The following is a 72,089-nucleotide window of genomic DNA, read 5'->3' as shown; positions in this document are numbered from 1 at the left end:
GTGTTACAGTGAGGGGTGTGGGTATATTACACTGTTACATGAGGGGTGTGGGTATATTAGAGTGTTACAGTGAGGGGTATATCAGTGTTGTACAGTTTGGTGTGTGAGGCCTATCTGTGTCTTACAATATGGGGTGTGGGTATATCAGATTGTTACAGTGTGGGATGTGGGTATATCAGTGTGTTAAGGTGAGGGGTGTGGGTTATATCAGTGTGCTACAGTGAGGGGTGTGGGTAAATGGGTGTATTACAGTGAGGGGTGTGTGTATGTCAGAGTGTTGTACAGTTAGGTGTGTAGGGTATATTGGAGTGTTACAGTGAGGGTTGTGAGTTATATCAGAGTGTTACAGTGAGCAGTGTTGGGTATATCAGAGTGTTACAGCGAGGGTGTGGGGTTTATCAGATTGTTACAGCGAGGGTGTGGTGTTTATCAGAGTGTTACAGTGTGGGGTATATCATTGTGTTACAATGAGGGGTAAAGGGTATATCAGAGTGTTACAGTGAGGGGTGTGGTTATATCAGTGTGTTTCAGTGAGTGGTGTGGAGTATATCAGAGTGTTACAGTGTGGGTTGTGTGTATATCAGAGTGTTGTACAGTTAGGTGTGTAGGGTATATTGGAGTGTTACAGTGAGGGTTGTGAGTTATATCAGAGTGTTACTGTGAGCAGTGTGGGGCATATCAGAGTGTTACAGCGAGGGTGTGGGGTTTATCAGAGTGTTACAGCGTGGGTGTGGGGTATATCAGATTGTCCCAGTGAAAGGTGTGAGTTACATCAGAGGATTACAGTTAGTGGTGTGGGATATAACAGAGTGTTACAGCGAGGGGTGTGCGGTGTATCAGAGTGTTACAGTGAGGGGTGTGAGGTATATCAGAGTGTTGCAGTGAGGGCTATGGGGTATATCGGAGTGTTACAGTGAGGGATGTGAGTTATTCAGAGTGTTACAGTGAGGAGTGTTGGATATATCAGTGTGTTACAGTGAGAGTTGTTGGGTATATCTGATTGTTACAGTGAGGGCTGTGGGGTATATCGGAATGTTACAGTGAGGCGTGTGGGGTATATCATAGTGTTACAGCGAGGTTTTGGGGTACATCAGAGTGTTACAGTGAGGGGTATATCAGTGTTGCACAGTTTGGTGTGTGAGGCCTATCTGTGTCTTACAATATGGGGTGTGGGTATATCAGAGTTTTACAGTGATGGATGTGGGTATATCAGTGTGTTAAGGTGAGGGCTGTGGGTTATATCAGTGTGCTACAGTGAGGGGTGTGGGTATATGGGTGTGTTACAGTTAGGGGTGTGTGTATGTCAGAGTGCTGTACAGTTTGGTGTGTAGGGTATATTGGAGTGTTACAGTGAGGGTTGTGAGTTATATCAGAGTGGTACAGTGAGCAGTGTTGGGTATATCAGAGTGTTACAGCGAGGGTGTGGGGTTTATCAGATTGTTACAGCGAGGGTGTGGTGTTTATCAGAGTGTTACAGTGTGGGTTATATCATTGTGTTACAATGAGGGGTAAAGGGTATATCAGAGTGTTACAGTGAGGGGTGTGGTTATATCAGTGTGTTTCAGTGAGTGGTGTGGAGTATATCAGAGTGTTACAGTGAGAGTTGTGGGTTTTATCAGTGTGTTACAGTGAGGGGTGTGTGTATATCAGTGTGCTACAGGGAGGGGTGTGTGTATATCAGAGTCTTGTACAGTTAGGTGTGTAGGTTATATTGGAGTGTTACAGTGAGGGTTGTGAGTTATATCAGAGTGTTACAGTGAGCAGTGTTGGGTATATCAGAGTGTTACAGCGAGGGTGTGGGGTTTATCAGATTGTTACAGCGAGGGTGTGGTGTTTATCAGAGTGTTACAGTGTGGGGTATATCATTGTGTTACAATGAGGGGTAAAGGGTATATCAGAGTGTTACAGTGAGGGGTGTGGGTATATCAGAGTATTACAGTGAGGGGTGTGGGTATATTAGAGTGTTACAGTGAGGGGTGTGGGTATATTAGAGTGTTACAGTGAGGGGTGAGGGTATATTAGAGTGTTACAGTGAGGGGTGTGGGTATATTAGAGTTTTACAGTGAGGGGTGTGCGTACATTAGAGTGTTACAGTGAGGGGTGTGGGTATATTAGAGTGTTACAGTGAGGGGTGTGGGTATATTAGAGTGTTACAGTGAGGGGTGTGGTAATATTAGAGTGTCACAGTGAGGGGTAACGGGTATATTAGAGTGTTACAGTGAGGAGTGTGGGGTATATTAGAGTGTTACAGTGAGGGGTGTGGGTATATTAGAGTGTTACAGTGAGGGGTGTGGATATATTAGATTGTTACAGTGAGGGGTGTGGGTATATTAGAGTGTTACAGTGAGGGGTGTGGGTATATTAGTGTGTTACAGTGAGGAGTGTGGGGTATATTAGAGTGTTACAGTGAGGGGTGTGGGTATATTAGAGTGTTACAGTGAGGGGTGTGGGTATATTAGAGTGTTACAGTGAGGGGTGTGGGTATATTACAGTGTTGCAATGAGGGTTGTGGGTATATTAGAGTGTTTCAGTGAGGGATGTGTGTATATAAGAGTGTGACAGTGAGGGTGTCGGGTTTATCAGAGTGTTACAGCGAGGGTGTGGGGTATATCAGATTGTTCCAGTGAAAGGTGTGAGTTACATCAGAGGGTTACAGTTAGTGGTGTGGGATATAACAGAGTGTTACAGCGAGGGGTGTGCGGTGTATCAGAGTGTTACAGTAAGGGGTGTGGTGTGTATCAGAGTGTTACAATGAGTTTTGTGAGGTATATCAGAGTGTTGCAGTGGGGGTTTTGGGGTATATCGGAGTGTTACAGTGAGTTGTGTGAGTTATTCAGAGTGTTACAGTGAGGAGTGTTGGATATATCAGTGTGTTACAGTGAGAGTTGTTGGGTATATCTGATTGTTACAGTGAGGGCTGTGGGGTATATCGGAATGTTACAGTGAGGCGTGTGGGGTATATCATTGAGTTACAGCGTGGTTTTGGGGTACATCAGAGTGTTACAGTGAGGGTTATATCAGTGTTGTACAGTTTGGAGTGTGAGGCCTATCTGTGTCTTACAATATGGGGTGTGGGTATATCAGAGTGTTACAGTGAGGGATGTGGGTATATCAGTGTGTTAAGGTGAGGGGTGTGGGTTATATGAGTGTGCTACAGTGAGGGGTGTGGGTCTATCGGTGTGTTACAGTGAGGGGTGTGTGTATGTCAGAGTGCTGTACAGTTTGGTGTGTAGGGTATATTGGAGTGTTACAGTGAGGGTTGTGAGTTATATCAGAGTGTTACAGTGAGCAGTGTTGGGTATATCAGAGTGTTACAGCGAGGGTGTGGGGTTTATCAGATTGTTACAGCGAGGGTGTGGTGTTTATCAGAGTGTTACGGTGTGGGGTATATCATTGTGTTACAATGAGGGGTAAAGGGTATATCAGAGTGTTACAGTGAGGGGTGTGGTTATATCAGTGTGTTTCAGTGAGTGGTGTGAAGTATATCAGAGTGTTACAGTGAGAGTTGTGGGTTTTATCAGTGTGTTACAGTGAGGGGTGTGTGTATATCAGTGTGCAACAAGGAGGGGTGTGTGTATATCAGAGTCTTGTACAGTTAGGTGTGTAGGTTATATTGGAGTGTTACAGTGAGGGGTGTGAATTATATCAGAGTGTTACAGTGAGCAGTGTGGGGTATATCAGAGTGTTACAGCGAGGGTGTGGGATTTATCAGAGTGTTACAGCGAGGGTGTGGTGTTTATCAGAGTGTTAGAGTGTGGGGTATATCAGTGTGTTACAATGATGGGTAAACGTTATATCATAGTGTTACAGTGAGGGGTGTGAGTATATTGGTGTGTTTCACTGAGGGGTGTTGCTTATATCAGAGAGTTACAATGAGGGGTAAAGGGTATATCTGAGTGTTACAGTGAGGGGAGTGCATAAATCAGTGTGCTACAGGGAGTAGTGTGGGTATATCAGTGTGTTACAACGAGGGGTGTGGTATATCAGTGTGTTACAGTGAGGGGTGTGTTTATATCAGTGTGTTGTACAGTTAGGTGTGTGGGTTATGTTGGAGTGTTACAGTGAGGAGTGTGGGGTATATCAGAGTGTTACAGCAAGGGTTTGGGGTTTATCAGAGTGTTACAGTGTGGTGGATATCAGAGTGTTACAGTGAGGGGTGTGGGTATATCAGAGTGTTACAGTGAGGGGTAACGGGTAGATCAGAGTGTTACAGTGAGGGGTGTGGGTATATTAGAGTGTTACAGTGAGGGGTGTGGGTATATTAGAGTGTTACAGTGAGGGGTGTTGGTATATCAGAGTGTTACAGTGAGGGGTGTGGGTATATTAGAGTGTTACAGTGAGGGGTGTGGGTATATCAGAGTGTTACAGTGAGGGGTAACGGGTATATCAGAGTGTTACAGTGAGGGGTAATGGGTATATCAGTGTGTTACAGTGAGGGGTTTGGGTATACCAGAATGTTACAGTGTGGTGTATATCAGAGTGTTACAGTGTGGTGTAAATCAGAGTGTTACAGTGAGGGGTGTGGGTATATTAGAGTGTTACAGTGAGGGCTGTGGGTATATTAGAGTGTTACAGTGAGGGGTGTGGGTATATTAGAGTGTTACAGTGAGGGGGGTGGGTATATTAGAGTGTTACATTGAAGGGTGTGGGTTTATTAGAGTGTTACAGTGACGGGTGTTGGTATATTAGAGTGTTACAGTGAGGGGTGTGGGTATATTAGAGTGTTACAGTGAGGGGTGTGAGTATATCAGAGTGTTACAGTGACGGGTGTGGTTATATGAGAGTGTTACAGTGAGGGGTGTGGTTATATTAGAGTGTTACAGTGAGGGGTGTGGGTATATTAGAGTGTTACAGTGAGGGGTGTGGGTATATTAGAGTTTTACAGTGAGGGGTGTGGGTATATTAGAGTGTTACAGTGAGGGTTGTGGGTATATCAGAGTGTTACAGTGAGGGGTGTGGATATATTAGAGTTTTACAGTGAGGGGTGTGGGTATATTAGAGTGTTACAGTGAGGGGTGTGGGTATATCAGATTGTTACAGTGAGGGGTGTGGGTATATTAGAGAGCTACAGTGAGGGGTGTGGGTATATTACAGTGTTACAGTGAGGGGTGTGGGTATATTAGAGTGTTACAGTGAGGGTTGTGGGTATATTAGTGTTACAGTGAGGGGTGTGGTTATATTAGATGTTACAGTTAGGGGTGTGGGTATATTAGAGTGTTACAGTGAGGGATGTGGGTATATTAGAGTGTTACAGTGAGGGTTGTGTGTATATTAGAGTGTTACAGTGAGGAGTGTGGGTATATTAGAGTGTTACAGTGAGGGGTGTGGGTATATTAGAGTGTTACAATGAGGGGTGTGGGTATATTAGAGTTTTACAGTGAGGGGTGTGGGTATATTAGAGTGTTACAGTGAGGGATGTGGGTATATCAGAGTGTTACAGTGAGGGGTGTGGGTATATTAGAGTGTTACAGTGAGGGGTGTGGGTATATCAGAGTGTTACAGTGAGGGGTGTGGGTATATCAGAGTGTTACAGTGAGGGGTGTGGGTATATTAGAGTGTTACAGTGAGGGGTGTGGGTATATCAGAGTGTTACATTGAGTGGTGTGGTTATATGAGAGTGTTACAGTGAGGGGTGTGGGTATATTAGAGTGTTACAGTGAGGTGTGTGGGTATATCAGAGTGTTACAGTGAGGTGTGTGGGTATATCAGAGTGTTACAGTGAGGGGTGTGGGTATATTAGAGTTTTACAGTGAGGGGTGTGGGTATATTAGAGTGTTACAGTGAGGGGTGTGGGTATATCAGATTGTTACAGTGAGGGGTGTGGGTATATTAGAGAGCTACAGTGAGGGGTGTGGGTATATTAGAGTGTTACAGTGAGGGGTGTGGGTATATTAGAGTGTTACAGTGAGGGTTGTGGGTATATTAGAGTGTTACAGTGAGGGGTGTGGGTATATTAGATGTTACAGTTAGGGGTGTGGGTATATTAGAGTGTTACAGTGAGGGGTGTGGGTATATAAGACTGTTACAGTGAGGGATGTGGGTATATTAGAGTGTTACAGTGAGGGTTGTGTGTATATTAGAGTGTTACAGTGAGGAGTGTGGGTATATTAGAGTGTTACAGTGAGGGGTGTGGGTATATTAGAGTGTTACAATGAGGGGTGTGGGTATATTAGAGTTTTACAGTGAGGGGTGTGGGTATATTAGAGTGTTACAGTGACGGGTGTGGGTATATCAAAGTGTTAAAGAGAGGAGTGTGGGTTTATCAGAGTGTTACAGTGAGGGGTGTGGGTATATTAGAGTGTTACAGTGAGGGGTGTGAGTATATCAGAGTGTTACAGTGAGGGGTGTGGTTATATGAGAGTGTTACAGTGAGGGGTGTGGTTATATTAGAGTGTTACAGTGAGGGGTGTGGGTATATTAGAGTGTTACAGTGAGGGGTGTGGGTATATTAGAGTGTTACAGTGAGGGGTGTGGGTATATTAGAGTGTTACAGTGAGGGTTGTGGGTATATCAGAGTGTTACAGTGAGGGGTGTGGATATATTAGAGTTTTACAGTGAGGGGTGTGGGTATATTAGAGTGTTATAGTGAGGTGTGTGGGTATATCAGAGTGTTACAGTGAGGGGTGTGGTTATATGAGAGTGTTACAGTGAGGGGTGTGGGTATATTAGAGTGTTACAGTGAGGGGTGTGGGTATATTAGAGTGTTACAGTGAGGGGTGTGGGTATATTAGAGTGTTACAGTTAGTGGTGTGGGATATAACAGAGTGTTACAGCGAGGGGTGTGCGGTGTATCAGAGTGTTACAGTAAGGGGTGTGGTGTGTATCAGAGTGTTACAATGAGTTTTGTGAGGTATATCAGAGTGTTGCAGTGGGGGTTTTGGGGTATATCGGAGTGTTACAGTGAGGTGTGTGAGTTATTCAGAGTGTTACAGTGAGGAGTGTTGGATATATCAGTGTGTTACAGTGAGAGTTGTTGGGTATGTCTGATTGTTACAGTGAGGGCTGTGGGGTATATCGGAATGTTACAGTGAGGCGTGTGGGGTATATCATTGAGTTACAGCGAGGTTTTGGGGTACATCAGAGTGTTACAGTGAGGGGTATATCAGTGTTGTACAGTTTGGTGTGTGAGGCCTATCTGTGTCTTACAATATGGGGTGTGGGTATATCAGAGTGTTACAGTGAGGGATGTGGGTATATCAGTGTGTTAAGGTGAGGGGTGTGGGTTATATGAGTGTGCTACAGTGAGGGGTGTGGGTATATCGGTGTGTTGCAGTGAGGGGTGTGTGCATGTCAGAGTGCTGTACAGTTTGGTGTGTAGGGTATATTGGAGTGTTACAGTGAGGGTTGTGAGTTATATCAGAGTGTTACAGTGAGCAGTGTTGGGTATATCAGAGTGTTACAGCGAGGGTGTGGGGTTTATCAGATTGTTACAGCGAGGGTGTGGTGTTTATCAGAGTGTTACAGTGTGGGGTATATCATTGTGTTACAATGAGGGGTAAAGGGTATATCAGAGTGTTACAGTGAGGGGTGTGGTTATATCAGTGTGTTTCAGTGAGTGGTGTGGAGTATATCAGAGTGTTACAGTGAGAGTTGTGGGTTTTATCAGTGTGTTACAGTGAGGGGTGTGTGTATATCAGTGTGCAACAAGGAGGGGTGTGTGTATATCAGAGTCTTGTACAGTTAGGTGTGTAGGTTATATTGGAGTGTTACAGTGAGGGGTGTGAATTATATCAGAGTGTTACAGTGAGCAGTGTGGGGTATATCAGAGTGTTACAGCGAGGGTGTGGGATTTGTCAGAGTGTTACAGCGAGGGTGTGGTGTTTATCAGAGTGTTAGAGTGTGGGGTATATCAGTGTGTTACAATGAGGGGTAAATGTTATATCATAGTGTTACAGTGAGGGGTGTGAGTATATTGGTGTGATTCACTGTGGGGTGTTGCTTATATCAGAGTGTTACAATGAGGGGTAAAGGGTATATCTGAGTGTTACAGTGAGGGGAGTGCGTAAATCAGTGTGCTACAGGGAGTAGTGTGGGTATATCAGTGTGTTACAACGAGGGGTGTGGTATATCAGTGTGTTACAGTGAGGGGTGTGTTTATATCAGTGTGTTGTATAGTTAGGTGTGTGGGTTATGTTGGAGTGTTACAGTGAGGAGTGTGGGGTATATCAGAGTGTTACAGCAAGGGTTTGGGGTTTATCAGAGTGTTACAGTGTGGTGGATATCAGAGTGTTACAGTGAGGGGTGTGGGTATATCAGAGTGTTACAGTGAGGGGTAACGGGTAGATCAGAGTGTTACAGTGAGGGGTGTGGGTATATTAAAGTGTTACAGTGAGGGGTGTGGGTATATTAGAGTGTTACAGTGAGGGGTGTTGGTATATCAGAGTGTTACAGTGAGGGGTGTGGGTATATCAGAGTGTTACAGTGAATGGTGTGGGTATATTAGAGTGTTACAGTGAGGGGTGTGGGTATATCAGAGTGTTACAGTGAGGGGTAACGGGTATATCAGAGTGTTACAGTGAGGGGTGTGTGTATATCAGAGTGTTACAGTGAGGGGTGTGGGTATATTAGAGTGTTACAGTGAGGGGTGTGGGTATATCAGAGTGTTACAGTGAGGGGTAACGGGTATATCAGAGTGTTACAGTGAGGGGTAATGGGTATATCAGTGTGTTACAGTGAGGGGTTTGGTTATATCAAAATGTTACAGTGTGGTGTATATCAGAGTGTTACAGTGTGGTGTAAATCAGAGTGTTACAGTGAGGGGTGTGGGTATATTAGAGTGTTACAGTGAGGGCTGTGGGTATATTAGAGTGTTACAGTGAGGGGTGTGGGTATATCAGAGTGTTACAGTGAGGGGTGTGGGTATATCAGAGTGTTACAGTGAGGGGTGTGGGTATATTAGAGTGTTACAGTGACGGGTGTGGGTATATCAGAGTGTTACAGTGAGGGATGTGGGTATATTAGAGTGTTACAGTGAGGGGTGTGGGTATATTAGAGTGTTACATTGAGGGGTGGGGGTTTATTAGAGTGTTACAGTGAGGGGTGTGGGTATATTAGAGTGTTACAGTGAGGGGTGTGGGTATATCAGAGTGTTACAGTGAGGGGTGTGGGTTTATCAGAGTGTTACAGTGAGGGGTGTGGGTATATTAGAGTGTTACAGTGAGGGCTGTGGGTATATTAGAGTGTTACAGTGAGGGGTGTGGGTATATCAGAGTGTTACAGTGAGGGGTGTGGGTATATCAGAGTGTTACAGTGAGGGGTGTGGGTATATTAGAGTGTTACAGTGACGGGTGTGGGTATATCAGAGTGTTACAGTGAGGGATGTGGGTATATTAGAGTGTTACAGTGAGGGGTGTGGGTATATTAGAGTGTTACATTGAGGGGTGGGGGTTTATTAGAGTGTTACAGTGAGGGGTGTGGGTATATTAGAGTGTTACAGTGAGGGGTGTGGGTATATCAGAGTGTTACAGTGAGGGGTGTGGGTTTATCAGAGTGTTACAGTGAGGGGTGTGGGTATATTAGAGTGTTACAGTGAGGGGTGTGGGTATATTAGAGTGTTACAGCGAGGGGTGTGGGTATATTAGAGTGTTACAGTGAGGGGTGTGGGTATATTAGAGTGTTACAGTGAGGGGTGTGGGTATTTTAGAGTGTTACAGTGAGGGGTGTGGGTATATTAGAGTGTTACAGTGAGGGTTGTGGGTATATCAGAGTGTTACAGTGAGGGGTGTGGGTATATTAGAGTGTTACAGTGAGGGGTGTGGGTATATTAGAGTGTTACAGTGAGGGGTGTGGGTATATCAGATTGTTACAGTGAGGGGTGTGGGTATATTAGAGAGCTACAGTGAGGGGTGTGGGTATATTAGAGTGTTACAGTGAGGGGTGTGGGTATATTAGAGTGTTACAGTGAGGGGTGTGGGTATATTAGAGTGTTACAGTGAGGGGTGTGGGTATATTAGATGTTACAGTTAGGGGTGTGGGTATATTAGAGTGTTACAGTGAGGGGTGTGGGTATATAAGAGTGTTACAGTGAGGGATGTGGGTATATTAGAGTGTTACAGTGAGGGTTGTGTGTATATTAGAGTGTTACAGTGAGGGGTGTGGGTATATTAGAGTGTTACAGTGAGGGGTGTGGGTATATTAGAGTGTTACAATGAGGGGTGTGGGTATATTAGAGTTTTACAGTGAGGGGTGTGGGTATATTAGAGTGTTACAGTGAGGGGTGTGGGTATATCAGAGTGTTACAGTGAAGGGTGTGGGTATATTAGAGTGTTACAGTGAGGGGTGAGGGTATATCAGAGTGTTACAGTGAGGGGTGTGGGTATATCAGAGTGTTACAGTGAGGGGTGTGGGTATATTAGAGTGTTACAGTGAGGGGTGTGGGTATATTAGAGTGTTACAGTGAGGGGTGTGGGTATATTAGAGTGTTACAATGAGGGGTGTGGGTATATTAGAGTTTTACAGTGAGGGGTGTGGGTATATTAGAGTGTTACAGTGAGGGGTGTGGGTATATCAGAGTGTTACAGTGAGGGGTGTGGGTATATTAGAGTGTTACAGTGAGGGGTGAGGGTATATCAGAGTGTTACAGTGAGGGGTGTGGGTATATCAGAGTGTTACAGTGAGGGTTGTGGGTATATCAGAGTGTTACAGTGAGGGGTGTGGGTATATTAGAGTGTTACAGTGAGGGGTGTGGGTATATTAGAGTGTTACAGTGAGGGGTGTGGGTATATCAGATTGTTACAGTGAGGGGTGTGGGTATATTAGAGAGCTACAGTGAGGGGTGTGGGTATATTAGAGTGTTACAGTGAGGGGTGTGGGTATATTAGAGTGTTACAGTGAGGGGTGTGGGTATATTAGAGTGTTACAGTGAGGGGTGTGGGTATATTAGAGTGTTACAGTTAGGGGTGTGGGTATATTAGAGTGTTACAGTGAGGGGTGTGGGTATATAAGAGTGTTACAGTGAGGGATGTGGGTATATTAGAGTGTTACAGTGAGGGGTGTGGGTATATTAGAGTGTTACAATGAGGGGTGTGGGTATATTAGAGTTTTACAGTGAGGGGTGTGGGTATATTAGAGTGTTACAGTGAGGGGTGTGGGTATATCAGAGTGTTACAGTGAGGGGTGTGGGTATATTAGAGTGTTACAGTGAGGGGTGTGGGTATATTAGAGTGTTACAGCGAGGGTGTGGTGTTTATCAGAGTGTTACGGTGTGGGGTATATCATTGTGTTACAATGAGGGGTAAAGGGTATATCAGAGTGTTACAGTGAGGGGTGTGGTTATATCAGTGTGTTTCAGTGAGTGGTGTGAAGTATATCAGAGTGTTACAGTGAGAGTTGTGGGTTTTATCAGTGTGTTACAGTGAGGGGTGTGTGTATATCAGTGTGCAACAAGGAGGGGTGTGTGTATATCAGAGTCTTGTACAGTTAGGTGTGTAGGTTATATTGGAGTGTTACAGTGAGGGGTGTGAATTATATCAGAGTGTTACAGTGAGCAGTGTGGGGTATATCAGAGTGTTACAGCGAGGGTGTGGGATTTATCAGAATGTTACAGCGAGGGTGTGGTGTTTATCAGAGTGTTAGAGTGTGGGGTATATCAGTGTGTTACAATGATGGGTAAACGTTATATCATAGTGTTACAGTGAGGGGTGTGAGTATATTGGTGTGTTTCACTGAGGGGTGTTGCTTATATCAGAGAGTTACAATGAGGGGTAAAGGGTATATCTGAGTGTTACAGTGAGGGGAGTGCATAAATCAGTGTGCTACAGGGAGTAGTGTGGGTATATCAGTGTGTTACAACGAGGGGTGTGGTATATCAGTGTGTTACAGTGAGGGGTGTGTTTATATCAGTGTGTTGTACAGTTAGGTGTGTGGGTTATGTTGGAGTGTTACAGTGAGGAGTGTGGGGTATATCAGAGTGTTACAGCAAGGGTTTGGGGTTTATCAGAGTGTTACAGTGTGGTGGATATCAGAGTGTTACAGTGAGGGGTGTGGGTATATCAGAGTGTTACAGTGAGGGGTAACGGGTAGATCAGAGTGTTACAGTGAGGGGTGTGGGTATATTAGAGTGTTACAGTGAGGGGTGTGGGTATATTAGAGTGTTACAGTGAGGGGTGTTGGTATATCAGAGTGTTACAGTGAGGGGTGTGGGTATATTAGAGTGTTACAGTGAGGGGTGTGGGTATATCAGAGTGTTACAGTGAGGGGTAACGGGTATATCAGAGTGTTACAGTGAGGGGTAATGGGTATATCAGTGTGTTACAGTGAGGGGTTTGGGTATACCAGAATGTTACAGTGTGGTGTATATCAGAGTGTTACAGTGTGGTGTAAATCAGAGTGTTACAGTGAGGGGTGTGGGTATATTAGAGTGTTACAGTGAGGGCTGTGGGTATATTAGAGTGTTACAGTGAGGGGTGTGGGTATATTAGAGTGTTACAGTGAGGGGGGTGGGTATATTAGAGTGTTACATTGAAGGGTGTGGGTTTATTAGAGTGTTACAGTGACGGGTGTTGGTATATTAGAGTGTTACAGTGAGGGGTGTGGGTATATTAGAGTGTTACAGTGAGGGGTGTGAGTATATCAGAGTGTTACAGTGACGGGTGTGGTTATATGAGAGTGTTACAGTGAGGGGTGTGGTTATATTAGAGTGTTACAGTGAGGGGTGTGGGTATATTAGAGTGTTACAGTGAGGGGTGTGGGTATATTAGAGTTTTACAGTGAGGGGTGTGGGTATATTAGAGTGTTACAGTGAGGGTTGTGGGTATATCAGAGTGTTACAGTGAGGGGTGTGGATATATTAGAGTTTTACAGTGAGGGGTGTGGGTATATTAGAGTGTTACAGTGAGGGGTGTGGGTATATCAGATTGTTACAGTGAGGGGTGTGGGTATATTAGACAGCTACAGTGAGGGGTGTGGGTATATTACAGTGTTACAGTGAGGGGTGTGGGTATATTAGAGTGTTACAGTGAGGGTTGTGGGTATATTAGTGTTACAGTGAGGGGTGTGGTTATATTAGATGTTACAGTTAGGGGTGTGGGTATATTAGAGTGTTACAGTGAGGGATGTGGGTATATTAGAGTGTTACAGTGAGGGTTGTGTGTATATTAGAGTGTTACAGTGAGGAGTGTGGGTATATTAGAGTGTTACAGTGAGGGGTGTGGGTATATTAGAGTGTTACAATGAGGGGTGTGGGTATATTAGAGTTTTACAGTGAGGGGTGTGGGTATATTAGAGTGTTACAGTGAGGGATGTGGGTATATCAGAGTGTTACAGTGAGGGGTGTGGGTATATTAGAGTGTTACAGTGAGGGGTGTGGGTATATCAGAGTGTTACAGTGAGGGGTGTGGGTATATCAGAGTGTTACAGTGAGGGGTGTGGGTATATTAGAGTGTTACAGTGAGGGGTGTGGGTATATCAGAGTGTTACATTGAGTGGTGTGGTTATATGAGAGTGTTACAGTGAGGGGTGTGGGTATATTAGAGTGTTACAGTGAGGTGTGTGGGTATATCAGAGTGTTACAGTGAGGTGTGTGGGTATATCAGAGTGTTACAGTGAGGGGTGTGGGTATATTAGAGTTTTACAGTGAGGGGTGTGGGTATATCAGAGTATTACAGTGAGGGGTGTGGGTATATCAGATTGTTACAGTGAGGGGTGTGGGTATATTAGAGAGCTACAGTGAGGGGTGTGGGTATATTACAGTGTTACAGTGAGGGGTGTGGGTATATTAGAGTGTTACAGTGAGGGTTGTGGGTATATTAGAGTGTTACAGTGAGGGGTGTGGGTATATTAGATGTTACAGTTAGGGGTGTGGGTATATTAGAGTGTTACAGTGAGGGGTGTGGGTATATAAGACTGTTACAGTGAGGGATGTGGGTATATTAGAGTGTTACAGTGAGGGTTGTGTGTATATTAGAGTGTTACAGTGAGGAGTGTGGGTATATTAGAGTGTTACAGTGAGGGGTGTGGGTATATTAGAGTGTTACAATGAGGGGTGTGGGTATATTAGAGTTTTACAGTGAGGGGTGTGGGTATATTAGAGTGTTACAGTGACGGGTGTGGGTATATCAAAGTGTTAAAGAGAGGAGTGTGGGTTTATCAGAGTGTTACAGTGAGGGGTGTGGGTATATTAGAGTGTTACAGTGAGGGGTGTGAGTATATCAGAGTGTTACAGTGAGGGGTGTGGTTATATGAGAGTGTTACAGTGAGGGGTGTGGTTATATTAGAGTGTTACAGTGAGGGGTGTGGGTATATTAGAGTGTTACAGTGAGGGGTGTGGGTATATTAGAGTGTTACAGTGAGGGGTGTGGGTATATTAGAGTGTTACAGTGAGGGTTGTGGGTATATCAGAGTGTTACAGTGAGGGGTGTGGATATATTAGAGTTTTACAGTGAGGGGTGTGGGTATATTAGAGTGTTATAGTGAGGTGTGTGGGTATATCAGAGTGTTACAGTGAGGGGTGTGGTTATATGAGAGTGTTACAGTGAGGGGTGTGGGTATATTAGAGTGTTACAGTGAGGGGTGTGGGTATATTAGAGTGTTACAGTGAGGGGTGTGGGTATATTAGAGTGTTACAGTTAGTGGTGTGGGATATAACAGAGTGTTACAGCGAGGGGTGTGCGGTGTATCAGAGTGTTACAGTAAGGGGTGTGGTGTGTATCAGAGTGTTACAATGAGTTTTGTGAGGTATATCAGAGTGTTGCAGTGGGGGTTTTGGGGTATATCGGAGTGTTACAGTGAGGTGTGTGAGTTATTCAGAGTGTTACAGTGAGGAGTGTTGGATATATCAGTGTGTTACAGTGAGAGTTGTTGGGTATGTCTGATTGTTACAGTGAGGGCTGTGGGGTATATCGGAATGTTACAGTGAGGCGTGTGGGGTATATCATTGAGTTACAGCGAGGTTTTGGGGTACATCAGAGTGTTACAGTGAGGGGTATATCAGTGTTGTACAGTTTGGTGTGTGAGGCCTATCTGTGTCTTACAATATGGGGTGTGGGTATATCAGAGTGTTACAGTGAGGGATGTGGGTATATCAGTGTGTTAAGGTGAGGGGTGTGGGTTATATGAGTGTGCTACAGTGAGGGGTGTGGGTATATCGGTGTGTTGCAGTGAGGGGTGTGTGCATGTCAGAGTGCTGTACAGTTTGGTGTGTAGGGTATATTGGAGTGTTACAGTGAGGGTTGTGAGTTATATCAGAGTGTTACAGTGAGCAGTGTTGGGTATATCAGAGTGTTACAGCGAGGGTGTGGGGTTTATCAGATTGTTACAGCGAGGGTGTGGTGTTTATCAGAGTGTTACAGTGTGGGGTATATCATTGTGTTACAATGAGGGGTAAAGGGTATATCAGAGTGTTACAGTGAGGGGTGTGGTTATATCAGTGTGTTTCAGTGAGTGGTGTGGAGTATATCAGAGTGTTACAGTGAGAGTTGTGGGTTTTATCAGTGTGTTACAGTGAGGGGTGTGTGTATATCAGTGTGCAACAAGGAGGGGTGTGTGTATATCAGAGTCTTGTACAGTTAGGTGTGTAGGTTATATTGGAGTGTTACAGTGAGGGGTGTGAATTATATCAGAGTGTTACAGTGAGCAGTGTGGGGTATATCAGAGTGTTACAGCGAGGGTGTGGGATTTGTCAGAGTGTTACAGCGAGGGTGTGGTGTTTATCAGAGTGTTAGAGTGTGGGGTATATCAGTGTGTTACAATGAGGGGTAAATGTTATATCATAGTGTTACAGTGAGGGGTGTGAGTATATTGGTGTGATTCACTGTGGGGTGTTGCTTATATCAGAGTGTTACAATGAGGGGTAAAGGGTATATCTGAGTGTTACAGTGAGGGGAGTGCGTAAATCAGTGTGCTACAGGGAGTAGTGTGGGTATATCAGTGTGTTACAACGAGGGGTGTGGTATATCAGTGTGTTACAGTGAGGGGTGTGTTTATATCAGTGTGTTGTATAGTTAGGTGTGTGGGTTATGTTGGAGTGTTACAGTGAGGAGTGTGGGGTATATCAGAGTGTTACAGCAAGGGTTTGGGGTTTATCAGAGTGTTACAGTGTGGTGGATATCAGAGTGTTACAGTGAGGGGTGTGGGTATATCAGAGTGTTACAGTGAGGGGTAACGGGTAGATCAGAGTGTTACAGTGAGGGGTGTGGGTATATTAAAGTGTTACAGTGAGGGGTGTGGGTATATTAGAGTGTTACAGTGAGGGGTGTTGGTATATCAGAGTGTTACAGTGAGGGGTGTGGGTATATCAGAGTGTTACAGTGAATGGTGTGGGTATATTAGAGTGTTACAGTGAGGGGTGTGGGTATATCAGAGTGTTACAGTGAGGGGTAACGGGTATATCAGAGTGTTACAGTGAGGGGTGTGGGTATATCAGAGTGTTACAGTGAGGGGTGTGGGTATATCAGAGTGTTACAGTGAGGGGTGTGGGTATATTAGAGTGTTACAGTGACGGGTGTGGGTATATCAGAGTGTTACAGTGAGGGATGTGGGTATATTAGAGTGTTACAGTGAGGGGTGTGGGTATATTAGAGTGTTACATTGAGGGGTGGGGGTTTATTAGAGTGTTACAGTGAGGGGTGTGGGTATATTAGAGTGTTACAGTGAGGGGTGTGGGTATATCAGAGTGTTACAGTGAGGGGTGTGGGTTTATCAGAGTGTTACAGTGAGGGGTGTGGGTATATTAGAGTGTTACAGTGAGGGCTGTGGGTATATTAGAGTGTTACAGTGAGGGGTGTGGGTATATCAGAGTGTTACAGTGAGGGGTGTGGGTATATCAGAGTGTTACAGTGAGGGGTGTGGGTATATTAGAGTGTTACAGTGACGGGTGTGGGTATATCAGAGTGTTACAGTGAGGGATGTGGGTATATTAGAGTGTTACAGTGAGGGGTGTGGGTATATTAGAGTGTTACATTGAGGGGTGGGGGTTTATTAGAGTGTTACAGTGAGGGGTGTGGGTATATTAGAGTGTTACAGTGAGGGGTGTGGGTATATCAGAGTGTTACAGTGAGGGGTGTGGGTTTATCAGAGTGTTACAGTGAGGGGTGTGGGTATATTAGAGTGTTACAGTGAGGGGTGTGGGTATATTAGAGTGTTACAGCGAGGGGTGTGGGTATATTAGAGTGTTACAGTGAGGGGTGTGGGTATATTAGAGTGTTACAGTGAGGGGTGTGGGTATATTAGAGTGTTACAGTGAGGGGTGTGGGTATATTAGAGTGTTACAGTGAGGGTTGTGGGTATATCAGAGTGTTACAGTGAGGGGTGTGGGTATATTAGAGTGTTACAGTGAGGGGTGTGGGTATATTAGAGTGTTACAGTGAGGGGTGTGGGTATATCAGATTGTTACAGTGAGGGGTGTGGGTATATTAGAGAGCTACAGTGAGGGGTGTGGGTATATTAGAGTGTTACAGTGAGGGGTGTGGGTATATTAGAGTGTTACAGTGAGGGGTGTGGGTATATTAGAGTGTTACAGTGAGGGGTGTGGGTATATTAGATGTTACAGTTAGGGGTGTGGGTATATTAGAGTGTTACAGTGAGGGGTGTGGGTATATAAGAGTGTTACAGTGAGGGATGTGGGTATATTAGAGTGTTACAGTGAGGGTTGTGTGTATATTAGAGTGTTACAGTGAGGGGTGTGGGTATATTAGAGTGTTACAGTGAGGGGTGTGGGTATATTAGAGTGTTACAATGAGGGGTGTGGGTATATTAGAGTTTTACAGTGAGGGGTGTGGGTATATTAGAGTGTTACAGTGAGGGGTGTGGGTATATCAGAGTGTTACAGTGAAGGGTGTGGGTATATTAGAGTGTTACAGTGAGGGGTGAGGGTATATCAGAGTGTTACAGTGAGGGGTGTGGGTATATCAGAGTGTTACAGTGAGGGGTGTGGGTATATTAGAGTGTTACAGTGAGGGGTGTGGGTATATTAGAGTGTTACAGTGAGGGGTGTGGGTATATTAGAGTGTTACAATGAGGGGTGTGGGTATATTAGAGTTTTACAGTGAGGGGTGTGGGTATATTAGAGTGTTACAGTGAGGGGTGTGGGTATATCAGAGTGTTACAGTGAGGGGTGTGGGTATATTAGAGTGTTACAGTGAGGGGTGAGGGTATATCAGAGTGTTACAGTGAGGGGTGTGGGTATATCAGAGTGTTACAGTGAGGGTTGTGGGTATATCAGAGTGTTACAGTGAGGGGTGTGGGTATATTAGAGTGTTACAGTGAGGGGTGTGGGTATATTAGAGTGTTACAGTGAGGGGTGTGGGTATATCAGATTGTTACAGTGAGGGGTGTGGGTATATTAGAGAGCTACAGTGAGGGGTGTGGGTATATTAGAGTGTTACAGTGAGGGGTGTGGGTATATTAGAGTGTTACAGTGAGGGGTGTGGGTATATTAGAGTGTTACAGTGAGGGGTGTGGGTATATTAGAGTGTTACAGTTAGGGGTGTGGGTATATTAGAGTGTTACAGTGAGGGGTGTGGGTATATAAGAGTGTTACAGTGAGGGATGTGGGTATATTAGAGTGTTACAGTGAGGGGTGTGGGTATATTAGAGTGTTACAATGAGGGGTGTGGGTATATTAGAGTTTTACAGTGAGGGGTGTGGGTATATTAGAGTGTTACAGTGAGGGGTGTGGGTATATCAGAGTGTTACAGTGAGGGGTGTGGGTATATTAGAGTGTTACAGTGAGGGGTGTGGGTATATTAGAGTGTTACAGTGAGGGGTGTGGATATATTAGAGTGTTACAGTGAGGGGTGTTGTTATATTAGAGTGTTACAGTGAGGGGTGTGGGTATATTAGAGTGTTACAGTGAGGGGTGTGGGTATATTTGAGTGTTACAGTGAGGGGTGTGGGTATATTAGAGTGTTACAGTGAGGGGTGTGGGTATATTAGAGTGTTACAGTGAGGGGTGTGGGTATATTACATTGTTACAGTGAGGGGTGTGGGTATATTAGAGTGTTACAGTGAGGGGTGTGGGTATATTAGAGTGTTACATTGAGGGGTGTGGTGTATATAAGAGTGTTACAGTGAGGGGTGTGGGTATATTAGAGTGTTACAGTGAGGGGTGTGGGTATATTAGAGTGTTACAGTGAGGGGATTGGGTATATTAGTGTGTTACAGTGAGGGGTAACGGGTATATTAGAGTGTTACAGTGAGGGGTGTGGGTATATTAGAGTGTTACATTGAGGGGTGTGGGTATATTAGAGTGTTACAGTGAGAGTTGTGGGTATATCAGTGTGCTATAGGGAGGGGTGTGGCTATATCAGTGTGTTACAGTGAGGGTTGTGTGTATATCAGAGTATTGTACAGTTAGGTGTGTAGGGTATATTGGAGTGTTACAGTGAGGGTTGTGTTACTGTGAGCAGTGTTGGGTATATGAGAGTGTTACAGCGAGGGTGTGGGGTTTATCAGAGTGTTACAGCGAGGGTGTGGGGTATATCAGATTGTTCCAGTGAAAGGTGTGAGTTACATCAGAGGGTTACAGTTAGTGGTGTGGGATATAACAGAGTGTTACAGCGAGGGGTGTGCGGTGTATCAGAGTGTTACAGTGAGGGGTGTGGTGTGTATCAGAGTGTTACAGTGAGATTTGTGAGGTATATCAGAGTGTTGCAGTGAGGGCTATGGGGTATATCGGAGTGATACAGTGAGGTGTGTGAGTTATTCAGAGTGTTACAGTGAGGAGTGTTGGATATATCAGTGTGTTACAGTGAGAGTTGTTGGGTATATCTGATTGTTACAGTGAGGGCTGTGGGGTATATCGGAATGTTACAGTGAGGCGTGTGGGGTATATCATAGTGTTACAGCGAGGTTTTGGGGTACATCAGAGTGTTACAGTGAGGGGTATATCAGTGTTGTACAGTTTGGTGTGTGAGGCCTATCTGTGTCTTAGATTATGGGCTGTGGGTATATCAGAGTGTTACAGTGAGTGATGTGGGTATATCAGTGTGTTAAGGTGAGGGGTGTGGGTTATATAAGTGTGCTACAGTGAGGGGTGTGGGTATATGGGTGTGTTACAGTGAGGGGTGTGTGTATGTCAGAGTGTTGTACAGTTTGGTGTGTAGGGTATATTGGAGTGTTACAGTGAGGGTTGTGAGTTATATCAGAGTGTTACAGTGAGCATTGTTGGGTATATCAGAGTGTTACAGCGAGGGTGTGGGGTTTATCAGATTGTTGCAGCGAGGGTGTGGTGTTTATCAGAGTGTTACAGTGTGGGGTATATCATTGTGTTACAATGAGGGGTAAAGGGTACATCAGAATGTTACAGTGAGGGGTGTGGTTATATCAGTGTGTTTCAGTGAGTGGTGTGGAGTATATCAGTGTGTTACAGTGAGAGTTGTGGGTTTTATCAGTGTGTTACAGTGAGGGGTGTGTGTATATCAGTGTGCTACAGGGAGGGGTGTGTGTATATCAGAGTCTTGTACAGTTAGGTGTGTAGGTTATATTGGAGTGTTACATTGAGGGGTGTGAATTATATCAGATTTTTACAGTGAGCAGTGTGGGGTATATCAGAGTGTTACAGCGAGGGTGTGGGATTTATCACAGTGTTACAGCGAGGGTGTGGGGTTTATCAGAGTGTTACAGCGAGGGTGTGGGGTTTATCAGAGTGTTACAGTGTGGGGTATATCAGTGTGTTACAATGAGGGGTAAACGGTATATCAGAGTGTTACAGTGAGGGGTGTGAGTATAACAGTGTGTTTCACTGAGGGGTGTTGCTTATATCAGAATGTTACAATGAGGGGTAAAGGGTATATCTGAGTGTTACAGTGATGGGTGTGCGTAAATCACTGTGCTACAGGGAGTAGTGTGGGTATATCAGTGTGTTACAGTGAGGGGTGTGTTTATATCAGTGTGTTGTACAGTTAGGTGTGTGGGTTATGTTGGAGTGTTACAGTGAGGAGTGTGGGGTATATCAGAGTGTTACAGCAAGGGTTTGGGGTTTATCAGAGTGTTACAGTGTGGTGTATATCAGAGTGTTACAGTGAGGGGTGTGGGTATATCAGAGTGTAACAGTGAGGGGTAACGGGTAGATCAGAGTGTTACAGTGAGGGGTGTGGGTATATTAGAGTGTTACAGTGAGGGGTGTGGGTATATTAGAGTGTTACAGTGAGGGGTGTGGGTATATCAGAGTGTTACAGTGAGGGGTGTGGGTATATCAGACTGTTACAGTGAGGGGTGTGGGTGTATTAGAGTGTTACAGTGAGTGGTGTGGGTATATCAGAGTGTTACAGTGAGGGGTAACGGGTATATCAGAGTGTTACATTGAGGCGTGTGGGTATATCAGAGTGTTACAGTGAGGGGTGTGGGTATATTAGAGTGTTACAGTGAGGGGTGTGGGTATATCAGAGTGTTACAGTGAGGGGTAACGGGTATATCACAGTGTTACAGTGAGGGGTAACGGGTATATCAGAGTGTTACAGTGAGGGGTGTGGGTATATCAGAGTGTTACAGTGTGGTGTATATCAGAGTGTTACAGTGAGGGGTGTGGGTATATTAGAGTGTTACAGTGAGGGGTGTGGGTATATTAGAGTGTTACAGTGAGGGGTGTGGGTATTTTAGAGTGTTACAGTGAGGGGTGTGGGTATATCAGAGTGTTACAGTGAGGGGTGTGGGTATTTTAGAGTGTTACAGTGAGGGGTGTGGGTATATCAGAGTGTTACAGTGAGGGGTGTGGGTATATTCGAGTGTTACAATGAGGGGTGTGGGTATATTGGAGTGTTACAGTGAGGGGTGTGTGTGTATTAGTTTGTTACAATGAGGGGTGTGGGTGTATTGGAGTGTTACAGTGAGGGGTGTGGGTATATTAGAGTGTTACAGTGAGGGGTGTGGTGTATATTAGAGTGTTACAGTGAGGGGTGTGGGTATAATAGAGTGTTACAGTGAGGGGTGTGGGTATATTAGAGTGTTACAGTGAGGGATGTGGGGTATATTAGAGTGTTACAGTGAGGGGTGTGGGTATATTAGAGTGTTACAGTGAGGGGTAACGGCTATATTAGAGTGTTACAGTGAGGAGTGTGGGGTATATTAGAGTGTTACAGTGAGGGGTGTGGGTATATTAGAGTGTTACAGTGAGGGGTGTGGGTATATTAGAGTGTTACAGTGAGAGTTGTGGGTATATCAGTGTGCTACAGGGAGGGGTGTGGGTATATCAGTGTTTTACAGTGAGGGTTGTGTGTATATCAGAGTGTTGTACAGTTAGGTGTGTAGGGTTTATTGGAGTGTTACAGTGAGGGTTGTGAGTTATATCAGAGTGTGACTGTGAGCAGTGTTGGGTATATGAGAGTGTTACAGCGAGGGTGTGGGGTTTATCAGAGTGTTACAGCGAGGGTGTGGGGTATATCAGATTGTTCCAGTGAAAGGTGTGAGTTACATCAGAGGGTTACAGTTAGTGGTGTGGGATATAACAGAGTGTTACAGCGAGGGGTGTGCGGTGTATCAGAGTGTTACAGTGAGGGGTGTGGTGTGTATCAGAGTGTTACAGTGAGTTTTGTGAGGTATATCAGAGTGTTGCAGTCAGGGCTATGGGGTATATCGGAGTGTTACAGTGAGGAGTGTTGTATATATCAGTGTGTTACAGTGAGAGTTGTTGGGTATATCTGATTGTTACAGTGAGGGCTGTGGGGTATATCGGAATGTTACAGTGAGGCGTGTGGGGTATATCATAGTGTTACAGCGAGGTTTTGGGGTACATCAGAGTGTTACAGTGAGGGGTATATCAGTGTTGCACAGTTTGGTGTGTGAGGCCTATCTGTGTCTTACATTATGGGCTGTGGGTATATCAGAGTGTTACAGTGAGTGATGTGGGTATATCAGTGTGTTAAGGTGAGGGGTGTGGGTTATATCAGTGTGCTACAGTGAGGGGTGTGGGTATATGGGTGTGTTACAGTGAGGGGTGTGTGTATGTCAGAGTGTTGTACAGTTTGGTGTGTAGGGTATATTGGAGTGTTACAGTGAGGGTTGTGAGTTATATCAGAGTGTTACAGTGAGCAGTGTTGGGTATATCAGAGTGTTACAGCGAGGGTGTGGGGTTTATCAGATTGTTACAGCGAGGGTGTGGTGTTTATCAGAGTGTTACAGTGTGGGGTATATCATTGTGTTACAATGAGGGGTAAAGGGTATATCAGAATGTTACAGTGAGGGGTGTGGTTATATCAGTGTGTTTCAGTGAGTGGTGTGGAGTATATCAGAGTGTTACAGTGAGAGTTGTGGGTTTTATCAGTGTGTTACAGTGAGGGGTGTGTGTATATCAGTGTGCTACAGGGAGGGGTGTGTGTATATCAGAGTCTTGTACAGTTAGGTGTGTAGGTTATATTGGAGTGTTACAGTGAGGGGTGTGAATTATATCAGATTGTTACAGTGAGCAGTGTGGGGTATATCAGAGTGTTACAGCGAGGGTGTGGGATTTATCACAGTGTTACAGCGAGAGTGTGGGGTTTATCAGAGTGTTACAGCGAGGGTGTGGGGTTTATCAGAGTGTTACAGTGTGGGGTATATCAGTGTGTTACAATGAGGGGTGAACGGTATATCAGAGTGTTACAGTGAGGGGTGTGAGTATATCAGTGTGTTTCACTGAGGGGTGTTGCTTATATCAGAATGTTACAATGAGGGGTAAAGGGTATATCTGAGTGTTACAGTGATGGGTGTGCGTAAATCAGTGTGCTACAGGGAGTAGTGTGGGTATATCAGTGTGTTACAACGAGGAGTGTGGTATATCAGTGTGTTACAGTGAGGGGTGTGTTTATATCAGTGTGTTGTACAGTTAGGTGTGTGGGTTACGTTGGAGTGTTACAGTGAGGAGTGTGGGGTATATCAGAGTGTTACAGCAAGGGTTTGGGGTTTATCAGAGTGTTACAGTGTGGTGTATATCAGAGTGTTACAGTGAGGGGTGTGGGTATATCAGAGTGTTACAGTGAGGGGTAACGGGTAAATCAGAGTGTTACAGTGAGGGGTGTGGGTATATTAGAGTGTTACAGTGAGGGGTGTGGGTATATTAGAGTGTTACAGTGAGGGGTGTGGGTATATCAGAGTGTTACAGTGAGGGGTGTGGGTATATCAGAGTGTTACAGTGAGGGGTGTGGGTATATTAGAGTGTTACAGTGAGGGGTGTGGGTATATCAGAGTGTTACAGTGAGGGGTAACGGGTATATCAGAGTGTTACAGTGAGGCGTGTGGGTATATCAGAGTGTTACAGTGAGGGGTGTGGGTATATTAGAGTGTTACAGTGAGGGGTGTGGGTATATCAGAGTGTTACAGTGAGGGGTAACGGGTATATCAGAGTGTTACAGTGACGGGTGTGGGTATATCAGAGTGTTACAGTGTGGTGTATATCAGAGTGTTACAGTGAGGGGTGTGGGTATATTAGAGTGTTACAGTGAGGGGTGTGGATATATTAGAGTGTTACAGTGAGGGGTGTGGGTATTTTAGAGTGTTACAGTGAGGGGTGTGGGTATATCAGAGTGTTACAGTGAGGGGTGTGGGTATATTCGAGTGTTACAGTGAGGGGTGTGGGTATATCAGAGTGTTACAGTGAGGGGTGTGGTTATATTAGAGTGTTACAGTGAGGGGTGTGGGTATATTAGAGTGTTACAGTGAGGCGTGTGGGTATATCAGAGTGTTACAGTGAGGGGTGTGGGTATATCAGAGTGTTACAGTGAGGGGTGTGGGTATATTAGAGTGTTACAGTGAGGGGTGTGGGTATATTAGAGTGTTACAGTGAGGGGTGTGGGTATATTAGAGTGTTACAGTGAGGTGTGTGGGTATATTAGAGTGTTACAATGAGGGGTGTGGGTATATTGGAGTGTTACAGTGAGGGGTGTGGGTATATTAGAGTGTTACAGTGAGGGGTTTGGGTATATCAGAGTGTTACAGTGAGGCATGTGGGTATATTAGAGTGTTACAGTGAGGGGTGTGGGTATATTAGAGTGTTACAGTGAGGGGTGTGGGTATATTAGAGTGTTACAGTGAGGGGTGTGGGTATATTAGAGTGTTACAGTGAGGGGTGTGGGTATATCAGAGTGTTACAGTGAGGCATGTGGGTATATTAGAGTGTTACAGTGAGGGGTGTGGGTATATTAGAGTGTTACAGTGAGGGGTGTGGGTATATTAGAGTGTTACAGTGAGGGGTAACGGGTATATTAGAGAGTTACAGTGAGGGGTAATGGGTATATTAGAGTGTTACAGTGAGGGGTGTGGGTATATTAGACTGTTACTGTGGGTGGTAACGGGTATATTAGAGTGTTACAGTGAGGAGTGTGGGGTATATTAGAATGTTACAGTGAGGGGTGTGTGTATATTAGAGTGTTACAGTGAGGGGTGTGGGTATATTAGAGTGTTACAGTGAGGGGTGTGGGTATATTAGAGTGTTACAGTGAGGGGTGTGGGTATATCAGAGTGTTACAGTGAGGCGTGTGGGTATATTAGAGTGTTACAGTGAGGGGTGTGGGTATATTAGAGTGTTACAGTGAGGGGTGTGGGTATATTAGAGTGTTACAGTGAGGGGTGTGGATATATTAGAGTGTTACAGTGAGGGGTGTGGGTATATTACAGTGTTACAGTGAGGGGTGTGGGGTATATTAGAGTGTTACAGTGAGGGGTGTGAGTATATTAGAGTGTTACAGTGAGGGGTGTGGGTATATTAGAGTGTTACAGTGAGGGATGTGTGGTATATTAGAGTGTTACAGTGAGGGGTGTGGTTATATTAGAGTGTTACAGTGAGGGTTAACGGGTATATTAGAGTGTTACAGTGAGGAGTGTGGGGTATATTAGAGTGTTACAGTGAGGGGTGTGGGTATATTAGAGTGTTACAGTGAGGGGTGTGGGTATATTAGAGTGTTACAGTGAGGGGTGTGGGTATATTAGAGTGTTACAGTGAGGAGTGTGGGGTATATTAGAGTGTTACAGTGAGGGGTGTGGGTATATTAGAGTGTTACAGTGAGGGGTGTGTGTATATTAGAGTGTTACAGTGAGTGGTGTGGGTATATTAGAGTGTTACAGTGAGCGTTGTGGGTATATTAGATTGTTACAGTGAGGGGTGTGGGTATATTAGAGTGTTACAGTGAGGGGTGTGGGGTATATTAGAGTGTTACAGTGATGGGTGTGGGTATATTAGAGTGTTACAGTGAGGGTTGTGGGTATATTAGCGTGTTACAGTGAGGGGTGTGGGGTATATTAGTGTGTTACAGTGAGGGGTTTGGGTATACCAGAGTGTTATATTTGTTATGACACAGTCGGTGATAAATCTGAGTTGCTCAAATCCCAGAGGGAAACTTGAAACAACTGTCAGAACTAATTTTCAATTCATATAAATTTTGAGATTTGTGCCTTGAATTCAGCAGTAATAAAACCCCTAATTTGTGTAGGTTGTTATAAAACTGGTTTAAACATTTATTAATAAGAGCAACAATTTTTAATACATATATAGACCTACAAATTTCCTACTATGATAACTTCCAGTTCCCCTAATCAATCTAACTCCCAGTTACACTTTCATTAAATTAACAATAAGGCACATAGATTTTAACAGATCCAGGCAAAGAAGCATCATACCCTGAACAAGTCAAATTCCAAGTGAGTTTTCTTAACTTCAGTCTTTTGAAAACAGCAGCTTGAGGCATAGATACTGATGGCTTTTCACGCACTTCTATGACCTATATGGCTCTATAACACTTGTAAGATCTTAGAAATACCTTGCCTGATGTGCAGCCTTTGCTCCTTTAGACATTTTTTCCCCTTTGAATGCAAATACCCATTGTTTCACTATGCCTTTGGACTTTATCTCCCTGATAATAAAACCCTCTCGAAGCACTAAGTTTTTCCTGTCATCTTTGGGGAAAATAAACACACTGTTTCTAAACTTCACCTGGCTAGTTGACACATTTTAACTTCCTTTGAAAACAATCTAATCTGGTTTATTTAAAAAAAATGCAAATGTTCCCTTGACACCTATGTTTTTAAACTTCCCCATGTTTATCTAATTAACATTTCAAACATAACCTCTCTTCTTAGATCAAAGCACCCAGACTAATCCAATTAAGCCCCACACACACAGAGGCACTATTACTCTATTTTAAATTAAATTCCAATAACATTGTGAGAATGATTATATCTTCTTTACTTCCCCCTCCGTACCGAAAAATGAACCGTCATAATTTAAAAAGACGACTTCATTTTTATTACCTCATTTAACTAGGTCTCCGACACTTACCTACATACTTAGATTATGACATTACCAGAGGCATGCTTTAACATTACAATATACACACACAAATCCTTCTCATCAACAGAAATCATTCCAGTTCACAATCCAGGTCCTTGGGCATGCGGGCGTGTGTCCCAACATCACCGCGCACCATCATGATGATTCACTAGGCGGGTGCGCGATGAAAATGGAGGTGTGCCCGCCATTAATTAACGGGCCAGTTAAGGCCCTTGAGGCACCGATTGTCTGTGATTTTACGCAGCCCGTGCGATTTTCAGGGTGTCGCACAGGCACAATGAGCAGGCGGGTAGGCCACATTTTCAAAAACCTCATCCACGGGCGGGATAACGGGGGGTAAGTGGGCTCGCTAATGCGAGCTGTTTGTGCTGGAGCTTGTAAGTCGTTGCTGCTTGCTCGTGTGAACAGGACTTCTTCATTTCACCCTGGGGCTGCTTTGACAGAAATAAGAGGCTTCAGTTCAGGACTCCGGAGGATTCACACTACTTGGAGCCTTCCAGGTACCAGACAGCCTTCCCTCACCCTGGGGATGGGGATTTTGGTCACTGCTGGAGGCACCTCCTCTGAGGAGGAAGAGAGGGCCAGGAGTGGGAGGAGGCCAGGTGACCCGATTCATCCTCCAGGGGAGGGATCTGTTGGGGGAGAGGCACAGGCACAAGGGGCGCAGGGCCAACAGGAAGTCCAAGGCGGAAGGGGCCACAGAAGATGCTACTATCCTGCTGCCAGGGTTTACAGGCAGTGATGCAGCTACCTCAATATGTCCGAGGTGCAGTGCCAAAGGAGGCTCCGCCTCTCAATGGAGACAGTGACCTCCATCTGTCAGATGATTGGCCCTGAGATCAGCTCTGACTGTGCGGGTGGACACCCAATGCCAGTGGCGCTGAAGGTCACAGTTGCCCTCAACCTCTACACCTCCGGCTCTTCCCAGGGGTCAGTGGGGGATCTGTGTGGAGTTTCCCAGTCAGCTCTCCACAGTTGTATCAAGCTGGTGACAGATGCTGTGTGCAGGTGTGCATTGACTTTCATTCACTACCGCATGGATGGGGCCAGCCAGGCAGAGTGAGCCAGAGGCTCTGCAGCGATTGCTGGCTTCCCCTGTGTCCAGGGTGCTATGGACTGTACACATGTAGCCATCAAGGCGCCAGTGGGTAAGCCCAGTTCCTCCAAGAACAAGAAGGGCTTCCACTCCATGAATGGGCAGATAGTGTGTGACCACAGGATGCTGATTCTACAAGTCTGTGCAAGGTACCCAGGCAGCTCCCACGACACTTACATACTCAGACACCCCCAGGTACAGAGGCTCTTCAGTGCTCCAGCCCGGCTGGATGGATGGCTGCTGAGTGACACGGGCTATCCCCTCAGAAAGTGGCTCATGACGCCTCTCCACCATCCAAGAACAGAAGATGAGCAGCGGTACAATAGGAGCCAGGTCTCTACAAGGGCTGTGCTGGAGAGAACCATTAGTCTTCTCAAGATGTGCTTCCAATGCCTAGACCGTTCAGGGGGTGCACTCCAATAGCCCCCAGGTTGTGTCACTGGTAGTGGCTCCATGCTGTGGTCTCCACAATCTGGCACTGGAAAAGGGGGATGCAGTGGAGGAAGATGATGTTAACGCTGCGCTCCAGCAGCACACAATGAGTCCAGTAGTGAATCTGAGGATGATCATGCTCATGAGAACACTGAGGGGATAGACGCTGACCTGGGAGGCAGGGACACCTAGGAGGCTTTGATCCAATGCTCCTTCAGCTAGCCTACCAAAGATGAACCACCACCACATGCCAGGGCTGCAGGCTCCATACTCATTACCTGACAGAAACAACATGCACTATGTGCCATTTCAATAAAGTTGAATGACAAAAAAGGCACTCATAGCATCATGGGTTACCCCGCACCTGCAGAACTAATGAAACACCCAGAGGCTTGTTGAACAGAAACACGTTTAATGCTGTGGTGCTTGGCACACATAATACAAATTAAATTGAAAGGTGTTATCCATCACACCAAATAATATTTACCATAAAACCTGGGGAAAAAACTATCACCAGTGATAAGGCCATGATGTGCCTAAGGTGCCTTAAGTTTACGTTTCCGGGTGCTATGTCTAGGCGCTGCTCCCTCCTCTCTGGCACTGGTATTGGAGACAGCTGCTCACTCTGCCGTCCTGTTGGCCTTGATGACCTTGGCGGGCATCCTCTGGCCTGTGGAGCCTGTGCTGGCCCCGCCTGGGAGGGAGCTGTCAGTTCCACAGCTGGCATCTCCCCCATCACCGCAGCCTCATCAGATGCCACGGTCACTGGCAGAGGGGCGGAGGAGCTGCAGCCCTCCTCCGGAGCGCCCTTAGAGGAGCCCGCAGAGACAGCAGGCAGCTTGTGCGCCAACGTGATGTCGCTTGGGACCTCCCTGCTCACCACTGATGGATGGGCACCTCGCTGGGATACTGGGTGCCCAATCCATCTCCCACACTGACAGTGACCACCTGAGGTCATTGCTGGTGTGAGGGTTTGCAAGTCCGAGTGCATCCCCAGGAACCCCTGATTCAGCTCGTGGAGGAGCCTCCGCATGAGAGTTGCTACTCTCTCCATGGAGGAGGCAGTGCGCTTGGCCATGAGGGTCATTGCATTTCTCATGCTCCACAAGGACTCCTTCACAATGGAGACCATGGCACATATTCCCTCATGTATCTCCGCCAGATCCTCCCTCACACCCTGCTGGACATCCAGCATCTGCTGCCTCAGGGACCACTCCAGAGACCCATCATCAGGCACCGACTGAGCATGTTCCTGGTCCCCAGCAGTCCTCCGACTGCCGGTGCCCTGGGCACTCTCTGCCTCCGCCTGCACCTCAAGCAAGTGTGAGGTGCCCTCATCGCTGGGCACAGAGATACTATCTGCCGATGTAATGCCCACCAAGTGTGCTGGTGCCTGCCTGGCTGAGAGGGTGTGATGCAGGTACGTTTCCATGGTTACTGTCCTCTGGGGTCAGTGGTGGTCCTTCAGTCTCCTGACCCCGCCGGTCTCTTTGGTGAGCCTGAAAGGAGGAACAAGGACCGGTCATTAGTTGAAGTCATTACACTGTTACTGTGCATGCCTGGCACCCAGATCAGGGTGCCCTCGTCTTTCCTTTATCAACGGGGATTCCATGTTCGAGGCTCACATCAATACAGAGACTGCAGTGGAATGGTTGGTCTTACAGACGTTCTGACCTCAGTGCACTGTACTCTTACCTCCCTATGGCACCCCAATCTCACCACGGCTGGGTGACCCAGTTGTATAGCGCCTCTCCAGCTCCGGGGCCTCCTGCTCATACCTACGTAGGATTAGGAGGTGGGCTGGGCCTCTGCCCTCTCGGCGCTGTTATGGGATGTGTTCCCCTAAAAGGACAGCGGAGCATTGATTAGTCCACCCTGTACCCGCATTATCATTGCAGCCTGACCAACCCCACCTGAGGAACACCTCACAGGGCTCAGCCGATTCGTGACCCTGGAGCTGCAAGACACTTAGTCCAAGCAGCCAGGGCTCACCCTCTTGGCCAGATGCTGCCTCATTGACATTTGCCACTCACACTCTAAGAACCCTGAGGTCCTGGGGGGCGGTGGTGTGGTGTGGTGGTGGTGGGGGGGGGGGGGTGTCCTAACTGCTGTGCTAAGTGACCCATGCCAACACGGTACTCACTCTTCCCGAGCGCAGGAGATCATTGAACCGTTTGCGGCACTGCACCCATGTGCACCTCACCGCGTCACGGGAGCTCACCCTGGATGCCACCTCCTCCCAGGCATGTTTGGTGAGGTGTGGGGGCCTCCTCCTCCTGTCCCTGGGGACAAGGGTCTCTCTGCGTGCTGCCACCTCCTCCAGGAGGGCAGGGAATCACTCTTAGGAAAAACGCGGGGCCGACTGCCTTGCTGCCTTGCCTTCCTGCCTGCCGTGTTCAGCACTTACGAGCTCTGTGGCGAGGTGCCTTCGCTTGGCTGCCACAGCCGCTTATGAATCGGCGGCCGGGTCGCCATTGGACCCGGCGGACAATGAGCACCCACCCCCGCCTGCCCCTTCTCCCTGTTGCTGCTGTCGCTTCTTACACTGGGCGGGCCTTAATTGGCACGCCGGCATAAAAATGGCGGTGTGGATCCAATGGCAGGCGGTGGTCAGCTTCCCGATCGCCCCCACCCGCTCCCGCCGAGCGCACATGCCAACCATAAAACTCTGGCCTCTAAGTCCGATTTTCCCTTTAAGCTTCAAACTCTTGATTAAGCATCTGCAATCAGAATTTCTTGTCCAGCGACATGTATATATAATCTGCAGATTAAATGGTTGCAGTAATTAACTCCGTCTGAATGGACTTGCACTTCTGTCCAGAAATTTGTCCAGAAACTTTAAAGGATCGTGGTCTGGATAAACAATTGTTTCTGACGAATTGTTTACCACATAAGTTTCAAAATACTGCAACGCTAACACCAAACCTAAACTCTCCTTTTTTGAGCGTTGAATACCTTCTCTGTTCTGCATTCAAGTTCCATGAAAAATACCCTATTGGATTTTCAATTCCAGTGTCATCTTCTTGGAACAGTATGGCCCCAACGCCTATATCACTTGCTTCAATGGCCAACTTAGTTCCATGTTGTATCTGGGAGCTGTCGAAACTGGTGTCGTAGTTAATGCAGTTTTCAAATTATCAAGTGCCTTCTGACACTCCTGTATCCATTGAAACGTCCTGGTCTTTTTTAATAGTTCAGTCAGTGGAGCAACCACTTGGCTAAAATTTGTTACAAACTTCCAATAAAACCCACTCATGCCCAGAAATCTCAAAACTTCTCATTTTGTTGTAGGCACTGGGAAATCCACAATAGCCTTGACTTTCACATCTCTCGGTGCCACCTTACCATGTCCAATGGTATGGCCTAGACATGTAACTTGCACCTCTGCAAATTCACTTTTAGCCAAGTTCATCACCAAATTAGCTTCTTGTAATCAAGTGAATAATTCTTGCAGATGTTGTAAATGCCCCTACGTAAGACTGGAAACTATCAAGTCGTCAACATGAACAACACAATTGCTTAGACCTGCAATTAGTTTGTTCTCTGAAGTGTCACAGGTGCATTCTTCATACCAAATGTCATGACTTTAAACTGATATAGTTCTTTGGGCATCACAAAAGCTGATATCTCCTTTGCTCTCTCCGATAATCGTACTTGCTAACATCCTTTTAGCAAGTCAATCTTTGTGATAAACTTTGATTGCCCCACTTTCTCAATACAATCCTCCAACCTTGGTATAGGATATGAATCTGCTTTTGTCACTGCATTCACCTTTTGATAACAGTCCACGCACAATCTTTGTGTTCCATCTGGTTTCGGTACCAGTACAACAGGCGAACTCCAGTTACTGCAACTAGACTCAATGATATCATTTTGAAGCATGAAGTCAATTCCTTCCTGTTCTGTAGTAGTTTGGAAATCTTATGTAAGATCTTCCAATTTCCTGTAGGTTATATTTGATGCCCTGGTTTACTGCTCTGGTGCCTCTACTCCATTATCAATGTGATTTCAATTTTGTTTTCAACACACTGTTCTTTGGGTTGAGCAGTAGGTTGATTTGCTTGTTCCTGTTCCACCCCTTGGGTTCACGGGTCTATGTTGGCTCCAGATCTGGCAATGCCGCGATTTAAAAATTCTCATCACTCTTTTAAAATTCCAAATCTAATCATCATTCCATTTACAATCAATGGCATGGCCATCGCTGAAACCCGTGCTATCAACACCCTGGGGGTTGCCATTGACCAGAAACTGAACAGGACCGGCCATATAAATGCCGTGACTATGAAAGCAGGTCAGAGGCTGGATATCCTGTGGCAAGTGACTCGCCCCTTGACTCCCCAAAGGCTGTCCACAAGGCACAAGTCAGCAATCTGATGGGGGGACTCTTCACTTGCCTGGATGAGTGCGGCTCCAGCAACACTCAAGAAGTTTGACACCAGGACAAGACAGCCCACTTGATTGGCACCTCATCCACCAACTTAAACATTCACTCTCTCCACCATCGATGCATTGTGGCAGCAGTGTGTACCATCTACAGGAAGTGCTGCAGCAACTCACCAGGGCTCCTTTGATAGTATCTTTCAAACCCATAATCTCTATCATTTAGGACTGGGGCACCAGATGGATGGGAACATCACTATCTGCAGGTTCCCTTCCAAGCCACACATCACCCTGGCTTGGAGGTGTGTTGCCGTTCCTTCATTGTCGCTGGGTCAGGATCCTGGAGCTCCCTCCCTGGCAGTACAGTTGTTGTGCCTGTACCGCATGGACTGTGGCAGTTCGGGGGTGCAAATAACCATCACCTTCTCAAGGATAATTAGGGATGGGCAACAAATGCTGGCCTTGTCAGTGATATCCAAATCCCATGAAAGAACAATAAAAAAAAAATCCTTTATGGCCTCACCACCCTGGTTCCTCCCCATCTCTGTAACCTCCTTCAGTGCTACAACACTTTGAGATCCCTATGGTCCTCCAATTCTGGCCTCATGCACATCCCCAACTTTCCTTGTTCCATCATTGGCTAATGTTCTTCCAGCTGAGAAGGCCTAATCCCTGGAATTCCATTAACCTCCCTCTGCTACTCTACCTCGCTCTCCTCCTTCAAGATATTCCTTGACCAAGCTTTCGTTTTCCTGTCCTAACATCTCCATATGTAGCACAGTAATTTTGCTTGATAATGCTCCTGTAGAGCATCTTGGGATGCTCTAAAGGTGCTATATAAATATAAGTTGTTATATGTAACCACACTTTACCAGACCTGGGGGTACTTGATGCTGACACTTGGTTGCACCCCCTGGCATTTTTTGCCAATTATCTCAAATCTGTGTCCTCTGGTTACCGACCCTCCTACCACTGGAAACAATTTCTCTCTATCTATTCGTTCAAAAGCCCTTATAATTTTGAATGCCTCTATCAAAACTCTTTTACCTCTCACTTATTTGCCTCAAGAACAACCTTTAAACCAGATTATACTTGCTGAGTTTTTACAGCATTTTCTGTATTTATTCCAGCAATAACTTGTTTCTCAGCCAACCATAGCAGCATTGATTTTGATTGGGTTAAAATCAGACCCAAACTCTCTTTCAGAATCAATGGACATTCAAAAGTTCAAAACAATAACAATTTGGTATTACGCCGGAGAATCTGAAGTCAATCTCCAACGTAAAACACATCACAAGTGACATAGAATCGTGATATGTTTTACCGTCTCTAGCTTGTATCTTGTGGCAGAGAGGAACTGCACCATTCTTGTAACAGTCTCTATCACGAGGGACAAAGTATTTGAGAAACTAATGGGACTAAAGGCAGACAAGTCACCAGGACCTGATGGCCTGCACCCAGGGGTTTTAAAGGAAGTAGCTGCAGAGATAGTGGAGGCATTGGTCGAAATATTCCAGAACTCACGGGATTCCGGGATGGCACCAGCCGATTGGAAAGCTGCTAATTTGACACCCCTGTTCCAGAAGGGAGGGAGACAACAAGTATGAAACCACAGGCCAGTCAGCCTAACATCTGTCATTGGGAAAATGCTGGAGCTCATTACTAAGGAAGAAATAGCAGGACATTTAGAAAAGCTTAACACAATCAAACAGAGTCAACATGGCTTTGTGAAAGGGAAATCATGTTTGACAAATTTGCTGGAGCTCTTTGAGGACATAACAAGCAGAGTTGATAAAGGGGAGCTGGTAGATGTAGTGTATTTGGATTTCCAGAACACATTCGATAAGGTGCCACATAAAAGATTATTGCACAAGATAAGAGCTCATGGTATTAGGGATAATGTATTAGCATGGATTGAAGGTTGGTTAACACACAGGAGAGAGAGTCGGGATTAATGGGTCTTTTTTCAGGTTGGAAAGACGTAACTAGTGGAATGCCACAAGGATCAGTGCTAAGGCCTCAATTATTAACTATATATTAATGACTTGGAGGAGGGGGCAGAGTGTAATGTATCCAAATTTGCTGATGATACAAAATTAGGTGGGAGGGCATGTTGGACATAAGGAATCTGCAAGAGGGTATAGAGAGGTTGATTGAGTGGGCAAAAACTTGGCAGATGGAGTTTAATATAGGAAAGTGTGAGGTCATGCACTTTGGTAGGAAGAATCAAAAGGCAGACTATTATTTAAATGGAGAGAGACGCCAAAAATGTGCAGCACAGAGGGATCTGGGTGTTCTTGTGCATGAAACACAAGAAATTAGCATGCAGGTGCAGCAAGTAATTAAGAAAGCAAATGGAATTTTGGCCTGTATTGCTGGGGGGTTGCAGTTTAAACATAGGGAAGCCTTGTTACAACTGTACAGGGTGTTGGTGAGGCCGCAACTGGAGTACTGTGTACAGTTTTGGTCCCCGTATTTAAGAAAGGATATACTGGCATTGGAGGCAGTTCAAAAGAGATTCACTGGGCTGATTCCTGGGATGAAGGGGCTGACTTATCAAGAACAGCTAAACAGGTTAGGGCTTTGCTCATTAGAGTTTAGAAGAGTGAGGGGTGATCTTATTGAAACGTACAAGATTCTGAGGGGGCTTGACAGGGTAGATGTTGAGAAGATGTTTCCACTAATGGGGGAATCTTGAACCAGGGGACATAGTTACAGAATTAAACTGAGATGCAAAGGAAATTTTTCTCTTACAGTGTAGTGAATGTCTGGAATACTCTACTCCACAGAGTTGTGGAGGCTATATGACTGAAGGTATTTAAATGAGAGGTAGATAGATTTTTGAAATATCGGGGAGTTGAGGACGATGAGGAGCCAGCATGAAAGAGGAGTTGAGGCCTGGGGCAGGTCAGCCATGATCTTATTAAATGACGGCGAAGGCTTGAGGGGCCGAATGGCCTACTCCTGCTCCTATTTCTTATGTTCTTATGTTCTTTCTGTACTTGTGATAACTTTGCCAGATTTAATCCAGAAGGATGTTGCCTTACCGAAGATGTAACTTCTACAGGCACATCATGTATAGCTAAATCTGTCCTCCCCAACTTATTTCCACAAATAGCTTTGTTTGACTGCAATAGCTTTTCCAAATCACTTTGACACTTGTCTGGAAGTTAACTCAATATTACATTTACATTTTCATGTACCCCTTCATTATTCAATTTGATTAGAGGAAAATCAATTTCAGAATCCTGCATTTCTACTTCTTTCTCTTTATCTACTACCACTAACACCTCCTTTTGGCCCTCTTCCCTGTCAAAGTACACTTTAAGCATATTTACATGATATACCCTCTGCTTCTTTCTTCTCTCTGGAGTATTTATTAAATAATTTACCTCACTCAGTTTCTTTCAATCCTCTAAGGCCCACTAAACCTTGCCTTTAATGAGTAGCCCAGTACTGGTAACAGAACTAGCACCTTCTCTCCAGCAACAAAATTCCAAGCTGTAGCTTTCCTGTCTGTTTTCACTTTCATCACTTGCTGTGACATTTTTGATATTTTTAAATGTTCCCTAGCTAAATCGCATGCTCTGTCTAATCTCTCTCTGAAGTTTGATACGTAATCCAGGAGAGTAGTTTCTGAATTTTGACCCACCAATTGTGCATAAATCAATTTCAGTGGACCCCTTACCTCATGACCATAGGCTAGTTCGAAAGGACTAAAACCAGTTGGTGCATTAGGAGCACCCCTAATAGCAAATAACAGTAATGGAATTCCTCCAGCCCACCCTGTGGATAATCCTGACTGTACACTCTCATCATAGCTTTTAGAGTTTGATGCCATCCTTCCTTGTGACTCAGGATGGTAAGCTGTTGACTTAAATTTTTTTATCCTCAAACCGTTCATTACTTCATTAAACAGTGACATAAAATTTGAACCCTGATCTGATTGTATTTCCTTAGGTCAACCATATCTTGTTAAAAAAAAATTAGTTAACTCTTCCATGATCTTCTTTGTTGTAATGTTTCTCAAAGATATTGCTTCAGCAAACCTGGTAGACATATCTATTATTGCCAGTAAGTACTGATTTCCACTTTTAGTCTTAGGGAGGGGTCCTACACAATCAATCATGACTCTAGTAAAAGGTTCTTTAAGTACTGGAATTGGAACTAAAGGTGCCAGCTTAATCACTGTTTGTGGTTTCCCTAACACTTGACATGTGTGACATGTTCTACAGAATATGCCTAAATCCCTGTGCAATCCAGGCCGATAAAAATGTTTTTGTGCCTTTGCCTGTGTCTTTCTAATTCCTAAATGTCCCCCCATTGGAATTTCATGAGTTATACTCAGAATCTTATTTCTATACCCAACTGGGATAACAAAGTGATGTACCTCCCTCCAGTTTTCATTTACTGAAACATGATATGGCCTCCATTTTCTCATTAGGATACTACCCTTAAGATAATAACATCCTGGAATTCATTTTGCCTCTGTTTCTGAGTAAGCTGTCTTGTATAACTATTTTAATTACAAATCTTTTTTCTGTAACTACACTAACTGTCTTGAGTTAAACATGTCAGCTGAATTGTCCTTTATTCCTTTTTCCTGAACAATATTATCAAACACATTGTCAGCTAATTGGATTTCAACACCTTCTTCCTGCCTTTGAACTGCCTGTCCTTCCTGTTTTTCTTGTTTCAACCTATGAGCCTGTGTTCTCATTATCACACAATCTGGAAACAATCCAGGATGCTCTCTCTGTAACTCTTCAGTTAAAGATACCCCTACAGGCTGCTCAACTACCATAGGCATCACCTACATTTGTGATCCAGCTATATCATTACCCAAAATAAATAGAACCCCTACAATGGGTAATTTTTCCACCACTGCAACAGTCGCTTCACCTGTTTTCCACTTACTCTTTAAATTTACCTTCCATAATGGAATAGGTTTAGCATCTCCATGAATCCCACTTATTATCACAAGTTCCTGCAATACTCCCACTGAACAACAAATATCACCATCCCACAACATTGAGGATTGACTAGCCCCTGTATCTCTTAAAATTTTAACATCTTTACCTACTCCACCCTGTGCATATGGAAAGGCTTTCCCTTCACACACAAAATCTCTAAACATTCCCTCCAAATTCTCTTGGGTGAATTGTGAACACATTCCCACTTCTTTACCTATCGCTGATTCTTCCTGTTTTACTTGTACACAAACCATTGGTTTTTCCTGTACCTGAACCTCAGAACCCACAATACTCTTATTTCCAGTAATTTTCTGCACCCCTATAATTCCATTGGATTTTCCCTGCAATTTCCAGCACACTGACTTTGTGTGTCCAACTTTATTACAATGAAAAGGCTTCAATTTTTGAATGTCAACCCTACCCTCAGCACATTACTTTTTATTCTGAGAAAAAACTTCTTGGGAATTTCCACCTATTCCTTCTCTTCCCTGATTACCAACCTTCCTTTCATCTTCCCACTTTCTATCCTTATCCAATTTGAAAAGGTGATGGAAAAAATGTTTAGCTCTGCAATCTAACTCATAATCATCAGCAATCTCTGTTGCTTGCCTTACTGTTTGAACCCTCTGTTCCTCCACATGAGATCTCACTGCCGAAGGAATTGAATCTTTAAATTCTTCCAAAAGAATTACTTCTCTGAGAGCTGCATATGTTGTCTCTATTTTTAATGCTCGTGTCCACCAGTCAAAATTATTTTGTTTTACTCTCTCAAACTCAATATAAGTTTGTCCAGGTTGTTTTCTCATATTCATAAATTCCTGCCTGAATGCCTCAGGGAGCAACTCATATGTACACAAATAGCCTTTTTATTACCACATCATAATTCATTGACATTTCTTCTGACAGCGAAGCATAAACGTTATGTGCTCGACCTGCCAACCTGGATTGTAACAACAATGTCCCCTTTTCCTGTGGTCATTTAATCTCTTTAGCTACCTTCTCAGATAAAATAATGAATGCTTCAACATCTCTTTCCTCGAACTTCGGAAGAGCTTGTACAAATTTAAACATCTCCCCGCTGGGTTTTAAGTTAAAGGTTTATCATCATAAGAACTTCCCTCAGAATCTGAGGTCTCTTTTTTAACTTCCAGCTTTTTAAGTTGATATTCTCTGTCTCTCCTTAATTCTCTATTCCATTGCTAACTTTTCCCTCTGGAGATCAAGTTTTCGCATTTCCATTTTTCTTTGATATAATCTCTCTTTTTCCCTTTCTTTTTCTGCTGCCTCTAGTTCCAGTTTTTTTTTCATTTTCAATTATTTTTCCTTTTCTTTTGCCTCCAATTCATTTTTTCTCTGTTCCTTTGCTTGTTCAAATTCAAGCCTCTTCATTTCTAACTGAAGTCTCAGGGTATCACTTCCAACTTCAAATGCTGTGCTATACCTTTGATTATATCTGCTTTCTTAGCACCTGCAGGTAACCCCAATTGTAATCTATCTGCCAATTCCATTAACTTAACTTTATTTACCTTTTGTAAGCCAGCCAAAGTTATAACTTCAACTCCCAGAAAAATCTGAACAACTGCCAAAGCCATATTGCAGTCTCACCACTTCAAAAATAACCTCATACCAATTCCTGAATTCAAAGTGCTTCTAGTACTCGTAGCCTTAAGGTTCATCAACTCCAAAACAAATCAAAGAATTTCAAATATATCCCGGAGGAGCCCCCAATTTTTGTTCTGACACAATCAATGGTAAATGCTGAGCTGCTTAAATCCCAGGGGGAAACTTGAAACAACTATCACAACTAATTTTCAATTTGTATAAATTTCGAGAATCATGCCTTGAATTCAGTAGTAATAAGGCCAGCAAATCTTATAGGTTTTTATAAAACTTGATTAAACATTTATTAATAAGAGAAATGATTTTAAATACATACACAGATCTACACATTACCACTATGATAACTTATAAATCCCCTAACCAATCTAACCCTCAGTTATACTTTCATTAAGCCAATAGTAAGACACATAGATTTTAAAAGACCCGGACAAAGAATCATGATACCCTGAATAAGTCAAATTCCAAGTGAGTTTTCTTAACTTCAGTCCTTTGAGGAGAGCAGCTTGAGGCATAGATGCTGAAAGTGTTTCACACACTTGTAAGATCTTAGAAATGCCTTCCCTTTATACATACTTGCTCTTTATACATATTTTCCCCTTTGAACGCAAATACTCATTGTTTCACTATGTCTTTGGACTTTACCTCCCTGATAATAAAACCCTCTCATAGTATTAAGCTTCACCAGTAACCTTTGGGAAAAGCAAACACACTGTTCCTAAACTTCACCTGGCTAGGTGACACATTTCACCCCTCCTTTGAAAACAATCTAGTACATAATTGACATTTCAAACATAATCTCTCTTCTTAGATCAAAGCACCCAGGCTAATTCCATTAAGTCTCACACACACACACACACATATAGGCACATAGACACATCCCACTATTACTCTATTTTACAATAAATTCCCATAAAATTATGAGAATTGTTATATCTTCTTGAAACAGTGAGGGGTGTGGAGTATACTAGAGTGTTACGGTGAGGGGTGTGGAGTATATCAGAATGTTGCAATGAGGGGTGTGATGTATATCAGAGTGTAACAGTGAGGGTTGTGAGTTAGATCAGAGTGTTACAGTGTTTAAGCAGGATCTAAATATTTAAAGTGGGTCCTTGCTTCTTCCATGTGTGCCCTGTAGCAGAGAATGGTTTAAGATCGGGCAGCAGAGTAATCAGAAAGAGTAAGCAACTGGCTTCATTTGATCTGCCTACCTCTTCTGAAGAAGGTGGAAAGTAAAAATTGGGGGTAATGTGTAGCGTACTCCGGACTGGGAGTGTAAGTGGTGTCTTTACTGAGCAACAACTAGCCATTGGCTTTGCACTTAATTTATTAATCTGCCTGTGATGATCTAGATCTGTAAATTATTTGTGCATGATAGTGTTTATTCAAGTCTTCAAAGCTTAACCTTACAATGGCATTAACTGATTTATCGTAAATGCTGTTAAATAAAGCAGTGCCAGTTAGTGCATCTTTGTTTCCAAGTTCATCTGTTGTTGCTCAGGCAAGTTGGAATTCATTATAATGTTCTCATTGTACTGCGTTCAATTGCGTCTTCCATGAGGTGGCCTCGTCTTCATTGTGAGTCAACAACAACTTGTTTTTATATAACACCTTTAAGGTAGTCAAAACCGCCCCAAGGTGCTTTACAGGAGCAGTTTTTGATTTACCAGTCAAAAAATTTAATACCGAGCCACATAGGAGGCATTAGGACAGGTGGCCAAAAACCTAGTCAAAGTGGTAGGTTTTAAGGAGCGTTTTTAAGGACAAGAGAGAGAGGTAGAGAAGCTGTGAGGTCTAGAGAGGGAACCCAGATCTTAGATCCCAGGCAGCAGAAGACCACAGCCGTCAACAGTAACAGTTCAAAGGCGAGTTGGCTTGGAATTCTTATGAACCTTAAGCCATGAATGCAAATTTCAATCCAATTGGTTGTTTTTTTATATGGGACTATTAGAACAGGAAGGGAAAATTCTCTGAGGTGGAATTAGGTGCAGACAGGGACATGAATCAATCAGTATCCATTGGTCACCTGTTGCCTGCTAGACCTGATGTTCAGTTCCCCTGCCTCCAATAGAATGGAATATCGAGCATGTGGTCTAGCGAGTGGTAAATACAACTTAACCTGTTTTCACCCCACCCCCAGCCCTCGCCCATGTCTAAATGCACCCTCTTTTTGTTTAAACTAGGATCATTTTTCCCTGAAATATAGATTGAGGTTTATAGGCTTTTGAAAGGAATTGTTAGGATAGATGGGGAGCAATCTTTTCTGCTGGTGAGTAGGGTCTCGGGCAAGAGGACATCACATTAAGTTGGTGTTTATTTGTGCTGCAACACCTGGGGGATCACTTACTGCGCATGCACAGCTGCAGTTTCTGTCGGTGTCAGAGTGTCAGCTGCTTGCATGAAAATGAACAAGTTGGCTTGACAGAGTCTAACAATAAAGTTCAAGTTAACCATTCTAAGGTCTGTTAAGTCCATAACCAACTACAAGTTCTTGTATCAATCTACCTATTGTATATCAACTGTTTCTTCTGTAAAATATGCTTTTGATGATTCAGTAAATGATTAAGGTATATAATCATGAAATTTTAGCAAATGAGATTCCCAAAATCCAAAAAACTCCATATTTGAGTATTGCTGAAAGAGACATATCTAAGCCTTTTATCTTCCATTCATCAGGACACTCACAATAATACCAATATAAGGGGAAAACAACAATTTATACTGTGTGTGAAGAGAGTGCTGACTGGTTGGCAGTTGCCATGGAGAATGCACCACTGATTGTGAATGACAGTTAAGTGCCAAGTATTGTTTAAAATTTAAACTAGGCAGCTGGACCCTGATTGGTCAAGGCCTGAAGGTGAGTTACCTTGGATTTCTTATGAACCTTAAGCAATGAATGCAGGTTCCAATCCAACTGATTGTTTTTTGTGTGGGACTACTAGAACAGGAAGGGAAAATTCTTTGAGGTGAGATTGGGCACAGGCAGGGCAATGCCTTGACCAATCAGGGTCAAGCTGCCTGGTTTAAATTTCAAACAATGCTTGGCAGTTAACTGTCAGTCACCATCAATGCTGCATTCTCCATGGCAACAACACTAGGCAACAAATCAGCACTGTCTTCTCACACAGTATAAATTGATGTTTTCCCCTTATATTGGTGTTCTTGCTAGTGCCCTGATGAGTGCAGGACAAAAAACTTCAACATGTCTCTTTTTTCAGCAATACGCAAGTTCTGTACTACCAAATGATTAATTGTAAAATTTATTTGGAGGACACTTCTTGTAAAAATCAATTAAAAATAAAGTAAATTGCAAATATTTAAGAAGAAACTCATTACCCAATGTGGTACTTGAACCCAGTATGTTGGATGGGGAGCCCATTAGTTGCCAATTGAGTTAACCAGCTGCTTCGGAACACCCACCACAAAGACAGAACATAAATGGAAACAGTCCACTTTCAAGGGTAGGAATAGTGGGGCAAGCCTGCGGGCACCCGAGTGATGTATCTCGCAGGAAATGGATGGAGTGCGAAACAAACTCACTGGAGCCCCCATATTCTGAACTCCTGCCACTGACTGGAAAGGCGTCGGAAAGAGTTGTGCACGTGCCGGCGGCTGCAGGGTGAGCTGAGTGCACATATGCTACTCTTCCTGACACCGTTCCAGTTGATGAAAGGGGCACGATGTTAGAATCAGAGTCAGGCATTTGAGGAGGGAAGTTGGGAAACACTTCATACAAAGAGTGGTTGAAGTGTGTGCCTCCCTCCTGCAAAAGGTAGCAAATGCAGGCCCAATTAATATTTTACACCTTAAGGTTAATAGATATTTTTTGCTAGACAGGAGCATTAAGGTCATTAGTGTCCACTTTGGCTCAGCTGGTAGCACTCTTTTCTTTCCTCTGAGTCACAAGGTTCTGAGTTCAAACTCCGCTCCAGGGCTAGAGCACAAAAATCTAGGCTGACACTCCAGTGCAGTACTGAGGGAGTGCTGCACTGTCAGAATCGCTCTCTTTCAGATGAGATGTTAAACCATCTGTTTGCTCAGGTGGATGTAAGAGATCCCACAGCACCATCTCGAAGAAGAGCAGAGGAGTTCTCCCCAGTGTCTTGGCCAATATTTATCCCTCAATCAACATCAGAAAAGCAGGTTATCTGGCCATTACCACATTGCTGTTTTTGGGAGCTTGCTTAAAAGAAATGAACACCTCAATCGAGCCTCCTGGGAAAACGAGAGGTTAAGTGCCATGATTTCCTTCCCAGCACAGCCCGAAAGCTGTCATTCAGACGTATCCCAACTGTGAAGTACTTTGGGCTAGTCAAGGGCAACTATGGATGGGCAATAAATGTTGGCCCAGCCAGCGAAGCCCACATCCCATGAATGAACAAATACAATTGCGCTGCCTGACTGTGTAATGACCATGTTGAAATGTCTGTCATGTTCATGGATTGTACTGAAGCATCTCATGGTCAATGTGGAAAACTTGAGTATGATTGCACTTTTTGTGGTGGCCATTTTGAAATGTTTCGTCATGTTCTTTCAGATATTTTACGAGTATATTTTTCCAAAAAAAGAAATGAGCTGCCACATCTCCAACATTACAACAGTGACTACGTTTCAGAAAAATTCTTCAATGGCTGTAAAGCAACTCAGGACCTCCTGAGGTCATGAAAGGCACTATATAAATGCAAGCCTTTCTCCCAGTTTAAGACCCTCAGTCACAACCCTTAAAAAGCTTGGAAGATTCAAGACTTGTGAGAAGGGTTAAGAGGGAAATGGTGGGATTATTATGGGATGGCAGCAACTTGCCAGGATCGGAACAGGCGGAGGAAACACAAAGAGCTGGTCTGTGTGGCAAGTCCCATCTCTCCGACTCCACCTCCAGCCATCTCGCAACTGCAGATGCTCTCCCACATAAAAGCCTGGGTGTTCGACAAACGAACCCTGCCAAAGGATATCTCCATCGGGGGCACAAAGGGTTCATTTACCTCTAGGAGACGCTGCTCCTCCCCTGGAATCCATTATGAGATGTCAGGGTCCAGCTGACTTGCATTAATTTAACATTTCAGTTTAAGTCTTTGAAGGGATTAAAGATTGAGTCAGAGATCAAGGAGTGATAATTCTGTCTCCCATAGCCAATTAACAGTTTCTCACCCCAGCCTCTGCATTGTTTACAGCTTCGATTCTTGCTGCATAAATAAAGAGCCCTACTTTTAGAAACACCCATGATTAGAAACACTCCAGCCATGTGCCACCCCCCTCCTCCACCTATCCCCCTCCCCCTGCTCCACTTCCCTTCCCCGTCCCCACCACCTCCTCTTCCCTTCTCCTCCACCTGTCCCCCCTCACCTCCCCACCCCCTTCACTTCCCTTCTCCCCCTTTCCCTCCCTCTTTCCCCTCCCCATTCCCGTTCCCTCCCTCACCCTACCCCCCTCCTCTCCCTTTTCCCCTCCATCCCCTCCCCCTCCCTCGCCTGCCCCTCTCCCTCCACTCCTCCCTTTCTCCCCTACTCCCACTCTCTCTCCCTCTTCCTCCACCCCTCTGCCCCTCTCCATCCCCCCTCCCGTCCCCTCCCTCCCCATCCCTTGTCCCCCTCCCCCTCCTACCCCCTCCCTCTCTCCCTCCTCCTTCATCCCTTCCCCCCCACTTCCTCCCACCATCCCCTGCCCCCACCAGCAGCAATGCATTTCTAGCTTCCCTCTGATGTAGCACCTTTCACAACATCAAAGCAGCCCAAAGTACTTTACAGTTATGGTACATTGGAATGACAGTTTTCAACCTGTGCTGGGAAGGAAATCACGGCTTTTAACCTCCCATTTTTCAAGGACACTTAATTTTATTCATCCTATGTGTGCATCATTGGCTAATTACCCTTGAACTGAGTGGCTTGCTAGGCCATTTCAGAGGGCGGTTAAGAGTCAACCACATTGCTGTGGATCTGGAGTCACATGTAGGCCAGACCAGATAAGGGTGAGGAAGGTGGTGGCATAGTGGTATTGTCACTGGGCTAGTATCTCTGAGACCACCCTCCCCAACTTAATGCTCTGGAGATCCAGGTTCAAGTCCCTCCATAGCAGATAGTGAAATTCAAATTCAATAAAATTTGATGGTGACCACAAAACCAATGCTGAGTGTTGTAAAAATCCGTCTGGTTCACTAATGCCCGTCAGGGAAGGAAACCTGCTGTCCTTACCTGGTCTGGTCTATGTGGGACTCCAGACCCACAGCAATGTGGTTGAATCTTAAATGTCCATGAAGGCAGCAGTTCAAGTAGACAAGGTTGTAAAGAAGGCATATGGAATGCTCTCCTTCATTGGCAGAGGTATAGAATATAAAAGTAAGGATCTAATGTTGGAATTGTATAAAACACAGGTGAGGCCACAACTGGAGTATTGTGTGCAGTTCTGGTCAAAACATTACAGGAAGGATGTAATAGCTCTGGAGAGAGTGGAGAGGAGGTTTACAAGAATGTTGCCAGGGTTAGAAAAGTGTAGCTACGAGGAGAGATTGGATAGGTTGGGGTTATTTTCCCTGGAACAAAGAAGGCTGAGAGGTGACTTGATTGAGGTGTACAACATTATGAAGGGAATAGATAGAGTGGACAGGATAAAATTGTTTCCCTTGATGGAGAATTCTAGAACCGGGGGACATAGATTCAAGATAAGTGGCAGAAGGTGTAGGGGGGGACATGAGGAAGAACTTTTTTACGCAGAGGGTAGTGGGTGTCTGGAATTCGCTGCCCAAGTTGGTGATGGCGGCAGAAACTCTAAACTCTTTCAAAAAGTACCTGGATCTGCACCTCAAGTGCTGTAAGCTGCAGGGCTATGGGCCAGGTGCTGGAAGGTGGGATTAGAAAGGGCACCTGGGTGTCCTCGGGCTGGCATGGACAAGATGGGCCGAATGGCCTCCTTCTGTGCTGTAACTTTTCTACGGTTCTATGGTTCTAACTGTTCAGTTTCAAATTTGAGGGCAATTGGGAAGGGTAATTAATGCTGGCACACACATCCTAGAAACAAATAAAAAAATGGCAGATTCCCTTCCCTGAAGGACATCAGTGAGCCAGATGGGTTTTTATGACAATTGATGGTCACCATTACTGAGCCTAGCTTTCAATTCGAGACAATATTAGTTGAATTAAAATTCCTCTAGCTGCCATGGTGGAATTTGAACCCATGTTCATCTAACCTGCCAGGTGGTAAGTTGCCCCGCTATGTCCTGTACACCAAAAGCAGGACAAATCCAACCCAGCCAATTACTGCCCCATCAGTCTACTCTGGATCATCAGTAAAGTAATGGAAGGGGTCATTAACAGTGCTAGCAAGTGGCACTTGCTCAGCAATAACCTGTTCACTGACACTCAGTTTGTGTTCCGCCAGGGCCACTCAGCTCCTGACCCCATTAGAGCCTTGGATCAAACATGGACGAAAGAGCTGAACTCCAGAGGTGAGGTGAGAATGACTGCCCTTGACATCAAGTCAGCATTTGACCGAGTGTGGCATCAAGAGCCCTAGCAAAGCTGGAGTCAATGGGAATCAGGGGGAGAACTCTCCGCTGGTTGGGGTCATACCCAGCACAAAGGAACATGTTGTGATTGTTGGAGGTCAATCATCTCAGCTCCAGGACATCACTGCAGGAGTTCCTCAGGGTAACGTGCTGGCCCAACCATCTTCAACTGCTTCATGAATGACCTTCCTTCCATCATAAGGTCAGAAGTAGGGATGTTTGCTAATGATTGCACAATGTTCAGCACTATTTGTGACTCCTCAGAGACTGAAGCTGTCCGTGTCCAAATGCAGCAAGACCCGGACAATATCCAGGCTTGGGCTGACAAGTGGCAAGTAACATTCATGCTACACAAGTGCCAGGCAATGACCATCTCCAACCATAGAGTATCTAACCATCGCCTCTTGATGTTCAATGGCATTACCATGCTGAGTCCCTCACTATCAACATCCTGGGGGTTACCATTGACCAGAAACTGAACTGGACTAGCCACATAAATACAGTGGCTACAAGAGTAGGTCAGAGGCTAAGAATCCTGTAGTGAGTAATTCACCTCCTGATTCCCCATAGCCTGTACACAAGGCACAATTCAGGAATGTGATGGAATACTCTCCACTTGCCTGAATGGGAGCAGCTCCAACAACACTCAAGAAGCTTGACATCATCCAGGACAGAGCAGCCCACTTGGTCAGCACCCCAAGCACAAACGTTCATTCTCTCCACCACCAACGCACAGCAGCAGCAGTGTGTATCATCTATAAGATGCACTGCAGGAACTCACCAAGGCTCCTTAGCGCCTCCCAAATCCACGATCACTACCATCTAGAAGGACAAGGGCAGCAGACACATGGGAACACCACCACCCGGAAGTTTCCCTCCAAGCCACACATCATCCTGACTTGGAAATATATCGATGTTCCTTTACAGTCACTGGGTCAAAATCTTAGAACTCCCTCCCAAACAGCACTGTGGGTGTTCCCACACCTCATGGACTGCAGTGGTTCAAGAAGGCAGCTCACCACCACCTTCTCAAGCGCACTTGGAGATAAACAAATGCTGGCCTAGACAGAGACGCTCACATTCCACGAATTAATTTTAAAAATTAGCGAGGGTCTCTGGATTACTAGTCTAGTGACATTACCACAATACCACCATCTTCTCCTAGAGGTGTTAATGGCATCGATTTAGGCTCAGAGACGTTCTCACCTGATTAACACCATCAATGCGCCATTTTTAAAAGGGCCTATTGCACCCATCTGACTCAGGCAACAGGTTCCTTTTAACCTCGGAATCTCTATCCTACATCATAAATATGGTGCCAATTGCCATTTAAGTCAGAACTAGCCAATGCCTGCACGTTGCACACACACCAGATTCATGATCATTGGAAGTGAAGAAGGCCTACAGCATTTACAATTGGTCCCCAGCCCCTGCCCCCTCCCTCAACACTTGACTGCCCTGTCCCCTCTCTCCCCAGGTCTTAGCACCGAGCCTCTGCAAGCAATGTTCAAGCCTTGGAAAGGGCAGTGCAGCCTGTGGAGGACCGACCGATACTCCTAAACGAAGCAGATGAGGGCCAAGGTCCAATTTCAGTGCTGAGTGAGGCCCCCCACTGGTTAAAGCCTGCAATCTCCATGTACACTAAGCCTCACTTCCATCCCCACAATGACAGGAGCAGTAGAATTTAATGAACTCAACTGGACAATATATGATCTACGGACATTAATATAAAATACAGAGCACTGTCGACCCTTCATTTTTATTCCGTAAATTAACAGGCCTGCATTTTTCATCATATTGTAATTATTTGTATACTGAATTGTTGATATTTGTGCAATCCTTTTATTATTTTTTACTTTATTTTTATTTTAATTATTGTCTATAACTGTGTTATAAATTATAATTACTTGTTTTATTTGTAACATCATCGCAATTTGGCACCTGCCGCCATGATAATTTTTCGAACCAATTGTCCATCTATCTATCAACCTATCTATCTACTTATCTAACTATCTGCTTATCTACATATCTATCTATCTATCTATCTATCTACCTATCTGCTTATCTATTTATCTATCTATCTATCCATCTATCTATCAACCTATCTATCAACCTATCTATCTACTTATCTAACTATCTGCTTATCTACATATCTATCTATCTATCTACCTATCTGCTTATCTATCTATCTATCTATCTATCTATCCATCTATCTATCCATCTATCTATCAACCCATCCATCTATGTTTCTACCTATCTATCTATCTATCTATCTATCTATTATATATCTATCTACTTATCTATATATCTATCTACCTATCTATCTATTTATCTATCTACCTATCTATCTATTTATCTATCTATCTACATATCTATTTATCTATCTACTTATCTATTTATCTATCTATCTACTTATCTATTTATCTATCAATCCATCTATCTATTTATCTACCTATCTGCTTATCTATCTATCTATCTATCTATCTATCTATCTATCTATCCATCTATCTATCCATCTATCTATCAACCCATCCATCTATGTTTCTACCTATCTATCTATCTATCTATTATATATCTATCTACTTATCTATATATCTATCTACCTAGCTATCTATTTATCTATCTACCTATCTATCTATTTATCTATCTATCTACTTATCTATTTATCTATCTACTTATCTATTTATCTATCTACTCATCTATTTATCTATCAATCCATCTATCTATTTATCTACCTATCTAGCTATCTATTTATCTATCTATCCACTTATCTATCTATCAATCCATCTATTTATCTACCTATCTACTTATCTATCTATCTACCTATTATCTATCTACCTATTATCTATCTACCTATTATCTTTCTACCTATCTATCTATTACATATATATCTATCTATCAATCCATCTATCTACTTATCTATCTACCTATCTATTATTTATCTATCTACCTACCTATCTATCTATCAAAATAGTATATGTCTATCGACCTAACTATCTACATACCTTATGATGTGCTGAGATAATGTGGGCTGTGCTAAACAGGCCCTCAAAAAAATGATCAAGGGAGCAAGACAGTCCCTGGCTAATGGAGCTGAGAGTTCAATAAATTGGAATGTGGGATCTGAAGGCAGCAAATATTAGACTGATCGTCAGACGAGATGGGTGAGACATGAATCTGGAAGTGATGAGGCAGCCTGTCTAACATCTGCCATGGCCAGAAGGAGCAGTCAGCATGGGGTTAAGAAGTAATAGGTCACACCTCATGAAGCTAATGGAATTCCTGGAGGAGATAAATTGGGGGATGAAGAATATCCAGTGAGAACGACATGTGTGCCTTTCACAGGAAACTTTCAGCAAGCTTCACGGGCAGAGTTCATGGAATAAAGGGGAGGTTTGTGTATTGAGTTAAAAGCTCCTTCCTATCCAGAGACCTGGCAAGTCGAAAGGTACGTGAGTCAGTGGGAGGTTGGGTTTTATAACCCTGTAGGATCGAGGAAGGGAGGCAAGTGGGTGAATTTTCATTCTTGCCTTGGTTCTGACCTTCCTCTCCTCCTTTAAGATGCTCCTTAAAACCTGCCTCTTTGATCAAGCTTCTGGTCACCTGTCCTTATGTGGCTTAGTTTCAAATTCTGTTCAGTAACAGTCCTTTGAATGCCTTGGGATGCTTTACCATCTTAAAAGCATGAAACAAATGCAAGATGCTGTTGACTGCTTGTCTGACATTGCAGTTTTAGACAGGCCATAAGCTCCTCCAGCCACAATTTCTTTCTCAATACCTGCCACAAACTCCACTCCCCAGCCAGTTTCTCTGTCACCACAAACCTCCACCCACCCCCCCATCCCGGGCCACTGTCTCTGTCTCCCCATCCCCCTGGGCCAATGTCTCTGTCTCCCCTCCTGGGCTGCACTGGTGTCAAATGTTAGCATCCTGTCCAAGCGCAGCCTTTGGTCCATCTCAGCTCTGTCACAAAGACAGCCTACTCCCTCAGAATCATTCCTCTTAGATCGGAGAAGGTTAAGGAGAGATTTACCAGAGGCATTCAAAACCATGAAGGGTGGCCGGAGGACACCAGTTTACGGTGATCGACAAAAGAACTGGAGGGGGGAATATGAGGAAATTTCTATTTTACACTGTCAGTTTTTATCAGAAATAATCTTTACTTGGAGCAGCAGCGATTAATCAAGGACAGTCAGCATGGTTTTGTTAAGGGGAGGTCAAGTCTGACCAAGTTGATTGAATTTTTCAAAGAGGTGACCAGGCATGTGGATAAAGGCAATGCATTTGACGTAGTCTATTTGGACTTCAGCAAGGCTTTTGATAAGGTCCTGCATGGGAGACTGATAACAAAGGTAAGAGCCCATGGGATCCAAGGCAATTTGGCAAATTGGACCCAGAATTGGCTGAGTGGCAGGAGGCAAAGAGTGATGGTTGAGGGGTGTTTTTGTGACTGGATGCCCGTGTCCAGTGGGGTTCCACAGGGATTGGTGTTGGGTCCCTTGCGGTTTGTGGTATATATAAATGATTTAGACTTGAATGTAGGAGGGTTGATCAGTAAGTTTGCGGATGACACGAAAATTGGCGGTGTGGCAAATAGTGAGGAGGATAGCCTTAGATTACAGGAGGATATAGATGGGCTGATCAATGGCAAATGGCATTTAATTCAGATAAGTGTGAGGTGATGTACTTGGGCAGAACAAACAAGGCACGGGATCAGAGAGACCTTGGTGCACATGTCTAATTGTCCCTTAAGATAGCAGGACAGGTAGAAAAGGTGGTTAAGAAGGCATATGGGATACTTGCCTTTATTAGCCGAGGCATAGAATATAAGAGCATGGTGGTTATGCTGGAATTGTATAAAATGCTGGTTAGGCCACAGCTAGTGTATTGTGTGCAGTTCTGGAATCAGCATTATAGGAAGGATGTGATTGCACTAGAGAGAGTGCAGAGATTTACCAGGATGTTGCCTGGGCTGGAGAGTTTTAGTTATGAGGAGAGATTGGATAGACTTGGGTTATTTTCCCCGGAGCAGAGGAGATTGAGGGGGGGACATGATTGAGGTGTATAAAATTATGAGGGGCATAGATAGGGTAGACAGGAAGAAACTTTTCCCCTTGGTGGAGAGATCAATAACCAAGGGGCATAGATTTAAGGTAAGGAGTTTAGAGGGGATGTGAGGAAAAATTTTTTCACCCAGAGGCTGGTGGGAATCTGGAACTCACTGCCTGAAAGGGTGGTAAAGGCAGAAACTCTTAAAACATTTAAGAAGCATTTGGATGTGCACTTGCAATGCCATGGCATACAAGGTTATGGGCCTAGTGCTGGAAAATGGGATTCGAATAGTTAGGTACTTGTTTGACTGGTGCAGACTCAATGGGCCGAAGGGCCTTTTTCTGTGCTTTAGACCTCTATGACTCTATGGCTCTTTTTATGTCTGAAAGGATGGTAGAATCAGATTCAAAATACGTACTTGGAAAGGGAAAATGTTTCAAGGCTGTGGGGAAAAAGTAGGGGCATGAGGCATATTGGATGGCTCTTTCAAAGAGCTGGCACAGGCATGATGGGCTGAGTGGCCTCCTAATGTGCTGTATGACTCTATGACCACTTGACACCAGGAATGGTCAAGCAAATTGCAATCATTACTAACACTTATCCCTTAATTATACTAAAGCATCTTCTTCAACTGATTGAGTTACTCCCTCAACCTCTCGTACATTCACAACATTAAATTGCTGGCTTTAAAACCCTTAAGGCTTCTACAATTGCAAATTGAATGATTAAATTTTAAAAATATTCTCAAGCAGTTTCCCCAAACTGGATTTCAGACTAGACTGTCCATGATTACTAAGTCCACACCTCACTGTTTCATCTAAAAATGAATTAAACTTTCACTCCCTCCACCACTGACGCATAGTGCCAGCAGTGTGTACCATCTACAAGATGCACTGCAGTGACTTGCCAAGGCTCCTTCTGAACCTGTGACCTCTGTCACCTAGAAAGACGAGGACAGCAAATGCATGGGAACACCACCATTTGCAAGATCCCTCCAAATCACACACCATCCTGTCTCGGAATTGTAATGCCATAGATTCATCATTCCTGGGTCAAAATCCTGGAACTCCCTTCCTGTGGGTGTGCCTACACCAGATGGGCTGCAGTGATTCAAGAAGGCGGCTCACTACTGCCTTCTCAAAGGCAAACAGGGATGGGCAATAAATGCTGGCCTGGCCTTTGACACTTACATTGCATGGACACATATTTTAAAAAATCACATTTGCTCCTTGCTGGTACTCTGGTGGTCTTCGATCTCCTAAAAATATTAATTAGAACCTTATTTATTCCCTCACTTTCAGAGTGAAAGGACATGGTGACATAGTGGTGTTATCACTGGGTTTATAATCCATAGACCTAAGCTAAAATCTTGGGGGGGCCAAGGGTTCAAATCTCACCATGCAGCCAGTGGAAGTTAACTCCAATAATCAGGAATTGAAAAGCTGGCCTTGGTAAGTGACCATTGTTAAAAAACCCATCTGGTTCACTAATGTCCCTGTAGGGAAGGACTTCTGCCATCCTTACCTGGTCTGGTCTACATGTGACTCCAGACCCACAGCAGCATGGTTGATTCTTAGCTCCTACTGAAATGGCCTAGCAAGGTGCTCAGTTCAAGGGCAAATAGGGATGGGCAATAAATGCTGGCCTTGCCAGCAACACCAACATTTATTGCCCATCCCTCTTTGCCCTTGGAAAGGATGGCGAGCTGTCTTCTCGAATGCAATGGGAATCCCTTAATCTTTCAGAAGAGACTTTAAACTGAAGACCCTTTTTTCAATTTCAGGTGAATGTATAAGATTTCAGGTTTCAGAATAGGGCAGGGGCAATATTTATCCCTCAACCATCATGACCAAAACAAATGATCTGCTCATGATCTCTTTGCTGTTTTGTGGGCATGTGCTGTATGCAAATTTGCTACCATATAACAGTGAGGGCTATTCAACAAATGCTTCATTGGCTGTAAAGCATTTTAGGACATTGTGAGGCATGATATAAATGCAAGCTCTTTCTTTTAGTAGACCTTATGGGCCCTCCAGGCTGCTTTGCTTGGTGATATAACTCTTGCTTACATCACCACAATAAATGTTTTACACTGTGAACCAAAAACGTTTGGACTCTGACTTGTCCATAGCCTTGGGGAAAATGACGTGAGGAATTTTGTTGCCAAGAAACTTTTCCCTTGTCTCTTCATTAAGGTACTGACTCATGTTGGAGGAAAAGCTTCTTGGGAGCCAGCTAATGTCTAGAGCCTTAGTCAAGTGTGAATTTAGACAGTAGTTGTTGGCAGACGATGGGAAAAGCCTGCCAAGAGATATTGTCTAAGCTTGTGCTTGGCTTAGTTGAAGGAAATCTGAATTTGAAGATTATGGATTCAAGCCTGGCTACCTTGTCTTGAACACAAGGGGCTAGGGGCTTCCTCCGAGCTGTTCCTAATGCGTTGCTGGAACTGCGTCAGAAGTTGCCGCTTATAAGCAGTGTAAAGCACGACTTCCCGCCATGACACGGCACCAGGGTTTGAGCAACCCCAAGGAAATATCGGGCCTGTAATCCAGGCTAACCAGCTCACCTTCAGCTTCCAGATGTTTCCCAAGCTATTCTTCCAGAGTTACGGGCAGGAGTCCAGGCACGAGCTACCCCACTGGTCTCTTTGCTGAATTTTTACCTTGCCAGGTGGGTCCGGTGGGGGCAGGCGGGAGTGATCAGGAAGCCGACTGCCTGCCCCCTGCCCCCTCCCGCGCACCCCCCCACCCCCGCATGATCGGGGCTGGGTGGTGATTTCACACTGGCGGACCAATTAAGGCCCACCCAGCATGAAACACGTGCTGCAGCCTTTTCACCTACCCACCACCCATAAGGTTGCAGGAGCAGTGAAAAATTTAATTCAATTAGATTGTCAGTGGCTTTAATAGGCCTTTTAGTTGTCGGCAGGCCACTGCCAACTCCCGCACACTCCCGGCAACCGAAATGTTCACCCGATGTCATCGGATGTCATTTTACGCTTGTTCGGGTCAGGCACACGCCCATCCCACAAGGTAAAAATTCTGGCCTTGGAGTTCTCCCACTGGGACCAACATTGCTCCATCAGCCAGCAACAGAAAGAAACAGATTATCTGCCATTCATTTTCTGTCTGTGGGATTGTGCTGTGCCTCTTTGCCCAGTGATTGGGGGCTGTAGCATTTAGGGACGTGCTGAGTCTGTGATAATGTGCTACAAAAGGGCACGTTTCTCTTCCCTATGGGAGGCATCTCTGCTGTAAGTCTGATATTTCCTCCTTGCCAGCTGGGTCTAGTGATCAAGAGCAGAAACCCTGGCAGATCTTCACCTCCCTGAGGCCAATTGTATCGTCCATAGAGGTAATCAGCCTGACATCAGTTAACTTTCCAGAAACTAGGGATAAATTCTTAGATCTGCCCAAACGACCAAATTCAGTTCGACACTGAACTCATGAAATGCCAGCCATGTCTCAGTGAGTAGCGGTCTCACCCAACCTCAGAAAGTAACAGGTTCAAATTCCTCTCCAGAGACACGGACACAGACACTTCCAGTACTGTCAGAAGGGCAGTTTTTTAAGTGAGATGTGCTACCCTCCCAGCGTGGGTTTAAAAAAATACCATGCACTATTTCATAGACGCACCAGGGAGTTCTCCCGAGTGTCCTGGATAATATTTATCCCTTGACCAACATCGCAAAAAACCAAGTTCCCCAGTCATTTATCTCAGTGCTATTTGTGGGAGCTTGTTGTGTGTAAATTGCCCACCATGTTTCCTGCATTACAACAGTGACTACACTTCAAAAAGTACCTCATTAGCTGTAAAGTGCTTTGGGATATCCTGACGTAGTGAGAGATCCTTATAATGCAAGTCTTTCCTTCCTTCTAACTATCAGAGGAGCCCCTGAAGCAACCATTTAACACATCTGCCATTTCCCGATTGACCAAGTGTCTTTTCCTAACAGAGCCCTTAGAGCAACAATCTACTCTCCAAAGCCTCACCTACTAGTTACAGCACTGCTATGTGCAGTTGGCTGCTTCCGGCTGTTGTTTACCATCCAACACTCTCACTTACCTCTTCTAACACTCCTTTCAGAAAACTTCAATTATTCAACCATGACTGCGGTCACAAAAAATGAAAACATGAGTGCTGAATTAGCATGCCTCGAGCAAAAAAACTGGAGATTACAGCAATGGTTTCCCCACAGAGTGTGGAATACATTGGCAATAAAATGAGCGCTGAGCCCAATTATATCCTTTGAAAAGAGAGCTGAATAAATGTGGAATCAAGGAATGTGGTTTTAGGGCTGGGATGGGTGATGACATCTGGGGAATTAGCTGCCCAAAACCATCAATGTGCATTGTATCTGAGAAAGATTATTTTTCACCAGACCTCTCTCACTTTTGGATAGGGCACAACAAAAAGATTTGTTGGTCAAGAAGTGATCTCTCAACCTGGGTTTGTTCTCCTTGAAACAAAGGAGATTGAGGGGAGATTTGATGGAAGTGTACAAGATCATGTCAGGTTTAGACAAGATAAGGCAAAGAAAAGCTCTTCCCATTAGCTGATGGTACAAGAAAGAGGGACACAGATTTAAGGTTTTGAGCAAGAAATGTAGTGGGGAATGAAAGAAAGAACTTCTTTTATGCAGTGAGTAGCAATGTCTTGGAACTCACTGTCTACAAGGGTGGTGAAAGCAGCGACAATCAATGATTTCAAAAGGAAATTGGATGGACACGTGAGGGAAGTTAGCTTGTGAAGTTATAGGGAGGGGGCAGGGGAATGGGGATGATTGAAGAGCTGGCATAGAATCAATAGGCCGCATGTCATTTGTCACAATCCGGTTAAGGGTGACTAAGTTTTTGTTTAAAGTAGACAACCTTTTAAATCCAGTTACTGACTAGAATACTAAGGCCACAAGATTCTATGGTTTAAAACAAAACAAAACATTGCTATACAAAGCCGGCAAAGGAAAACACTCCACGATATGTATCTTTAACATTCAGAATTAACACAAGGTAAGTATCAACTAACAGGCAAACTGTGGTCAAACACACCATGCTGCACATTAAATGGCAGATGTGACCATAACTGATCCCAAGGATTTTTCTGCAACCCACCCAGACGTCAGTGACCACGGTAAGTCTCAATATCTTCTCAAAACTTTGTCTCCTTCATGAGGAATTTCAACCCTTCGCTTTTGAAAGTCCAGCCTCTAAATTTTTTTTATTCATTCATGTATGTGGGCATCACTGGCTAGGCCAGCATTTATTGTTCATTCCTAATTGTCCTTGTGCAAAGGGCATTTAAGATTCAACCTTATTGATGTAGTTCTAGAGTCACATGTAGGCCAGAGCAGATAAGGACATTAGATTTCCTTTCTCTAAAGGATATTAGTGAACCAAGTTGCATTTTTACAAGAATCAACAATTGCTTCAGGATCATCATTAGACTTTTAATTCCACCATCTGCCGTGGTGGGATTTGAACCTGGGCCCTCAGAGCATTATCTTAGGTCTCTGGATTACTAGCCCAGTGACAATACCACTACACCATCACCTCCGCTTAGTAATTCCCTTGAAGGCCACTCCAACTCGGACTGCCTCAACAACTGCTCATCTCCTGATGGTTCAATCTCTTCACAAAGTTACACTTCCGTCTCCAATTATCGGCAACATTTTCACAGATCGCTAGCTTTACTAAGCTAGCATTGCCACTGAATTTCTCCGAACTCCAATCTCCCGGATACACTAAGCTACAAATGCCTCCCAGAGCTTCTCTGAGCCCTAACTGCTTGGAGCCTGCTAACAGTGGCACCTTATTGATACAGAGCCTCTTCCCCTATTGCCGAACACCCAGATAAATTGAAACTGGAGAGTCTTCTTAAGCTCTACCCATCTCCAGTGACAACATAGCCTTTCAGGGTTCACTGAATTTTTTTAAAGTAACTTATCTCTCACTCCCAAAAAAAAAGCATCTCTCTGGACTGCACTTCCTTGCAAGCAGTGTTGACATCACATCTCCAGTTATCCAGGTCCATAAGTCCACCTGCTGTGTTAAAGCTCAATTTCTTCTATTCTCACTCTATTAAACAAACATGGGTAACCTTCTAAACTGCCATTTTCTTTCAGGTGTTCTGGCATTCTTTAAAGTCTGGCATTTTAGTTACCTTAGCTTTACAACAGCAATCTTCCCAGAACTAAAGATTAGTCTTTAAAATATTAACATGAGCCATGAACTATATCTGTGCCACTATGACTCTATCACTTGTAACCTTGCACTTCTTTCTACATGATAAACGATCTTGGCTGATTTGATTGAAACCTTTAAGATCCTGAAGGGTTTTGACAGGGTGGATGTGGAGAGGATGTTTCCTCTTGTGGGAGAATCTAGAACTAGGGGATCACTGTTGAAAAATAAGGGATCGCTCATTTAAGACAGGGATGGGGTGAAATTTATTTCCCTCAGAGGGTTGTGAGTCTTTGGAACTCCCTTCCTCAAAAGGTAGCGGAAGCAGAGTCTTTGAATATTTTTAAGGCAGAGGTGGATAGATTCTTGGCAAGCAAGGGGGTGATAGGTTATCAGGGGTGGATGGGATGCAGGTTTCAGGTTCCTATCAGATCAGCCATAATCTTATTAAATGGTGGAGCAGGCTCGAGGGGCTGAATGGCCTACTCCTGCTCCTTGATCGTACGTTTGTATGTTGGCTCCCTCTATTTTATTGATACTGCCTTGGTTGGTGTTTTCTTAATCTCCAAATCCCACTGTCTTATTTGTTCTTCTTCCATCTTTCAGCCTCAAGGCATAATTTCATTTCTTTTCCAAGACTTCAAAATTGTGGAGCCCCTTTGCCTCCTGGAGTTTTTCCCTTCTTTCAATAATATCAGGCTAGACAATCCTTGGGGTCGCCAAATGATTACTCCTTTGTTTCCCTTGCATTCTCTGTTGTAGCTCTGGTGCAGAGGCTAGTAATATGGCCCTTGACCTTTTGCTTTGGTTTACAAGAAGCACTGTTACCCCAGGTGAGCATGTGTAAATATGTCGGACAGAGAGAGACAGGCTGATCTATCTAGCTTGTCCCGTATCGTTGTAATGCCCTATGCTCCATGAAACAGACATTCCGCAACCATCCAGAACCATGTAATACCCCGGGAGAGACAAAACACACGTAAATATCTTATTTAAGACCCACCTTTTTCCAGGCTTGTTCTGTACCATCATTCCATGGAGCCTCTCAGAGCGTGCGCACAGAGCAGTTTCTGACCAATTCTGACATGAAATGACAACTGGGAATCCTGTTTACATTACAGGAACCCAATTTCCTTATTATAGAATCACAAGATTGTTACAGTGTAGAAAGAGGCCATTTGGCCCATCATGTCTGCACCGGCTCTCTGAGCATTTTTACTTAGTGCCAGTCTCCTGCCTTTTCCCTGCAACCCTGCACATTGTTTCTATTTAAATAATCATCCAATGCCCTCTTGAATGCCTCAATTGAATCTGCCTCCACTAAACTTCCAGGCAGTGCATTCCAAACCCTAACTACTCGGTGTGAAAAAGTTTTTTTCTCACCTCATATTTGCTTCTTTTGCAAAACATTTTAAAACTTGCCCTCTGGTTCTCGATCCATTTATGAGCGGGAACAGTTTCTCCCTATCTACTCTGTCCAGACCCCTCATGATTTTGAAAACTTCCATCAATTCTCCTCTTAGCTTTCTCCTCTCCAAGGAAAACAGTCCCAATTTCTCCAATCTTTCCTCATATCTGAAGTGTCTCATCCCATTCTCGTAACTCTCCTCTGCACTCTGTCTAATGCGCTCACATCCTTCTTATAGTGTGGTGCCCAGAACTGTACACAATACTCCAACTGAATGTCTTATATAAGTTCATCATAACTCTATGCTCCTATTAATGAAGCCTAGAATACTGTATGCTTTAGTAACAGCTCTCTCTACCTGTCCTGCCACCTTTAATGACTTGCGTACATATACACCCAGCTCTCTCTGCTCCTGCACACCCTTTTGAGTAGTATACTTTATTTCATACTGTCTCTTCATGTTCTTTGTACCAAATTGCATCACCTCACACTTCTCCACATTGAAATTCATCTGCCACCTATCTGCCCACTCCACCAATGTGTCAATGTCCTTTTGAAGTTCTACACTGTCCTCCTCACAGTTTACAATTCTCCCAAGTTTTGTGTCATCTACAAACTTTGAAATTGTCCTCTGCACACCAAGATTTATATATATATATATATATAAAAAGGAGCCTGTCTCCTGAATCAGGCAAGCTTTTCAACATGATACCTGCTATGTAGCTAATAATGGTGCCTTGTGGCACAGTGGGTAGTGCATCCTTGCCTCTAAGACAGAAGTACTAGGTTCAAGTCCTACTCCAGGACCTGATGGCCAAGGAAGGTGTGTTCGTAATGTGATCAAACAAGTTGAGTGCCAATCTGTAAGTTGTTCTGATACATGGCAAGCAGTAAGAGTGGGAGAGAATCCTGGTCAGCCATGTGATGGAAAGAAAGTTAGACCCTCTACCATCACTATCTATAGCTGCAGCCTGTAACATGCACATAAAAATGTTTGTCATTTACCACAACAACTCAGACTCCCTGAGTGAACAGTAACATGCCAGCCATGTTAATGGAGTTAGTTCAGTAAGCAGACCAATCCTTTCCAGCTGCTTCATCAATGACCTTCCCTTGATCAGAAGTGAGGATGATTGCACAATGTTCAGCACCATTCACAACTCCTCAGATAATGAAGCAGTCCATGTTTAATCATCTGCAAGCCCTGCATAATATTGAGGCTTGGGTGGATAAATGGTAAGTAACATATTCATGTCCAGGCAATGACTATCTCCCCTTGACAATCATTACTATTGTTGACAAAACAAAAACAAAAATACCTGGAAAAACTCAGCAGGTCTGGCAGCATCTGCGGAGAGGAACATAGTTAATGTTTCAAGTCCGAATGAGCCTTCAAAAGAACTAAGTAAAAATAGAAGAGAGGTGAAATATAAGCTGGTTTAAGGGGGGGTGGGACAAGAAGAGCTGGATAGAGGGCCAGTGATATAGTGTTATCTTAGTGTTTAATTGATTACTATTGTTGAACCCACCATCAACATTCTGGAGGCTACCATTGACCAGAAACTGAACTGGACATATAAATACTGTGGCTACAAGAGGCTGGGAACTCTGCAGAGAATGACTCCACTCCCGACATCTACAAGGCACAAGTCAGGAGTGTGATGGAATACTCTCCACTTGCCTGGATGAGTGCAGCTCTCACAACACTCAAGGAGCTTGACACCATCCTGGAAAAAGCAGCCCCGCTTGATTGACACCCCATCCACCACCTTCAACATTCACTCCCTCCACCACTGATGCACAGCGGCAGTAATGTGTACCATTATAAGGTGCACTGCAGCAACTCACGAAGGCATCTTCGACAGCACCTTCCAACTCCGTGACCTCTACCGCCTAGAAGGGCAAGGACAGCAGATGCTTCAGAAGACCACCACCTGCAAGTTCCCCTCCAAGCCACACAGTACCCTGACTTGGAACTATATTGCTGTTCCTTCACTATCGTTGGATCAAAATCCTGGAACTCCCTCCCTAACGGGCAGCTCAAGGGCAATAAGCTTGGGTAACAAACACTGGCCTTGCCAGTGATGGTCACATCCTTTGAAAGAAAATAAAAGCAATCAATTCTGAGAACGTTAACATAACATTCACACCAGAAAACCAAAGTCGACTCCTCGGTCTGTGTGGGACAGTTTTCTGTTACCTTGCTCTAGGTTAAATGAGCTACGCTGCTGTAAGTGTAACAGGTTAAACAGAAAATGCAGATAATCACCTTAACCTCTACAGAGGGGACATGTGAAGAGCAGAAAACAGTCAATTTGTTTGAAAGATAAGACTTATTTTCATGTTTTATAGACACTGATGTTTGCTTGCACTTAGTTGCATATTAGTAGGGGTCGAGTTGCGCTGCAGTTACGAGACACCCCTGGAATTCTTAATCTGGCTGTGGTGCTTGTCCTGCAATCTCTTTCTCCGTCGTGGGGCAGTTTTCAGAGCACTAGGACCATGTGGGAGCTCCAGAGTGCCACTTCTCCACACATGCTTGTGCTGCAGCTGCACCATAACACTGCATTATAGATTGTGTACAACACTGCAGTGTGTGATTGTCATTTTACACAACAAGAATACAAGATGATGGAACCAGCTAACAGGATTGCTCCTCTGTGAGGGAAGCAAGAAAGTTTCTCCATGTTCCCTCCCTCCCACAAGCCACACCTAAGCCATGAGGGAAGGCAAGCGATCCACACCCAGGCATTAGTTAGTGATACTCAGTGACCTATTCTCCAATGGGGGCCATCAGACCAGTGCCCGACCCCTTCCCTCGCTCAATGTTCACAAGCACACATGTACGGATTTACACTCGCATACATACACACATTCACACAAGCACCCACGTACCATCCAGCAGGATGTATCAGGAGCCAGAGTCCTGGCCTACATATTCCACTCTTTATCCCAGGAGTGCTGAATCCAACTGTGCCATCCCTGGGCAAGTTGCCCCGTGGTGCTTGTACTGCATCTTCGAAGGATCTTTCCAATTAGTCCAACTTTTGCTGTTCTTCCCCACAGCCCTGCAATCTCTTTTTCTACTTTTTTCATTTGCTCATGGGATGTGGGCGTCGCTGGCTAGGCCAGCATTTATTGGCTATCCCTAATTCCCCTTGTTCAGAGGGCATTTAAGAGTCAACCACATTGCTGTGGGTCCAGAGTCTTCATATATTCATCCAATGCCCTTCAAGATTTTGAACACCTCCATCAAATCTTGCCTTAACCCTCTCCCATTCTAAGGAGAACAATCCCAACAGCTCCAGTCTCTCCACATAACTGAAATCCCTCAACCCTGGTACCATGCTTATAAACCTCCACCATACCCCCTCCAAAGCCTTGACATCCTTCCTAAAGTACAGTGCCCAGGGTTGGACACAATGCTTCAGGTAAGGATAGGGTCAAGCTTGACTACGATGCTTCCTTTAGTCGAATAGTCTGCCCACAATCATTATCTGGACTCACACCTGAAGAGCGGGCACATGAGAGGGCTCCTGGCACCATGTGGAGTCAATTACTTAAGGGAAGAAGGTAGAAAACCAGGGAAAAAGGTCTTTTTGTTATTTTAACGTCCAACTTTGTCCCACCACAAGTGTTAAATTATATAACAGCGAATTAAACAGTGTCAACATGAAGCTGCCTTCAAACCTTCTAGAAGTAACGGTCCTGCAATTAAAAAAATCATATCAGAGGAAAGTGATGAAAGTGAAATTAGTGAAATGAATTATCTTGGGACTTCAGACTGCCTTCTGCAATAAATCGCACTTGAAAGATATCTAAGTGGATTCTGTCTCACTAATTACAGCTCTGTAAGCTGGTCTCATGTTCAACTGGAGCCTGCCTTGCAAATTTATCCTTGCATAGCAATGAAGTCAGGCAATCAAGGGATCGAGGGAGCCTGGGTCAGCCTCTTGATGTTCAAAAGACCGGTCAAGGGCCTGAGGCCCTTTTGCAGCTGCTCTGAGGGTTGCCAACTCTGGCTGGACACATTCCTGGTGTTTTTGTTACATGTTCCACCAACAACCCTGCATGCTTTAGGAAGACTGGCAAGGCCAATAGAAACGATGTAGAGGAGGGTTACTAGAATTATACCAGGAATGAAAGAGAAAAGAAAGACTTGCATTTATACGGTGCTTTTCCCGACCAATGGATGTCTCAAAGTGCTTTACAGCCAATGACGTGCATTCTCTGTTGTGCTGCAAGGCACAAGGCAGCCAGCTTGAGCACAGCAAGCTCCCACAAACTGCTGTGTGACGCTGACTAGAAATATCTTTTCTCAGTGATATTGATTGAGGGATAAATGTTGGCCAGGACACCAGGGAGAACTCCCTTGCTCTTCTTCAACGCTATCGCCTTTTTTTACTTCCATGAGGCAGACAAGGCCTCAATTTGGTAGCTAATCCAAAAAAAAAGCAGCACCAAAGAGTCAGTCTTGCTTAAGCCCCAGGGTGGGATATGAACCCAGAACATTATGATTCAGAGAAGACACGTGCTACCAACAGAGCTAAGCAAGGCGCTGCAGTGCGAGGAGGAGGCCAGAGAAGCTGAGATTAAAGCAGAGAAGGTTAAGGGGCGATCTGATGAAGGTGTTCAAAATTATGACAAGGCCCTTTTCCCATTCCCAATTAGAGCTGCCAACCCTCCAGGATTGGCCTGGAGTCTCCAGGAGTTGAAGATCAATCTCCAGGACACTGCTGTGTGCCACCCTGGAGAAAAATCATCAAGGCATGGCAAAAAATTGTTTTTTTCTTACATTTTTAAAAAATATTTCTCTTTGCAAGATATGAAAATATTGAAAATGGGGTTAAAAAAATGGCTTTTTGGCTGACACTCAAGCATCATCCAATTGGGTCTTTTTCCTTTCCAATTAGTGTAGGAAGGCAGCGCATCACAAGGATGGATGTGTTGGCCGACTAATGGCTGGACCGTGGGGGCAAGTCATGTGGTGAAACCTCCGGGAATATATTTAATTAAAGTTGGCAACCTTAGTAGTTGTATTATAAGTGTCTGGCACATATATGGTTAATGAGGGACTGCGTACAGTACCAACCACACAGAGATGTAGGAGAAAACATGACTCACACCGAGGGGTCAGTTTAATGTTAGACAGAGCCGTGTGTACAAGCAAGCATGGAGACAGAACGTAGCTTGAACCCTTTACTTTATATATATCCATAGTTCTTGCAATTAATCTACTTGAGGCAACAAAGACTTCATTAAGACTGAACAGTCTAATACCCTACAATAGCAGTCATATAACTAATAAATATGTGTTCAAGAAAACATCATTTTTTAAAGAATAAATCCCTGTGGTTTTTCATCTGGGGAAGATTACCCTTAATTCATGGAGACACCAGCTAAGGTTGACAGATTTCCTTCCCTAAAGGACATTAGTGAACCAGATGGGTTTTTACAACAACTGTTTCATCACCATAACTACTGAGACTAGTTTTATATTCCAGGTTTTTATTAATTGAATTTAAATTCCAGCAGCTGCCATGGTGGGATTTGAACCCACATCACCCAGCTAATTAGCCTGGATTGCTGGCCCAGTGACACCCCATGTCACCATCTCTACACAAGCATAAGCAAGGGAGAATTGGATGGGACTTGACTGTGCAGTCCCTACCATGGGCGAATAGCTATCTGACACTCCATGATGAAGGATGGGACCCACACACCTTCAGGAAGTGGGGGTAAATTAGAAGCACCTTTATCGTCCTGATCTTTGGAGAGCAGTAGGTGGAAGAGCATGTAGTTTAAGGGCCTGGCGCATATAGGGTTAATGGGGAACTGAACATAAGAACATAAGAACTAGGAACAGGAGTAGACTATTCGGCCCCTCGAGCCTGTTCTGCCATTCAATAAGGTCATGGCTGATCTTCTTGTGTTTCGAGTTCCACATTCGCATCTAGCCCCAGGGTAGAATTTACCCCCCCCCATTGGCGTGCTTCCGATTGGCGCCCCCGATGGGGGGGGGGGGGGGGGGGGCACCGCCATTTTAAGTGGGCGGGCCAATTAAGGCCCGCCCAGCATGATGTCGGCAAGGAAGCGCTGTGCACTCCCTGTGTGGGCGAGAGGGGGGACTCCCTAAACCGAGAGTGTGCCCTTTTGAGAATGTGCGTGAAAGAGTGCAGCCATCGCCCTGAGGCTAAGTGCTGCCTCAGGGAGATCGGCGCCACATTTAAAAATTAAACATTAACAATAGAGAAAAAAAATTCCCTTGACATGTCCCCTCATGTGACCCTGTCACATGGGTTTCACTTTTATTAAAAATTTAAAAACCTACATGAAACGTCATCCCACCCGTTTCCATTGAGTACTTTAATTACATTGTCAACGGCCTCAGTTGGCCATTGACAGGTCAGCGGGGGCACAGCTGATTCTGCTGAGAATCCTGCCCACGTGAAAATTGAAATGAGGCAGGGTGATGTCGGAAGTTCCGTCTGATGTCATCCCGCGTCATTTTACACGTCGGCGAGCGGGCCCCGCCCCCTGCTCACCCACCGGGAAGTCTCGGCCCCAATTACTTTTGATTCCCTTGCTTGACAAGAATTTATCTACCTCGGCTTTAAAAATATTCAGTGACTCCGCCTCCACCACCTTCTGAGACAGAGTTCCAAAGTCGCACAACCCTCTGACAGAAAAAATTTCTCCTCATCTCTGTCCTAAAAGGGCGGCCCCTAATTTTAAAACAGAGCCCCCTAGTTCTGGACTCACCCACAAGAGGAAAACATCCTTTCCACGTCCACCTTGTCAAGTCCTTTCAGGAACTTGTATACTTCAATCAAGTCACTCCTCACTCTTCTAAACTCCATTGCAAACAAACCCAGTCTGTCCAACCTCTCCTCATAAGACAACCGAGTACAGTACAGCCCACACAGTGATGTAAGAGAACACGTGACTCACACCCATGGTTTGTCAAGTGTTGGACAGAGCCTAGTGCACCAGCAAGCATGGAAACCAGTCATAGCTTGGGCCCTTTACTGTATATTTGTAAATAGCTCTAAGGGTCAGTAAAGATTTACAGTTAACCTGCATATGACTACAAAATCTTCTCTGGGCCTACCAAACTGGATCCAACAACAGAGCAGACACAACCTCTGATGGAGGGGGTTCAGGTCATGTTCATGAAGAGAACACATTTGGGTGCTCTTTCTTTAGCCAGATCATTGTGGAGCGTCTGGAAAAGGGGACGGCCCTTATATCCAACTTCAGTCTTTGCTTTACAATTCACATTTTAGTTAGAAAGAGAAGAAAGAAAGACTTGCATTTATACAGCGCCATTCACAACCTCAGGACATCCCAAAGCACTTTACAGTCAATGGGGTACATTTTGAAGCACAGTCACAGCTTTAATATAGGAAATGTGGCAGCCAATTTGCGCATAGCAAGGTCCCAAAAGCAACAATGTGGCAAATAATCTGTTGAGGATTAATATTGGCTCCAACACCGGGGAGAACTCTTCTGCTCTTCTTTAAAATAGTGTCGTGGGATCTTTTACATCCACCTGAGAGGGAAGACAGGGCCTTTGTTAAACATCTCATCGCAAAGGCAGTATTTTCGACAGTTCAGCACTCACCCAGTACTCCATTAGGGTGTCACCCTGGATCTCGGGCTGAAGTCTCGGGGAGCAGGCCTTAATCCCACAACTTTCTAACCCAGAAGTGGAAGCTCTGCTATCAACTAAGCCGTCGCTGACACTCTAGTCTAGGTTCAAGCTCCAGAAGAGGCCACCCAACTTCTGATCCGGTTTCAAGACCAGGGAAGTTAGTTGGCAGCTGGCGTACCAGAGCTTATCTTATTGCCAGAAAACCGTGGATAATTTAACCATGAGCAAATTATCACTGCCTGCCTGCAAACCCATTATGCATCTCGCCATCCCTTATAATTGCATCCAGTACATTTGTGTAACACGTGTTTTATGCAAATCAAAACATTAAAAATGGAATGCGGAATAAATTATGCAAATTGACCAAATGTGAGGGGTTTTTTTTTGTTAACACCCAGACTGTGCGCACACAGCTGTTAAATAAAACGCATTGCTCCAATAACAGGGTGTTACCACAGCTGACAGATCCCGGGACCTACTGTCGAAATGCAAAGGTCACTTGTGCTTGTTTGGCTGATCAATTGAGGCTTTTAAAGGCAACTTAGAAACTCACCACCACCACACCCCCACCCCTGCAATAGCCAAGAAATTATATAATCAATAGATCAATGGTGACTTGTCCTACAACAGCACAAACCATGTCAAGTTTACAGTGCAGAAGGAGGCCATTCAGTCCTTCGTGCCTGTGCTGCCCCTTTGAAAGAGCTACCAACCTGTCTCACTCCCTTCCTGCCCTTTCCCCATAGCCCTGCAATTTTATTTCCCTTTTTAAGTCTTTATTCCCTTTCAAATTACTACTGAATCTGCTTCCACTGTCCTTTCGGAGAGCACATCCAAGAACATAACAGCTTGATTTAAACATCAAAGTACTGAAAAATTTCCAGTTCCTCTTTCTCTCCGCTCCCCCACCCAGTCCCATCATGTCTCAAAAATTCCTAGCCCCGGGAATGCCTTGACAATTGCCGTTTGTGTGAGGAACACTCAAAAGAAAAGAGAGACGTGCATTTATATAGCACCTTTCACGATCAACAGGTGTCTTAAAGTGCTTTAAAGCCAATGAAGTACTTTTGAAGTGTAGCCACTGCTGCAATGTAGGAAACTTGGCAGCCAATTTGCGCACAGCATTCTCCCACAAAGAGCATTGTGGTAGTGACCAGACAATCTGTTTTTGTGACGTTGATTGAGGTAGAAATACTGGCCGGGACATGAGGGATAACTCGCCAGTTCTTCTTCAAAATAGTGCCATGGGATCTCTGGCATCTATGGACTGGATTTTCAAGAAGGCTGCTCACCACTTACCTTCTCAAGGGCTTTTAGGGATGGGTAATCAAAATGCTGGCCCAGCCAGCGATGCCCATATCCCATGAATAAATTTTTTAAAAGGCAGATGGGGCCTTGGTTTAACATCCCACCCGAAAGATGGCACCTCTGGCAGTGCAACACTCCCTCAGTACTGCACTGGAATATCAGCCTTGACTTTTTTTCTCAAGCCCTGGAGTGGGACTTGAATCCAATTTAAGGTTATGTTTACTATCTCTCCTAGGGCCTGATTTCACTCTACTCAAAAAACAGAGTTGAAGTCAGCTCCAATAATTGTCTTGCTGGAATCTAGTGACTCTGGATTCAGTGCTGGTCGGAACGTACTAACCATTCCCAAACCCTGATAAGTTATTTTGAAGTCCCAATGACAGAGGAGGACCTGTTTCCTCTTCAACCTTTCACTTCCTTCTCTTTATGATTTTCTATCCTCTTCTCCAGGAGACACTGATTGGTGATGGGTGTGCTTTCACATGCACCAGAGGGTGTTGGCAGGCAATTTGGCAATGGAAGGCGTGATAGTTGAACCTGTTCCCATTCTCTGATAGGAGACATTGATCATGGATAGGAACCCTGGTACTGAGGCCAAAGTATTGAAGCTCCACAAGCAGTATAACCAGCAAATGAGACCGGGGGAGTGAACATTGGGGCCTCCTCATCGTCTGTGGGACTTAGTACAACACTGAGGGAGGATTCATTAACCACTAGGAAATTGGAGGAGCTCATATTGTCAATATCAGAAACTGAATGGCAAGGTTTCACTTTCACAGTGTTGCCCATCCTGAACTGCCCTTGCCCAGGGAGCATTTAAGAGTCAACTACAGTGGATCGGGAGTCATACGTAGGCCAGGCACAGGTAAAAATTGGCAGATTTCCTTCTCTAAGTGACATTAATGGACCAGATGGGTTTTTACAGCAAGCGTTTCATGGCTTTTCACTGAATTCAAATTTCCACCATCTGCTGTGGCAGAATGCAAACCCAGGTCCCCAGAGAGTTACCTTGCATCTCCAGATTACTGGTCCAGCTACAACACCATTGCCCCTACTGCTCTGAGAACAGAACAGGCAAGAGCTAAAAATAGCACTGTCTGCATTTGTGTCCATCTCTCGGCCCCACCCTACCCTCCTGGAGGTGGGATGCTGAGGGCTACCTGCCCATACCCAGTAAGTAGCCAACACAGCTGCCTAAGAGCCACTTAATGTAGAGTGGCTAATGGTTATGTTAATGAGACCACAATGATATTAATGATACAAGCATGACATCAAGGGTCAGATGACCAACAGGCTCCAAGAGAGCAAGACGCAGAACACTCTGTGTCCTGGAAGCCATGTGCTTACTCTTAGGTCTTCATAGATAGTTCTTAATAAACAGTTTCAAGAAAAACTATATACCGACCATCTCAAGTCAATCCTAGAATAAGCAAAGACAATAAAACATGATAACAGTAGAACCTCACCAAAACATGGTGACACCACAAAGCACTTACAATCAATTAAAGGAGGCGACTGGGATTTTCCAATCTTCCTCCTGAAGCTTACTACTCTCTGGGAAAAGATGGAATGCTCCCAACATCCAGTCTATTCCGATTTTTACACAGTTTAAAAGCATCTCTTCAAATCCTCCATAATCTGCCAAACTGGAATAATCGGTGAAAAGGCTTCTTACCCAATATTTTCATAGACCTCTCTGCCAGGTCACCTCTAATTCTACGTTGTTGTAAAGTATAAAAACACAAAAAGGCAAGAAATAGGAGCAGGAGTAGACCACACGGCCCATCGAGCCTGCTCCAATATCCAATATGATCATGGCTGATCTTGGGCTTCAACTCCACTTTCCTGCCCTCTCCCAATACCCCTTGATACAAAATAAAATCTTTCTACCAGTTTTAACAGCATTTAACAATGGAGAATCCAAAAACTTTTGGGGTCGCGAATTCCAAAGATTCACAATCCTTTAAGTGAAGTGGTTTCTCCTCATCTCAGTCCTAAATGATCGGCCCCTTATCCTGAGACTGTGCCCCCACCCCCCACCCCACCAGGCCCGTGTTCTGCATTCCCCGACCAGTGGAAACAATGGGCAGAACATGGGTTCATCAGGCAGGTGTGCGTCGGAGCTGGACAAGTGTAAAATGACACACCATGACGCGGGGCCAGCATCCCGACATAATCGCGCTGTTTCGGTTAGTGAGCACGCGTGGGAGTGGGCAGCGCGCCCGCCGACGGTTAACAGGCCTCTTAAGGCCATTAAATTTCTAGTTAAATGAAACTTTTCGCTGCTGGTCCAACCTTTACGACTGGTGGGCAGACGTAAAGGCCAGGCAGCCTTTGGATTTTTTGGCGAAACCTCATCCACGGGCGGGGTGAGGTTTCGACCGGTGGTTCGAACATAAATAAAAAAGATGTTCAAACTAATTTCTAACGTGGCCCTGCTCATGTGACAGGGCCACACGAGGGGACACTTAATTAACATTTTTAAATTCCTTACTTTTTATTTTCAATACTGTTCAGCCTCAGGGAGATTTCACTGCGCGCACACCCACGCAAGCGCACACTTATGCACTCGTGCTCCATCTGTCTACCCCCAACCCAGCCGCGTCCTCCCGACGAGGGCAAAATCCTGTCCGGTGTCTCCGCACCCACGCATCCAGCTCCTTCAGGATTACTTGGAGAGACCCAGACTCCTTCAGCTTATCCGAGTACCAAAGATTTCTTAAGCTGGGCATCGTCCTCGTTGCCCCCCCTCCAGAACTTTTTCAAGGCCGCTGTATCACCACCAAGTGAAGGGACCATTGCTCCATCTTTAAAATGTCGCAATTCTCCCCTGGAAGCCTGCCTGACGTGAGCTGAGCCGCAGTAAGTGGGAAAACCACCCCCCCCCCAGCTCCATCCATGACTGTCATGAGTTAGCCGATTTCGACTAAGACGCCACAATTAGCCTCGGTGCCCATATGTTAGGGAGGGGATGAATCGGCTGATGTTCCCACTCCCAAACGGTATTTGGTGACAGCTGCTGGAGTGTGTGTGCGCGCCAGGATTAATCTTGTGTCGCACTCCCCACACCGCCCCCTGCCCACCCCCGCTCCCCAACTGTCCTCAGATTGCCTGTCAGAACTCCCAGCCTGCGCCCACACAGAAAGAATGGGCCGTCAGTGACTTGGCAAAGTACCAGATGGTGAAAGGAGGAGAGCTCTTTAATGCAGTGAATGCCTGATTTGCAATGCAGCGGCTGAAAGTTTTCTGAAGCAAGTTCGTAGTAACTTTGAAAAGGGAATTGGATATAAACTTGAAGTGGG

The sequence above is a fragment of the Carcharodon carcharias genome, chromosome 31, assembly GCF_017639515.1.
Source record: "Carcharodon carcharias isolate sCarCar2 chromosome 31, sCarCar2.pri, whole genome shotgun sequence".
NCBI classification, from domain to species: domain Eukaryota; kingdom Metazoa; phylum Chordata; class Chondrichthyes; order Lamniformes; family Lamnidae; genus Carcharodon; species Carcharodon carcharias.
The sequence above is the reverse complement of the archived record's forward strand: the minus strand, read 5'-3'. Positions refer to the sequence as shown.